The sequence below is a fragment of the Rutilus rutilus genome, assembly GCF_951802725.1.
Source record: "Rutilus rutilus genome assembly, chromosome: 11".
NCBI classification, from domain to species: Eukaryota; Metazoa; Chordata; class Actinopteri; order Cypriniformes; family Leuciscidae; genus Rutilus; species Rutilus rutilus.
Window position 1 is genome coordinate 14,987,549 of NC_140216.1, and position 60,948 is coordinate 15,048,496.

The following is a 60,948-nucleotide window of genomic DNA, read 5'->3' on the forward strand; positions in this document are numbered from 1 at the left end:
CCAGTTGCACAGAGTAATTTTCACTTTCAGTTTCCTGAGAGAGAAAACAACTCTTGCAACCAAGAGCTGATTTGGTGATCATTCAAAGAAAATGCTTATTGTTTTGCTTTTCTGGATACAGTTTTGGGCAAAACCAATGACCTCTAGCCACTGACTGACTGAAAACCTGGAACAATATCAAAAAAAGTTTGTTCAGCGTGAGCTCTGCATGCTCGCAAATTATTTCGTTATAACCAACAAAGTATACAAATAATGTAAATAAGTGATTTATTGGGCAGAATAGACAGATTTTCTCACAGTCAGTGAGCTTGCGCTGCGGCTGAATTGAAGATATAAACGGTATATAACCAATTCATAATTTAAATGAAAGTTTTACTTTTCATGCTGCAAAGTTTCAACTTTGCTCCCTCCTTTCCACCTCGCTTTTCAATCGCTTATGAATGCCCATGCGGCCGTACACATTTTACATGCAAATCAGCAGCAATTCTGGTGTGGCGATTGCTTGAATGGTGGGTTCATTATTATTCTTAATGAAAAACACACACAAAAAAAAAAAAAAAAAAAAAAGGTACAATGACAAAATATTGCCAAATAGTCGCTTTTACATTTCGCTTCGAAACCAATCTTCTGCCATCGTCTTGTCAGCTCAAGTGTTGTCAAAAGTAAAGACTTCGGTACGAAGTCGGTACTGTAATTTAACAAATGTGACGCTTCCGATTGCCTCGGAAGAGGCATTAAAAAAATGTGACTTCCTAACACCTCCGATTGCCCATTGTGTCCACGCGTGCTCATCGGATATGTCTGTGATTGGCTACAATGATCAACGAACGGGAGCGTTTGAGAGCACACGGAAGTGTTTGAAAGTGTTTTTTTTTTTTTACGGGAGCGGGAGCTTTTGAAAGCAAAAACAGCCGTCTATCAGCGGACCGGTCCGCCGATAGACGCCTGCTTTCAAACGCTCCCGTGTGTATCTCTGTAAGCGCTCGGTGAAGAGCGTCATTGATGCATATTTACAACATGTTTTTGAAGCGCTGATCATTGTAGCCAATCACAAACATATTTGATGAGCGTGAGCACAATGGGCAATCAGAGGTGTTTACGATTCTGCTCAACAGCGCTCAAAGAGTCAAATTTTTTTAATTTCAGTACCGACTTCGTTACTTTGGACAACTCTAGTCAGCTCCTCAATCTCATCACATGATAAATTAAATTGGACTCCTGCTGCTGTTCTGTGTTGCGAATCTAGTTCGGCTCACGCTTCATTGGGGAGATCCGTTCAGTTGATGTAATCGGTGTGCGGCTAAACACTGTGTAACACTGGTAACACCGACTATTGCAGCAAGCCTAATGCAATGTTTATTTAACTGAACAATATTTGAAGACTACATGTTAATGTTGATTATTTATGGATTATTTACTTATTAATTTTCAGATAGTTAAATAAAAAACTAAATTACAATAGTTTTTGCTAAGGTACCGCAACAAGTACAGAGAACCATGAAATTTGACTGATGTTTGACTGAAATTTTGGTACCCTATTTGGTTCTAGAGTTGTAATTTTTTTTCTTTGCACAAAATTAACACTAGTTCTGAATGAGAATCAGTTCTTTATTTCCAACCCTAGTTCTGGTTAATATCAAAAATAAACAATTATTCACAATATTCCATTTAAAAAGTCAGGCTCTGTACCTGTTATGATCCTATCATTGGTTCTTTCCCTTTCAAAGCTTACCAGAACGTCTTTGCAGATGGCCTTCAGCTCTGTCTCAATCTTCTCACGGTACTCTTTAGCCATCTGCTGTTTGTCACTGCCCTCGGTTTTCTGCTCGATGCTGGACACTACCCTCCAGGCGGACCGGCGAGCGCCCACAACATTCTTGTAGGCCACAGAGAGCAGGTTTCTCTCCTCGTCGGTCAGTTCCTCTCCAAGTTCGGTTACTTGCTTCATGGACTCGGCCATGTCATCGTAGCGTTCGGCCTGCTCGGCCAGTTTGGCTCTCTGCACTTGTTGGCTCTTGTCCATGGCTGCTTGGTTCTATAGGAAAAAACAAAGTTCAATTAAAAGATCAATTAATATGTACATTTATAATTAGTGATATCATAGTTAGGGAACTAAATTGTTTGTTAATTGGACATCTTGATTGAACAATTAAACCTAGCTTACTTTCAATAAAAAAGGAACAGAAATGTCCTGAATACAGATCCAACTCTATCATGTTTTAGATTAATTAAGATTAATTAAGGATTATACTGATCTGAATGGTAAAATGGCTCCACATTTTCAAATTCCACTGGCAGGAGCCACAATGTCTTACTATTCATCTGAATAAACGTAAATGACTTCAACTTTGTTGCATCACCAACATCATTCATCAGGGTTCGAATTTCGGCGCGGGATTGCGGGTATTGTGCATAATTTTAATCATTCCCACATTTATAATGCGGGAAATTCCCGCAAACATTCAATAACTCTAGCATGTAGGTTGTATGAGTAAATTACTTAAACATATTATAAGATCAAATCACTTTTTAAATGAGGAGAAAGTGGCGCGGGCGGGAGTTTCCACGCGTTTTTAGACGCAACATGAACGGCCCCTAATGGATCCGTGCACTAGCTCTTAAAGTGAGAGTAGCCTAATATGTGTCTGTCACTATTGTAGATAAAAATTTAAGCTTCGTCGGCTTTGTATTTTGCGATCTGGTCTCCCGATTATCAGCGAATTTAACAATATTCCATTAGTTATTCCACTGAACATGGAATCTCACGTCTCACCCGGTTTCTAAAGGTGGGATTATAAACGTTTCTTGCTTTGGGTCGCTTTTAATTAGGCCTATTATGTTCACATTCTTTACTATGGTAAAGTAGAAAAAACGCTGTAGGACAGATAGCCTAACTTTTTACTTAGACGTAAAATTCGATATTAGACTTGGTAAGGCGCGTCAAGTTTATTTTTAAAGCGCGTTTCACACACGCGGGAGATTTTAGTTTCGCTTTCTCTGGCAGCGCAAAATCAAACATAGCCTAAATGTCTTGTCCTTGTGGAAGATAAAATTCGTTCTTCAGACCTTCTACAACAAGTAGAAAACATGAAAATATTAGAAACGAGATGGTCTTTCTCCTGCTCGTGTCCCACATCCCTCTCAAAGCGCAGAGCGGTAGGCTTAGGCCATATCACGCGTCTTTGTGTGAAAATAAAAAATGTACGTTTTTTAAATATTTAAATATTATTTAAGTTACCATTATTTACTGATATTTATTTCAATGCTTTACAGGCTTTAGTGTGTTGTTTCACTGACAGAAGTGCTCAAATAAACACGCATGTCTGTTACGAAATGGATGTTTGAACCTCGTTTATTTTTCCTCCAAAGCTTTGAATATTCGGTGTTGATTACTACAGAAGCTTCGAAGGTCAAAAAATGGTATTCGGACCAGCCCTACAGATTTGTAAGGTAAATCATTTATAAACCTACTCCAACACAGGAGAATACATCAATATCTTTGCAAACTGTTCATCATGATTTCAAAATAAACATTTAAACCCACTCTCTGAGTTTGCATGTTTTCATGTCCATATTCTTGTTCAAGAAATGACAGTGGCTGTAGCATTTCCATCAGTAAGAAGCGGCCAAATATTAAAGCTTAAGTGAACATTTGAATTATATGTAATTTGGCCAATATTAAACAAGGATTTGATCTGTTCTAAAGTGGGACAACAACACCACCAGGCCTATGCTGCCCTTTGCAAGCATTTGTTATAATACATAATGTAGCCTAAGATAATCGTCGATATATTATACTGCATTTTAAAAGTGTTCTATAAAACCATATGATTACTTGCTTTTGATACTTTATTTGAACCAAATATTATTGCCTCATTGTTATTATATATGTATTTAAGTCATTTTAAAGGCTATTGTTTATTGTCCGATTACTCGATTTATTGTCAAAATAATCGACCGATTACTCGATTACCAAAATAACTGTTATTGACAGCCCTAATCAAAACAGTACTTATGCATTTGTAACTGCAGGTTAAATGCATGCATGTCCCCTCTGAGCTGCATTAAAATGTCTGTGTTAATTCATCTAAATAAATGCCACTTCAAATGCAGCATCTGTGTTTCCTCTGCATTGCAAAGATTCATTTTGTTGAAACTGATTTAATTTGATGGGTAACAGCCATGCTGTGTCTTATTCTAATTAAACTTGTTGATTAAATGTAAGAATTTGACACATTAGATGATACATACATTTAATTAGGTTAAAAATGGCTTCATAAAGGTAAAAATGCCCATATAAGGTAAAAATCTATCTATTATTAGCACTGACACAGGGAAGAGTTAACTTCTGTGAGCATCACTTTTATGAATAAAGTGAATCGAAGTAGGCATGGTTATATAAGCCAATGCTGAAATGTTGAGCTATTATCATGTAAGACTGAAAACTGCCAGAGAAATTAAAAGGCCTTAAAGGGATAGTTCACCCAAAAATGAAAATTATGGCATCATTTACTCACCCTCAAGTTGTTCCAAAACTGTATGAACTTCTTTCTGCTGAGCACAAAATAATATATTTTGAAGAATATGGGTTCACAAGTACCTCATTGACTTCCATAGTATTTTTTTCTCCCATACTATGGAAATCAATGGGATCCATCAACTGTTTGGCTACCCATATTCTTCAAAATATCTTATGTTGTGTTCAGCAGGACAAAGAAATTCATCAAGATGTGGAACAACTTGAGTGAGAGTAAATAGACGACTATCCCTTTAAAGTCAGCACAAAACAGAAGTTGTGATAGTCTTTTTTTCCCTATTGTTTGTGACATATGTCAGAGTAAAACGTCTTCTCGGACAAGAAAAGAAATGTAGGGCGGGACTTGATTTTGTCCATCTGTAATTGATTGGATTGTTGTGGTTCGCTATTGCTGTGATCTCATGTGAGTGACAGGCTGTCCCGCCCTCGCGCCGTTGTACACGTCATCAGAGAAGAGCAACTTGTTGTTTCAAGTGGGAGAGGAAGTTCCATGATTTATAATAATAATAATAATAATAATAATAATAATAATGTGCACAGATAATTCATTTATAGAAAATACTGCAATATTCCATACAAAACCCCATTTATTTTGCATGGGATATGTGAGAAAAGAGTGAAAAATGACGAAAAATGCGGACATGACTTTGGCGACCACGCCCAGTGCACACACACACACCAGCCCAACAGTAAGAAGCGCACAATGTTTAAACAAGACACCTCTATCTATCCATAGGGCTGATATCCAGTCTGATCACGGTCCATCCGGGTATTTATGCGTGCGAACTGCTCCCGCCCAGCGCGCGCGCGTGTCCAACCGAGTGCGTTCCGCTCTCTACCTGACATTACGTTACCTTTCTAGTATCCGCTTTGTCTCAATACGAAACCAATGCTAAACTGGGGTTTTGTTTGCCACATTTTATCTTCCAATGGCCTTTTAGACAATGAGAATATATTAAATTGTGCAGACAAAGAGAAAAACACCTATCATTTTACATAAGCAAATACACACGGTCGATACCTTCAACTGACAGGAACTCCAGTAGTAAAGCAATGAGGTAAACGCCCTACTTTTTGCCCAATGTGCCCGACAAGATCTAGCTTGCCAGATGTCCTCTAGGACTACGCTTGGATGCGATAAATCACAATTTTACACTTATATTCTGAGTCCATAACATATGAATGATAACAGATGAAGTGAGATTTCTGTGCGGAGGAGGAAGACTCATCCTTCCGTTGTCTGGAAATCTGAAACGGCTTGAAGCACTAAGAGGGATATGCGGAAAACAGCGGTTATTAAGTGACACAACAGCCATGGCTGCGTTAAAATAAGTAACGTTAATTCACAGCGAACTTTTAATTCTGGCAGGATCCGTACTGAACCACGAGTTGTTTCTCAAGCAAAAGCTTTGAAGCATCCCTGTGGCAAGTAACGTTAGCTATTTCAAAACATTTGCTTCGCTTCGAATGATATAAATTGCTCGATTAAAATTTGCAGACGCGGAACAAAGAAATACAGTTCTTATTTATACAACGATACAGTGAAGAGTTGAATGAAACGAAAGTAAGCCAACCTGTGAATGAGAGTCCGTCTCCGGCTGTACAGTTCAGCTGCCACTCACTGACTGACTGTGGCGCGCAGCACAGCGTTCCCGTGCGATCCACGGGGTTTCCGTCCCACTCATGCGCTGCTGGAGCAGGGACTGGGCAGGGGCCATGACGTCAACCGCTGCCAAGGCAACCGGATTTTTGATTGGCGTGCGCTGCAATGGCTGCAAGGAGAACCCGGAGCGCGCTTGATTCTGAGATGAATCTAAATGAGGAGAATGATTTTAAATTAACCCTATATACCTGATATATGAAATAGTCTTTTTGAAATTAAATAGTTCACAAAAAAAAAAGTTTGCATATGTGTTTTATTATATCATATTTGATACATCAGGCTTTTGTGTAGGCTATCTAAATTGTTTGGCTTTTATGGCCCATATAGTATATGATATAATGAGAATAAAAATAAAATGACGCTCATACTTGAAAAAAAAAAAAACAGAGGCCCAAACTGAGCATAAATATGCATATAAAATGAAATTCTGAAAGCTAATGTAATAAATGTTTTAAAACATAAAAATGTACACTAAATGCATATAAATATCAGTTGTCTATCTCCCAATAATACGTCTTAGTAAAATGATATTTAAATGCTTAGTTTTATGATCAAACCTTTGTAGTTTTTATTGTAGGGGGCAAAACATTAGTTTATAATTTAAAGAAATACAATTGATGATTGAGAGATGAACAAATAAATGTTCCTCAAAAGCCTGATGTATCATAGGCTATATTTGATTCATTTTAACAATATCTTTCTTTAAAAATGTATGGATAATCATGCAAGTAAACCTATGTTGAAATATTAGGCTACTAACAATAGAAGTTGTTTAGTTCATAAAAATGTATAAAGATATGTGACACGTGTATCACAATCTGATAAAAATGTGATAAAAATGCTAAATTATCAATCAGACGGCAGTGTATTGTGTACAACAGGTTTTTGAGCAAAGTTTTGATCATGATAATAATTTAGAGGCCTTCACGTATCAAATATGATATAGGGTTTATAGGGTGAATATGTAATTTATGCCTTCAACACATTAATTAATCACAAGAAAATATGAATATATAAATATGAATATATTATTATTAATATTAATATTTACAACAAAATATATTAATATAATTATTTACTCCTCCCAAATTTTTTTATATAAGAACCCCCCCCCCCCCCCAAAAAAAATAAAAAAAAATCTAAATGGTAATGATCATACACGTTCAAATGAAACGTGTCATTTGAACGTGAACACCCCCCCCCCCCCCCCCAAAAGTTAAAGTTTATTTATTTCAGTTAACATTTGCTTTTATAATAACCCTGATTATCTTATGTTTATTTGTATAATAAATGGCTTCTGTCCACTATAGTGGAAGTCATGCATCAAAATGTTAATGAAACTGGTGTATTACCCTGTTTAGACTTAAACGGCATGTATTGCTTAATTGTGTTGCGTATACAACTTCTGTTTCGTTGTACTTGGGTTAGTCATAATGCAGCACAATAGTTGACTCAGAGGACATTGATGTGTCAGACATCATGCTTGCTAGACTATGCAAGACACTGTCTGGTATGAATACCATTAAGCACAGTCTGACAGGGGAAGGAAGACAACATTGTCTGATCTGATACATGGTCTGAACACACTTTCAGAGCAGCTCGCCCTCTAAACTGGAGCAGAGGAACGAGATATTAATAAAAGCCGAATCTCAATTATCTTCCATCGAGGTCCATAAAGAGAACATGTTCTAATTTTTAATAGGGTCACATCTTCTCATTGGAAAGTCGTGTTAAGGTATTACAACCCAATTTATGACTGTAGCCACGCCAGAATTGTAAGATCTCAATCCTGTTGGCATGGTTTTCAATGTTAAATCAGTGGTGTAATAGTTATATTGTGACTATCTACAGATGATTGCTGTTGCTCAAAAAAGCTGCTATACTTTCCCAAATGTAAGATTTTGACTCATAAGGGATTTTTACCCCACCCACAGCCACACCTACCTCAACATGTTCAGCGGCGATAAACCATCGTTGTCACTGGTGAGTCATTGATGACACAGACTAGAGATTTATCTGAGGTCATTTACACAAATCATCTCAATCCAGGGACAATTGGTTATAATACACAGTTGTGCATTGCCAACAAAGAAACTAAGATTAATCTCCCAATTTCCATGATTATACACTAAAGGGCACAAATCCCCAAATGTTTGTGTAACATAGCTATATAATGCTTGATAAACTATTACTTAACATCAAATTAACCTACCATGAGAAGAAAAAAAGAATAGTTCCACCTTTAAAATGGTGATACCTCAAAGGTTTTGACCTTTCACAAAAAAATCTGTCGAATTGATATTCAATTCAGTGCTGTATAAATCTATTTTCAATCTTAACTACTGTAATTCATCATGTTTTAACAATTTCAGGTTTTACACTCGGCATTAAAATGTAGGGCAGGACTTGATTTTGTCCATGGTGAAATGATTGGATGGCTGTGGTTTGCTATTGTGAGTGACAGTTTGACCCGCCCTTGCGCCAGTGAACATGCCATCAGAACAGAGATGTCATTGCAAGTGAGGGGAAGTCATTTTGATTAAAGACTAAATAAGGGAAAATAAATGTAAAAACAAAAGAAGTGCACAGATAAGTCATTTATCATAAATACTGCAATATTCCATATATAAAAAAAAATCATATATATACCAATCATTTCCGGTGAGGGTCCTGCTGTATTTCACCTAGTCCTTGTAACTAGCCTTCCCATCAGAATGATTTATTGGAGGGTGTGCCCTGTACGAGAAGAGCAGCCCGACTCGTCTCAACCTGCAGGGCAACTTCCTGTTCTTCCACATAATCATCGACTACCTGCATTCTCCTGAGTGAGAGTGGGACAAATAGGGATTTACTAAGGGGAAAATATTATTGTTCCCTGAATTTGATAAAAGTACCCTGCAGTTAAATTCCTGAGGTATCTTGCGCAATTAATTATGACAAACTGATTACCAAAAAGATCTTTACAAAAAAAAGAGAGAATTCCTCTATTGATCGAACAACATTCTTCTTTTCAAAAAGAAAAGCTATAAGAATACTTTTTGTGCGAAAAAATAAATAAAAATAACGACTTTATTGAACAATTTCTTCCCTTCCGTGTCAGTCTCTGATGCTGTTCACGTTGTGTAAACAGTGCAGTGTTTCCGGGTTCTACATCAAAACGTTGGCTCAGGATTGGCCGACGCTGTCCATGTGAGCACCACGACGCATGCGTGTGATGCTGACGCAGGAGCCAGCCAATACTGAGCCAACGTTCTGACGGAGAACCCGGAAACACTGCACTGTTTACACAACGTGAACAGCGTCGGAGACTGACACGGAAGGGAAGAAATTGTTGAATTGTCATTATTCCTGTTTGGTTTTTTTTTGCGCACAAAAAGTATTCTCGTCGCTTCATAACATTAAGGTTGAACCACTGTAGTCACATGGACTATTTTAACGATGTCTTTACTACCTTTCTGGGCCTTGAAAGTGGTAATAACATTGCAGTCTATAGGGGTCAGAAAGCTCCCTGATTTCATCAAAAATATCTTCATTTGTGTTCCGAATATGAACGAAGGTCTTAGGGCTTTTGAACGACATGAGGGAGAGCAATTAATGACAGAAATTAAATTTTTTAATAGGTTTAGTTGTATAAATGCATGTAATAAGTCAAAAAGACTATAGTCTGATTCTGTTGTGATTAATAACCTGTCGTGTTGTTGCCAAGGTAATGATGCATAGTAACTGTCCTAGAAACATTTTTCATTGTTGCCACTATCAACAAATTTTTTTTTCTTCCATTCATACACTAATTTAGATTAAGGTTTTTGAAACCAGCAACACCACTCTCAGAATGGTCAACAATGACTTCAGCAGCTGTGTTGAAGACATGCCTCACAACTTCTTAAACAAAGTTAAATTTTATTAAAGAGATATATTACATTGGTGTGGAAACCAGGTGGCTTGAGCAGGAATATCAAACATTGAGGCGATATTGTTTGAGATAATTCCAAAGAGAAATAAGAAATTCTGCAGCAACATTAAATTAAAAATACAGTTACCTCGGGCACATCCAGTGATTTTACAGAAACGCATTAGATTCCAGTTTTCAGTGTACAGAACCATATTTGTTTTCAGTGGAGAGCAAAGTTAGTAAATGAGAAAATTAAGGTAAAAATCAAAAAATGTTTTTGCCCAGGCTAACCGTCAAGTAGTGGGAAACTGCTCCCATATCCATTTGCACTCATCTTATCTAACAAGCAAAAAGCAAATATGTCTGTGACTACCACATTTATAAACAATGGATGAAACTGACTTGATCACTGGTAGTGTTCTGCTAACTTCTCTCAATCTGTTAAATTACGCAAGTAAAATGAGAAAAGAAAGCATGTGAGCGCAGGCTGAGGTAATGCACCGATCTGATCGTAGCCAAGGCAAGTGCTCTGAAACAGTGTCGAGAAGCTAAACATCATCAGTCTTTGATCCACGGGATTCATGTCTGTGGTGAAGGGGAGGATGCATGTATAAAACTCAGGTAAGAGCACTGATCGTGTCCTGCTGAACAAAATTTGAGATCTGGACTCTTATTATGAGGTTTTATACAATCAGCCTCCGGTCTCTGGGCCGTTCATGCCTCAACGCCCTCCAGCTCTGGGGGAAGGGGGCTCTTGGGGTGCTTGCTCTCAAAATGTTGCTTGAAGGTCTTGGGATCTGGCATTTGCGACTGCAAAACAAAGAGGTTTCATGGTTTAGTTCATCACATTATGTCTCAAGGAATTTACTGGCTTCATTCTGGTATGAAAAGAACACTTTTCACAACTTCATTATCCAATCAATTCCTTAAGGATAAGGGTGAGCGGTCTGACCAAAAATCACATTAAATGTATTAGGGCTGCATGATTAATTGTATTTATAATTAATTAACCGTCTGTGATATTGACCAGCCAATTTTATCCTGAATTTGTTTTTATTCTTTCATTTGACTTTTGCATTGGTAATGTTTTCATTCTTGAGTTTGCCAGATGTAGAGAGTTTAAATCCCACAATCAGAGCTTTTACTTAATTTATTCTATTTGAATTTATTTACCGTTTTATTCATTACAAATTGTTTCCAAGCAGCTCCACATTAATCAAACAGGGAAATAACAGTGTTAATGTTGTAAAATTAATCAATTATGAAACAAGTTCAATTCAGCTCTACAAAAGACAACAGTGTCATTATTTAGCTCAATTTCGATTTTGTTCTCATCCAAAAGTAGCTTTGTTTCCATCTAGTTTCCATAAAATTTTAGAATCTCGCTTTAAAAACATACCAAAAAACAAACAAAAAACCATGCTGGATGGAAATGCCAAGATGCTCATGAAAAACGTATGCGCTCAATTAAAGGTACAATATGCAAGATTTTTGCATTAAAATATCCCAAAATCTCAAGGCCAGTGTTATATATTTTGTTAAGTTGAATACTTACAATATCCCAAATGTTTCCAACTATTGTTAAATCGTGAGAAAATTGCGATTTTAACCAAGGAAACGGGGCGTTAGAGCAGGGGGGAGCTGGGAGTCGCCAGTCAATTGCGTCATATCCGCGTTACCCTCGGTTTCCGCTAGTACTGCGCGGAGTCCTGGACAAATGCGGAAGTTGTAGCGTCTATATCAAGCAACAAACGTTAGCTTGTTTTGTGCAGTCGTTATGGAACACAATTATTCTTTACTGATTGCAGCTGGTTCTGTCGACAAAGCATGCTTAATTTTATATTTTCCAAATGTAGCATTCGGTAATACTTATGTTTATGCAAGGAAAGTATTATTGCTTTAGGTTTGTGTTTAGTTTATTACGTCTGGTGTTTATGACCATGTAAATAAATATAGCATGTGTTATACATAAAGATGAATCAGTATTTTGCCAAATGATGTGGGTATGTTTGAATGTACTTTTACAACAATTGTTTAGAACACGTAAAACTGCGCCGCGCTATCACAACAATGAATTCGACAAATACAGTAAAATCTTGATAAACAATTTAGTATTAAACCTTACTTTTCTTGCTGTTAATTCATTTTAATGAAATAAAAGTGTGATAAGGTTCAAGAGTCAGGAAGGAATAAGACAGGGGTCGGCGTGACTGGGACTCGTACTTTATTAAAATAAAATAAAACAAAACAAACAAAAGTCGCGCACAACGCGCATTCACCGTGGCTTTTCTTTCTCTGCGTCCAATTTTCTCTCCAGTCCCTCGTACGAGTCCTCAGTCCATCTCTCTCTCTCTCTCGTTCCAGCGCGGCTTATAAGCGGTCTCTCCACGCCAATAATACTGCAATAAGCCACAGGTGTTCGTCATTTGCACTTGACCTACTTACGTAGGTCTAACGCGCATCTCGTTTCTCTCTCTCCCATTACAGACCGCGCTGAACCACGCCGCCCTCGCCACAAAAAAACGCAACATTTATAAAAATAGAACTTAACCTCATCCATGAACATGATTTTTCGATTCCCGTCTGACTGATTTACATCCACGGTGGAGTTGAAAACAACAGTTCCCATCATTCCACGCTCCTTCACATCGTCATCAAGCTATGCCGTTGTTGTTGTTTGGAATGTAGCGCCCTCTAGCGGCAGAAAATGTTGCATATTGTACCTTTAAGGCAGATATATTTTTTATTCCATAAGATATACATATAAGCTAAGATGAAAACACATCTACCGAATAAATCCCTCAATGCGCAATAAAGAACTCACGTGACAACAGTGGATATGATTGGATAACTGGGCTAACCAGCAGACCAATTTTATTGCACAGGATCTCCAAGTTGGTTAGATTTTTCTGAAATGCCTAAGCCTCTGTCATCAGAATGATTTAATATAATAAACTCCAAGAAGTGTCTAACATGATTGCGTTCCCAAACACCAGACAGTGCAGACACCCAAACGCAAGATAACACGACAGCTTTTAATTAAGTTTCGTCTGCATGTTCTGAAATGCAAGTCATCTATGATGTAATAAAAAAGAGCCACAGTGTTCTCTTGAACACATGGGATAGAAGCGCTGCTTTATTCGCAAATGTTTTATGATGTAGGAAAAAAGCAATTGCAGCAACTTCCATATTTATTACAGATATTTTGCACCAATTTGCCATGAAGTGGCGATTTTGTTCTCTTGAACACATGGGATGGAAACGCTGCTTTATTCGCAAATGTTTTATGTGATATTTTGGGCACAAGTTAAATTGTCAATTTTTATGGAAACATAGCTAATGTCAGTTTAGTTAAATATTAGTGAATATCAATTATCTTTTAAACCCCAACTAAGCCAAAACTGAGTCAAAGGCGACAGTTGAATGGAACCCAAACTCTATTAAGTGACAGCAATGAAGAAAACAAATCTTCCCAACTTGGCAACCATGTGCATGTGTGCAAGTGCTGGTGATCTGAAACCACCGACAAACATACATGTTGAACTTTAGTGATTTCCATTGCCAAATTCTGCTCAAATGAAAGTGTATTACAGTCTGTGTTCCTTCACGTGGATGCTTGTGCTACAATACAATGTCGTCGAATATAAAAATGTTAACATCATTTGGAATTGATTTTAGGAATTTCACTGTTTTCGCTTTTGAGAGAAGCTTCTTAAGGTTCTGCCGGTTTTCACAATGTTGAGAGCTTGTGAGTATATGGTAAATAAACCCTGCACATGAGTTGATGTTATCTTGAATTAAGCTTATGTAAAAGTGCAAGAATTCTGATTAAATGTTTAACAAAACCCTCAAATGAGAACAAATATGACTAAAAATCACAATTATGGTTTTTGAGCAAAACAATTGTATTTATCAGTTGTTTAACCATTAACATGCACCCCTAAACTGTATTTCAACAGTTATTTTGGTAATTCTCCACGGTCACTCTGAACATGGTTGCGAACGCCATTTCGTTTTGACTTTAAGCAGTTTTATGCCCATGTGTGATTTTCAGTTGCTGGTAATTAGTAGGTGTACTGACAAGTCTGATTTGATACCTACAGTGAATAACTTTCACAGTCAGAGACAAGTTCCAACTTGATAACAAAATTTCCCAGCACATCCATTCTGTGTATACACCCATATTTAAAATCAGCTTTATATAGACAACATATCTTTATGCAGGGCAAACATGGGTTCATTCCTTGAGCTATGTTCAGTAAAAGAGCATTAAAACAATAGAATTTATACAAGCTGGCATTGAAACTTGGTTGAAAAGACCCTCCAAAGATGATCTGTGGGGTAAAAAATAACCTGCTTTAATTGCCACTGACCCTGCAGACGCCACATGTGAACACCAGTGCCGCTTTCGCCGCGGTCTTCTGGTCGTGGCCTTTGGATTTCTTGATCTCAGCCTGCTTCTTGGCGTTTTTCTGCTGAGACTGGATTTTCTGGTGTCCACGCGCCATGCTGTTGGATTGATGACAAAATGACATCAACAACATGCAGAGACTGAAACGGTATCAGTCAAACAGACAAAGTCAAAAGCTTTACATACGCAGCTATCAAGAATAAACAAGAAACAGAAACAATTGCAAAACATTACATTATCTGAGTGTTCCTGTGCTAGTTTTCTGTAAACAATCCAAATTCCACAATTTATTGTGCTAATAAAAATGCTGTCTGATAAAACTCCTCCAAGACTGTGTCCTTATAGAGGGCATAGAATATCAGAGATTTTACTAAGTTAGTGTACACCATGTTCTGCCTTTGGCTCAGTTTAAACCAATAACAATGTCAGGAGGCAGCTAATGTTGCTGTTTGAAACAAAAATCACACAGTGAACAAGGTTACAGGAGATATTACATATTAAAGGAGAATAATATCTCTAATTAACAACTATTACAGCATTTTTTAAGTCACAAATAATATGTCAATACACAATAATGGAGAGTTTATAAGCTAGCTGTCAATGCAATTGAGGCTCGATAGCCCATTAGCTTGACATTTAGCACTATTTCATACAACGCCGTCGATTATCCAGACTTTAAAATGACATTCAGGGGCTAAAAACTAAATATTAGATGTAAAACCTCGCATACCGTAAGAGTTGAGGTAGATTAGTGAGCGGAGATACTGGGCTTGGTTAACGACACCATATGGTTAGCCAGCTAGCATGCTAAACAGACTAACAAAACTAAATCTTTCGACACAGCTACACACGAATACTCATGCAAACCACTTGCATACGATTTATTAAAATTCTACTATATCTTATTTTCTATCCATAACTAAATACTATGAGCATACCTGGCGAACAGATAAGATCCGTAGGCAGCTACAGGCTTGTACTCCCGCACGCTTATGACAGCTGTGCTCTTCCCAGAACTACTCTCATGTAATTCCTGCACTGACCACAACGACACTGAGCGCTAGAGAGCGACATGCGCGCTGAGGGACTGGAGGGACATTTGCCTGTAAGCCGTACGCCATATTGGAACGGTCAAAGCCGTAAGAGCGTCTGCTAGTAAGACGCATGTTACGATGTATGAATATATGCAGTAGACTTCAGCAGATGATTTTGCTAAACTAACACGATACAGCAAGACGAAGGCATCAGCTAACACGGCATTAAATGTGACCACAATAAAAGTAAAAACATTAAAAAGTACCATAGTAAAAAAATATTGAGTTCATAAAAAAAACACACAGACAAACACATTCTCACCAGTGAAAGGTTATCCCATTTCTTTGGGAAATCTCGATGGTTTCCGATGGTTTCACAATCAAAAGTCGCGGAATGTTGTGGCATAATTGATTCTTACTATGAGTGACGACACGCTGACCGTTCCAAGATGGTGGGCGCGCCGAAGTGTCTGGAGATAAATCTACCATACATGGAACTACCTGAAAGATATCACTAACATAACGGTGCTGAGAAATCACATCTATCTTTTGTGACAGCACGCGGCTCTGTGACAACAAACAAACAAACAAACAAACAAACAAACAAACAACAACAAAAAACCATCGGGGAGCGGGCGAGCGGGCCCACCATTTTTTATTTATTTATTTATTTATTTATTTATTTATTTATTTATTTATTTATTATCTGAAACGCTATCTAGCTGTTAATCATTTTTTTAAATGTTTTAAATCAAAACTTTAAAAGTATTTTTTAATTCAAACAACCTATACAAATATTTATTTAAATAAAAACTAAGTGGCAGACTACTCTTTTTACAGTCTATGCTCTGAATGGTCAGACCGGACCTGGGCTGAGAAAAAAATAACACGTAACAACGCCGTCTACAGTCAGCAGAATACATTACAGTTAACTAAATTTACTAAATTTCAAAGTAAATAAACTTTACTAGCTATCAAACTAATACTACTCAGTTTAAGAGTTAGTTCAAATAGAATTTATTATTTAAACCCATTCTACCTGATTATTTATTTAGGCCTACATTTTATTGACATTGAATCTCATACGTCATGTCGTTACTGTATATTCCAGCATGAAAGCAATCACTTGTGATCTATTCTGCCACACACTGGAATGTATAATTATTGCACTCTTTATAATTCTTACCCGATCTATTAAGAAAACGTCCAACATCTAAAAAATGCAACCGTTCAGTCCATAACACAGGGGGAAAAAATCATGCATGAACTAAGAAGCTTTTCATGTTTTATCCGACATATTACATTTATATTTATGCATTTGGCAGACGCTTTTATCCAAAGTGACTTACATTGCATTTCAAGGTGTACATTTACTTTCTTATCAGTTCTTGCTTTCCCTGGGAATCGTACCCATGACCTTAGCATTGCAAGCGCCAACGCTCTACTGTTTGAGTTACAGGAATATTATTCCTATATTATATTTACAAAAGATTGCAGTATTATTATTTTGAAAGACTTTTTAGAATACAATAAAACAAATTTATATTAAAATATACACATTATTATTTATTTATATGTAGGCTAATACAATCCTTTAAAAATGTTAAAAAATAAAATTAAAGAACGATAAAACACACACACACACACACACACACACACACACACACACACACACACACACACACACACACATGTCTGGTTTGCTATCTTTGTGGGGACTCTCCATAGACTTAATGGTTTTTATACTGTACAAACTGTATATTCTGCCTTACACTAACCCTACCCCTAAACCTACCCATCACAGGAAACTTTCTGCATTTTTACATTTCCAAAAAAACTCATTCTGTATGATTTATAAGCTTGTTTACCCATGGGGACCTCTATTTAGGTCCCCACTGTGCCACGAGTCCCCATGAGTCTGTGTGCATTCAGGTTGAAGTCCCCACCGGGATAGAAAAACAGGTACACACATCACACACACACACACACACACACACACACACACACACACACACACACACACACACACACACACACACACACGCACGCACGCACGCACGCACGCACGCACGCACGCACGCACGCACGCACGCACACACACACACGAGCACACGCACACACGAAGTGTATTTTCACACTCTACCAGTAGGTGGCGGTATTAATCTTTAAAACCCCTGTTGGCCTCTCTTACCTCTATTATGCCAGGTTAACCATAATTAAAAATTAAAAACTCAGTTTTAGCTTAATTTAGCCTCATTTATTAATATTTTGAGACTAACACGGTAATATATTGTAGTACAGTTTTAAGTAAAATGTTAATGTTTATGCATGAAATGAATTAATGAAGTAATATTCTGAAGTTTGTGCTGGTTGTTTGTTCACCCATGCAGTTACAATGAATGGGGACTAAAGCTTTCAATCATAAACAAATCCATCCATCTCTGGCTCCACAGTTCCTTTTCACTGTAATTTCACGGAAAAGCAATTCAATCTTAAAACTCCTAGCATTTCATAGTTTTGAATTTATGCTGTCAATGAATGTTAATAATAACACAATCTTCACTTTTTGGGTTAACTATTCCTCTATATTTTCCTCTGTTTTAACTCTCTCCATGCACATGAATCAACTTTTGACAAGAAAAAGATACATTACCACTTGGATTTAATGAAACAAACCAATCAATATGTTGGTATCAGTGTGTTTATCTGCATCAACCAATGGATAAATGTGAACTTTTTCAGTTCCATTTCAAAGATAGAAAATATTCTGCTGATCTGAAAACAGAAGGAAATTCGTTAGCCTTCCGTGCTGTGGCATGTCTGAATATGCAAAACACCCTCACTCGACTAGCTTGAGGCTATTAGTTTAAAATGTTAGTAAACATATGTATATGACATGTTTTATTCTTTCAAGAGGGAAACTTTATCATTGTGAGAAACGTTTCTTGTCAATGGTGTTATATTTCTTTTCTATTCACGTCATAATAAAAGAATAGAGATTCTGACCAGTATACATTCCTTATGAGGACAAAAGGAAAATGTCTGTAATTTCCTCATATACAATGAGGAAATCATGTTCTAAATCAAGCCAGCTGTTTTTTTTTTTTATCATTTGTATCTTACACAATGTATCATAATTTTGTATGAATGCTGGGTGAAGTTTCGACCATGCTTGGGTGGAGATGTCCTGCCTGAGGGTTTCTGAAAGGAAATCTCCCGGGTATCAGACCCTCAATAGCAACACGAGAATTATATCAGTCTGCCCTTTGTTCTGCTAAAATGAAGGATTCTCAACAGACATCCCTGAGTTTTTTTTTTTTAGGACCTTCTGGGGGGGGGGGAAACTGCATGATTCATATCACAAAACAACCATATACCATTACCAAAATATTTATTGTGATAGTGATAGCTTGCAAAATTTGCTACCACAATATTTATATGCTGTGGGTGGTTGCTAGGTTGTTTTGTGCGGTTGCTATTACATCTATTATAATACTTTCTTGACAACTTTACAATCCCAAAAGTAAAGGTTCTAAATTGGCATTTATGATCCCATGAATAACCTTTAACATTAAAGGTAGGGTAGGCAATTTTCAGAGAGTCTAGTAATAGTCAGCTAGCTTTGAAAGCATGCGATCCCACCCTCCCTTCAGAGCGTCTCCAAAGCCACGCTTCCTCCAAACACATGAATAAAATGAAGAGTGACGAGAGGCAGTATAAAATACCTCACGTCTCAAAGCACATAATATTACAATAATAATGAGCAATCATTCATGTTTGTACATGTCAAAGTTTAATATAAGGTTAGGGGTTTATTAATATCCCTATACTCTAAGTATGAGCAATAGTAAAAAAAATTTTTTTTTTACTTTTTTAATACTTTTTTATTAATTTAAAATGTTATTAAATTAAAGGGATTGTCAAAAATGAATGCAAAAGAATATATTTTGAAGAATGTAGTAACTAAACAATTGGACAAAAAATACAATAGAAGTCAATGGGAACCAAAATTGTTTGGTCATTAACATTCTTCAACATATCTTCGTGTTCAGCAGAAGAAAGAAAGTCATACAGGTTTGGAGCTATATGCGGGTGAGTAAATGAGGACAGAATTTTCATTTTTGAGTGGACTTTCCTTTTAACAGTGTTAAAGAAATAGAAAAGATTATCCTATCATTCCTTGCATGCTTTTCATTACTCGAACGTGGGCGTAAAATTAACTGTAATGAGTAGCTATCATTTTTTCTCAGCTTTTAAGAACTTTGATCAAGTCTCGACAAAGCTGTGGTGAAATTATTGTGTGTAAATGTATTTTAATGCGCACTAATTGCGTCTCTCAATATTCTCAGATGTGGGGGAGGAACCCGAGCCTGACACAAGAGGAAGCTGTTCTGATCAGTCCCGTTACAGTCACTTCCTCTGTTTTCCATTGACATCCAACCATATTAAAAACAATACATCAAGTTCACCACAATGGCAGAAGTACCGACAAATGTACCAGTGCTCCTTTGTAAAATAATTGTATTGAATGTGCACTTGTAGTCATCTTAAAAGTATATTTCAAAAACTGTACTTGCACATAATATAATATCAATGAAAAAGGTCATTTGTGTACTTAACAGGGGCACTTTCATGACTTCTACTCTTTTAAATAGTGTACTTTGTAATAATGTCAAATTAAACATTTTACTTTAAAGTACATTTTAAATCATTGTTTTAATAATCACAACTTTTTTGTAAAGTAATTGAGTAGGCTATAATTTTAACTGTAGTGTGTTTTTCAATATTAGATTTAAAGTTCATCATTAAAGATGTGCAACAATTTTTAAAAAATACATATACAATTACATTAAAGTATATTTTAGTGTACCATAAATGCTGAAAAAAAAGCACTCTAAAGTTCAGCTTGCATTTGTTGTAAATTTCAACTATAATACATTTTCATTAAATTGCAATTAACATGCAATTAAGTGTCTGAAAACATCACATTCAAAGTATATTATTTTCAGAATAAGTATTATTTTTAGAGCATGCAAAAGTATAGGCTTTCTTTTTCACAAGGTCTGTTATTAGCATTATCAACGTATTTTAATTCTTCTGAGAGCTTCCTATGAAGTACATTTGAAGCGTGACACGCAGCTGCCAATGCAAATGCATACGAACGGCACTGCAATACAAATTCATCATTGTTGACTGCAGAGCCACAGAGACAGGTTTATGGTGCTGATGCAAAGAAAATGATCCTCTTCACCCAACCTGTTCAGCAGCTTCACACTGGACTGGTTTGGATTGAAGACACCCTGGCATGTGTAGAGAAAGCGGTGCTGTCCCTTTAAGGGCCGCCGGAATGCAAGTGTACCCCTCCACCACCCCCCAAAAAACCGCCTGAGTCCCGATTGCACACCTGTGAAGTAGCTGGAGATGCGATTGCTGTCCGGGGCCTCCTCCTGCTGCATTCCAGCCACTAGCCCACACTCCCACTGCATGCTGGGGCTTTACTTGCCAAACGGGTGAATGCGCGGCAGTAGTCAGGCAGGTCCTAACAGGCATCCTATTCCCATCTCAGAAATCCATGGCATGCGGAATACCTCCCTCTTTTTCTCATAGCCGGCCCTGCCTGTGTTTTCATAGGAATGCGATGGATAGAAAAAATCGTGACACCCCGCACACTTCGTGCCTGTGCCTGTCCGCCACTTGTCAGGTTACTACTTCAGCTGTCAAACTGGGGACGTTTGAAATTTTAGGTACAAAACTAATTAATACAATTAATTCATTCAATAGTGGGCCTTGACTTTTGTTATGGGTTACAAAAGTTTGTTTAACTAGTCTTAAAGAAGCCCTGGCTGCTATAGGTTTTGCTTGTGTGTACATAGAGTGTGTAATCCACTCCTTTTTTGCTTTCTGGCTTTCTGTACATCCTGTCCTTTTACTGTGGGCAGTCCGGGCAGGGTGAGACAGGCTTACAGCAATGTTGCGGTTTTTCGGCATTAGCCATAAGCCTTCAGGTAAAGCCTGAAGAATACCGTTTTGAGACCCCACCTGTATTTATTTAGCAACTTCATTTGCACACAGTAGTGAAAACACCAGGTGCTCCCAATGTGAGATTAGAAAAGATGGGTTACAATTATAAAGACATGCGGAGTACTCATATCAAGATCAAAAAGATGGTCTAAGTGGATCTATTATAATGCTTGATCTGACATTTTAGCGATGTTGCTGACAATGATTTTATTAGTGGTGTTTGCCAAGCATCAGTATTACTTACTATTGCACCAAGGTTAGTGATTTAAACCACTAAAAATATATATTAAACTTTGGCACATAATTCATCTCTCACCGTTTGGGCTATGGACATGAATACCACAAATTATGCTAAAAAGTAACATTTAGCATGGGAAAGCCCTGGCAACTTTTGCACGGGCATTGACTGCTCAGATTATTTTTAGGAAACTGGTTTATATACCAGTTATTATTTACAAAAAAACTAAGGTAACACTTTATTTTAGTGTTCTTGTTATGTTACATGTACTTACTATAGTAATAACAGGAAATTATGCATAATTACATGCAACTAGCCTTAAACCTAATCCTAACTCAGTTATTATTACTCAGTAAATGTATAAATGCACTGTAACAAGGAAACCTTAAAATAAATAGTAACAATTTTTTTTAAACTATTAAAACTAAAACCATATAAAAAAATGTGGTAGTTGAAATAAACCTAATAAATAAATAAATAAATTAACTCAAAAACATAAGTATTAGATATACGTTGAAGTTCAAGTACTAAAATTACTAAAACTGAAATAAAAACATATTAAAGCTTATAAAAACTAAAACGAACAAAAATAACAACATTTACAAATTTCAAATGAAAATTTAAAAATAGCTCATTCAAAATAATACTATATTAATAATACTGTAAATGAGCCTCCTGTTTACTTTCATAGAGTTCAGTCTAATAACAGGTCAAGAGTATCATCACATCTCTTTGAAAGAATCTTGCATTTAAATGACAAAGAAGTCAGAACTTTGCTTCATTGTTCTGGTACTGTTAGGAGTCTCAGTGGTCTTTTGTGAGCATCCAGAGAGCATGAGGTCAGGCCAGGGGTCTCAAGGAGAAGGCAGACCGTGGAGATGTTATCAGACTCATTCTGGCCCCACTGCTCCAGTACCCTTACCTGACCTAAAGCTGGAACCCATTGTCTCTGGGCTAGGCTTTTTATTGCTTCTCTTGAATGACTGGGCTATGCTCAAAACAAAGGCCTGTGTTTGCTTGCCCAAGGTGTCAGTCCTCAAACTCCCTCACAATGGATGCCCAGTGTTTACACTCCAATGACCTAAGGTTTACCAAAGCTGCCGCAAATTGGTTTGTTTAGAAGGGGTAATGGCAAACATTACATTCTATCACAATGGGTTCATTAAGAAGACAATAACACTGGGTAAACAACTTATAAAGCTCTCCATGGTAGAAACATTGAGTAGGCTATATTGTGCATTTCAATTAAGAAAAAGTCTTAAATATTCTGGGCTCTATCTCAGTTTTCAATTTAAGTCCACAGGATGGTGTTTTCATCCACCAGGTTAAATAAACCCGAAAGTAAAATCCCTACTTTCCTCAACAATCTGCATAATTTGATATATTATTCATGTCCTTAGCGCAAATGTGTGGCATAGTACTACATTATGTGCCAAAGTTTTAGAGCAGAAAATATAATAACACTATAATAAATGTATAAGCATTGGTGAAATTTAACTTAGAAAACAGCACTGATAATATTTGAGTAATATATCATTCTTCACATCATGTTTGGTATTAATGTTGCTAACTTTCCATTTAATAGGCTAGGCATTGTTGTGTTTTCACGTTGTATGAGTAGTGTCTTATTTCCCATGTTTTGTCATCGAGTGATGTCACTATGTAGCCTACATGTTCACACCTGACACTGGGAACAAAACAAGATTTTCCAGGGCCTGATAGTGTGGGAAATGTCACTTGAATTTTTCTCACACAAAATTGCACTTACCTCTTAATATTGACTGACTACTATTTGTCTTCAGGGCGTGTCAGGTCTTGATGATTTGAATTCTTAAGATTCAAAATAGGATGTCTGTTATTTATTGCGGAACAAGTCAACTGTACACTGTGTTTCTAATATTAACATAGTTAAATTAATTTTATGATGCAATTGTGAATCGAAAACCTTTTGGATTTCCATGGATAGTCCATCTTCATTGCACCTGCTAAACTAATCCAGCATTTTGTGGATAAGAAATAACCACTGTGGACATTGAGACACATCCCTCTAATATTTAGAATAGTTGTCAATCAATATAGGATTTTCTTCCACCATACTTTTACATTTGGTCTCCTTCAGTCTTAAATATTTGGTTAAAGTCATTGTACCAAACATCAAAAGATGTTACACTTCACTAAGGAAGGAAAACGGATAAATAACATACAACTTGTTGCCCGAAATCACACAAAGGCTTTCTCCATCCTGCCCTTCATTTCTTAGGCTACACAAACCTATGGTTACAGGTGAGGTGGGCCTTCTAACCTGTCTTCTGACGCGCCAGCCAATCAGCGAGCGCCCTTTCCTCACTTCGACCAATCAGAGCGCTGACCAACCCCTACTCGAACCCAAATACTTTACACAGGGGAAAAAAATCATCAAAGTTGACCTATAGGCTAGGTCTATAAGCAAACAATTCGAACATTAAACGTGGATTTAACATGTTATAAAGATTTAAAATATATTTTTGAAACTCAAGATTAGGCTACACGTTAAAATCTCCGAGAACGACGGGACAGGGTGCTCAGGTGCTTCCTACCTGCTCCCTTCAGCCCTTGAGAAATAGGCTAATCAGAGAGGGAAAAGTCGATTTACCTGTAGCCCGGGTTCTGGCATCTCTCACTCGCGCTCTGTCTTCTGTTACCTGCACCGACTTGAAAGTCCAGTTTCACAAGGAAGAACCGCGGAGGAAGAGAAATATGTCACAGGAGACAGACAGGTAAGAGTCATGACTGCGACACAATCTTCCATTGCCTCAACACAAGTATCGGAACGTCAACGAGTGCCATTCTGCATGTTTAGGCTACTTTACTTTCATAAAAGTTAAATATTCTCTCTAAACTCTAAAAAACTTTATTTTATAGTCGCATTAGCTACGTTAACGGCGCATTCAATTATACAGATTTTGTCTGGTTTATTGTTATTTTTATAGATAAAAACCACCGCACAGCGAAAGTTTTTTTTTTTTTTTTTTTTTTTTTTTTGCGGTCAAAACGCCATTTTTCACGGAGGAAACACCTTGAATATAAGTTACCTGAGATTCATTCTCATTTATTTTCTATTTAAAGAGGAAGGTTTATTCGCCATAGTATTTTTTTTTAACGAAAAATAAAGTTTTTTTTTTTCAGCATTTGTGTTCTGTTTTATTTCGTTTATTTCGCTCATTGAGGATCATCTTAATGTACAAGTGTTTATCACAACGTTTTTGTTTTTGTTTTAATTCAAGATTTTTTGTTTAATGTGAAGTTTGGAAAGATTGTGTTAAGTCGGTTGTTTTGATTGTTTTAATCTATTGGCTAATCCACAATAACAATCCGTTTGTTTGTGGTGACTAAAACACATTTTTGTTTATTAAAGAGACTACGTAAATGGACTACTGGTTTCTCTTTAGGGTTGTTGGTTGTAATACGGGTCTTACATTTCTCAGAGTGTGATAGCTAATTAATCTCTAGGTGTGTCAAATCATTTTAAAACGTACTTTTTGAGCTATTCCACTTTTACTGGGTGAATACATCTAAAGTGGGAAACTTTGTGATAATTTGTACATAAAAATATGTTTCAGATGGTTTAGCTCCTCACACAAATCCATATTAAATAGCTAAATCACCCACACTACAGATAAAAAGTAAATACAAGGTAAATACAAAAACGTGTAATTCCCTTATCATCAAAATATGTCACACTATTTTTTTTATATATATATATATTTTTTTATATAACCTCACATTGTCATAACTTGATTTGCATGAACATACTTGCCTCATTTTACACTGTGGTCCAAATAATCCTCTGAAGTTGTCAATAGGAACGTAACCTATTTTGTCATTCCATATGCTAATATTTTTTGTTTTTGATTATGGAAGAATAAACACATAATGATAAAGATGAATTAGATTAAGTGTCCCACTTTACCTTATTCTATACCATGCATTTTCCAGTGAAAGACCTTACCGGAGTATGCTCTGTTCTTACTGCTTGTGCGTACTTCTGTGGGTTTACTAATGTGTTGTCCATTTGTCACAACTACAGACTTCAATATTTTTAGAACATTTTTACTAAACTTAAGTGAACCGAACCCAGAAAAATTGGGTTGGCTTGGAAAAATATATCTATGTAAATATATATCTTAGATGCATTAAGCAGGGTAAGAAGATGTAGTAAGATGCCACTCTTGAAAACAGTGTGCATTAGCTGTTAAATTGTAACATATTTAAAGATGAGTTTAGCAGAGGATGATGATGATATATATATATATATATATAAAAAAAATATATATATATATATATATATATATACATACATAAAATACACACACACACACACACACATATATATATATATATATATATATATATATATATATATATATATATAAAAATGTGACTATTATAATAATTATTATTTATTTAAATATAGTTATTTAGCTATATATTTTGGGGCCTCTGTATGTTACTGAATATCTTGTTCATACTGAGGAATGAAAGCACCCAGATATAGATTTAATATAATATAATATCAAGTTGGGACATCAAATAGGGAGACTCGCACATCAAAATACTCTAAAGCCAGCAGTTGTACTTCCTCATGCCATGTGTCATACATTTTAGCTCCAGTTGTCTGTCAGGCAGTAAAATGCAGAAGGACTTTTGAAGTCTGTGGTCAGTATTTGTTTGGTTAGATGTTCTCTGTCATCAATGCACTGTACATCACACTCTCACAAAAGGCGCAGTGTGCAGGATTGTTTTCATCAGTATGCAAAATAGAGCTTTTACATGAAGCTTTATCAGTTGGATCATTTATGTTTGTGTTTCTGTCTGTTAGTGTGCTGATATACTGTTTTATGTCTGTACGTGTGTGTGTGTCCCAGTAAGAGGCTGGTTGTAGTGGTGCCCAATGAGACGTCCTTCCACCAGCGTCGGGCCTACACCAGTGAGGATGAGGCCTGGAGGTCTTACCTGGAGAATCCGCTTACTGCGGCCACAAAGGCCATGATGAGCATAAATGGAGATGAAGACAGTGCTGCCGCCCTGGGGCTCCTCTATGACTACTACAAGGTCTTTGTCATCAGCTAAGACTCTTACTTTCATCATAATAATAATACTTTTCATAATAACCTCTCTCTCTTTGGTGAAACACAAAGTTCAGCAGAATGCTCACTCTGCTCTTTTCATACAATGAAAGTGAATAGTAACTGGGCCTATTTAAATTACTGGGCCTATTTTCAATGCACAACTACCAGGTTTATACATTTATTATCAATAAATCCAATTTATAATATGTAAACGTCTCTGGTTTAAAACTGGACTATAACCCTTGTTCCCATTCTCTGCGTGATAGCGTCTGAAGCATGTGTGAAACTAAACGAATACTGTTTGGTGCTACATCTTGAAGTAGCGTGTGATGGTGTACATGAAAGCTTATACAACAGCGTTAGCTTATGATAGGCTGAAGCAAGCTGCTCTCAGGCATTCAGGAGGTGTGGCAAAGTGACGCAGCGTCTCATTCCCTTCTCAGGGAACAAGGGTTACAGAAGGTTCCCTTCTCAGGGAACAAGGGTTAAACAGTCGTAAAACGAGACGTTCCCTTTCGAGGGAACTAGCGCTGCATCGAAGACGACACTATGGGGAATGAATACCCACTGCGCCATGCTGACTAATGTCTGCCTGCCCTGGTGTGAAGCTATCCAGATACAACTCAGGACGAGACAACTCAGACTGACTTGTTATTCAGAAGAATGGTCAGAAGATCCAGACTGTAAAATCTTATGAAAGTGTGCAGGGAGGCTCAGCCTGCCGCATCACAGAGTTCCTGAAGGGAAATATGCCATACTTCTAGAAGAATGAGCCCTGATTAGCAGAGGTGAAGGCAGACCGCGCCTTGCAGAATTAGCAGAATAAGTCAACGAAATTGCCTCAAAAATCAATTTGTAATAGACAGCTTTGAGGATGGGGAACCCTTCCTAGGCGACCCAAAGCATAGTAACTGGTCCAACTTCCTTCAACGAGAGGACCTATGCACCTCTAGAACCCTAAAAGGGCACAACAAGTGAGGCTTATCTTAGTCCACTGACACAGGTGGAGGATGGAAGGCCTGCAAGACTATAGAGTTAGTACGCACCTTAGGTACGTAGCCCAGTCTAGGGTAGAGAATGGCTTTCACTCTCCCAGAAGTGAACTTCGGACAGGAGGGAGAGACAGAAAGGACCTGTAAGTCCCCCACTCTTTTTAAGGACGTAATGCCTGAAAGAAAACCATCTTGAAAGTTAAAAACTTCTCCAACACAGACTCAATGGGTTCGAAGGTTGCCAGGGATAACCCTTCCAAAACCTCAGCCAGGTCCCAAGCTGGAACATGGTGCGTAGAAGGCAGCTATGGCTGCCACATAGACCTTAAATGTGGACAGGGAAAGACCCCCAGAGAAACGATCCTGAAGAAACTCCAGTACTGAAGCCACTGGGCAGTTAACTGGGTCCAACTGATGCTCTCTGCACCATGAAGTGAACACATTCCACTTTAAGGTGTACAGTTTCCTCGTGGAGGGAGCTCTAGAGTTTAGGATGGTCTCAACAACCTTATCTCTATGAAGTGATAAATCTCCAATAAAGCAATTTTAGTGAAACTATGATACTATCAGCACTACTGTATATTGATGTTTTATCCTCTGCAGGTGCCCAAAGAAAAGAGAGTTTTACCAATCAGCAAAGCTGTTGAAATTTCAGAGGAACCGGAAAAGAGGTCAGTGAAATTATTAAAACAATGGTGAATATGGAGTTGAATAAATGGATTAAAAATGTGACTTATTTCAACTATAAAAGGGACAGTTGTGGCCTAATGGTTAGAGAGTCAGACTGGTAACGAAGATTGCGGGTTTGATTCTCAATGCCAGCAGGAAATGACTGAGGTGCCCTTGAGCAAGGCACATAAACCCCATTTGCTGCCCATTGCTCCGGGTGTGTGTGTGTCCATGGTTTGCAGTGTGTATGTGTTCACTACTCACTGCTCCCAATGTGTGTGCACTAATCTGGATGGGTTAAATTCAGAGGACAAATTCTGTACTTGTCCTTCACATGTCTTCACAAAAAAAATTGCACACAAGAAATCTTTTATGCTTTCATATACTGTCTTAGAAACACTACAGTGGGAAACAGCAGTCAAATGGAGCCGGAGACAGTGGATAATCGTGTGCAGGTACTGAAATCAGTTCCCGTTAATCTGACACTCAACACGGATCACCAGGACACCAAACGGGAACAGTACAGCGTGGCGGCTGGAGAGAGTGGGGCCGCTGCTGTGGTAAAGGCTGAGGTGTACACTCCTGCTTTCACGGGAATTCACTACAGGACAGAAGGAGAGGAACAGATGCGGGTCATTTGTGAACAGGCCCACTCGTTCGACACCTCGACAGTATGTCATAGTGGATATAGGAAGGATGACCATCGCAGTAGTCCAGATAGCACCTATGAAGAAGACAGCAATGAAGTGAGATTAATATCTGGTGTTTAAGGAATATTTGTTTGTCATAAAACCTGGATGTATTAAGCAAATTAATGGGTGATAATTTCTTTGATGTAGAAGTACCCCCCATCGTCGCTTGGAGCTGATGACTTCATATTTGACCAGTCGGATATGTTGTAAGTGTTATACAGAATTTATGTACACCAATAGGCTTGTAGTATCATGGTGAATCAGCTCTCACATAACTGAAAAACATGTTGTAATGTTCTTCAACAGAGACACTTTCCAGTACACGTTAGAGGCCAGCAGGTCGTTGCGACAGAAACAGGGTGAGGGGCCTATGACTTATCTGAACAAGGGCCAGTTCTACGCTATTACACTGAATGAGACAAGTGCCAATAAACGCCTCCGACATCCCATCAGCAAAGTGAGGGTGAGTGATGTTCTTCTATCAAACCAGATATTTGAAATAACTAGGAAGGTATAATGTAACAATGTCATGTCATTGAATAATTATATTAAATTGGGAGCTTTGATTTAATTGTCATGTATTTTATTGACAGCTCTTTTTTGTAGATTTTTTGTAGATAAAAAACTATACTGTGTGTCATGTGTCAGGGTTTACACCAAAATTTGTTTTGAAAGCACAACTGTTTTCAACTGTGATAACCGAAGGCTGGAGGGATTGCTGTTGAAAATTCAGCCTTCTCACCAGGAACAAATTATATTTTTAAATATAATTTAAAGAGAAAAGAGTCATTTTAAATTATAATAATATTTCACTATATTACTGCTTTTACTGTATTATTGATCAAATAAATGCAGCCTTGTAGAGCATTAGACACTTATTTCAAAAACATGAAAAAATCCCAAACTTTGGATTGGTAGTGTATGACTATATCGTCCGTTCTTGTTATGGTAATCGTTTATCAACATGCTAGTCAGCTCTTGATCATTCGCAATAGACATGAAGTAATTGAGTGGATTGTGATAACCTCTGTTAACCTCCTTTCTCAGAGTGTCATCATGGTTGTATTCAGTGAAGATAAGAACCGTGATGAGCAGCTGAAATACTGGAAGTATTGGCACTCTCGCCAGCACACTGCAAAGCAGAGGGTTCTAGACATCGGTGAGGCTTCCTCTCCATTGTTGTGCTTAATGTTTAATCTTGATCTTGAATCAGGAATTGCCGACTTACTCCAGCTCAAATATTTGCACATTTTGAATGTGTCCTTTGTCTGACACAACCATTTCAGATCTTGTAGTTTCTACTAAAGAGCTAATGATCTGAATCAGGTGTGTTTGATTGGGGAGCCATACAAAATGTGTAGTGTTGTGGGTCCTTGAGGGTTGAGAGACACTGTACAAACGAGTTGATGAGTTGAATTAGGTGTGTTTGATTATGGAGAATTGGGGATACTACAGGACAAGGGTTGGGAACCACTGCACTACACAAGTATGCAAATGCAGGCATATGTGCTTTGGCCAATATCTTGCAAGAGCGCAATCTAGTTGTATATGTGTTGTATATTCTTTGGTGTACAGCATACTTAAGGGGGCAAGGGATTTACTTCTATTCTGTGCCATCAAACCAGGGGTGTCCAGTCCTGCTCCTGGAGGACCAACGTATTGCAGAGTTTAGCTCCAACCTGCTCCAACACACTTGCCTGGAAGTTTCTAGTGATTCTGAAGACCTTGATCACTTGAAACTTGATTCATGTGTGTTTAATAAGGGTTGGAGCTAAATTCTAAACATTTTTGAATGCAGTGACGCATGAGATACAGATTGTATAACTTGTACTTGTGTGGATTATGTATCATATTTTTCCAAACGTCATTAACCACATTACTACTCAACACTCTTTGGTCTGAATCACTCTATGAACAAAGTACTTATTGCCTTAAAAATGGTTCATTGTGCATTCACCACTAATTTGAAGACTGATGGTGCCTCACATCCCATAAGCCCTCAGGGCTTTCGGAAGATTGGTTCCTCTTGGTTTTCCCCATCTCAGCTAAAGGGTACTAGGTTGCTAAATGGCTCTGCACCACAGATGTGCCCGAAGCCGAATACCTATAATTAAAAAAACGCATTCTACGGAGCCCCTAAAAGGACATGGTGATGGAAAAAAAAAAAGCTCTTGCATTCTCTTGCAATTATATAGTTGGGTAATTTATTGTATATAATTTGCTGGCATCAGGGAGCCGCTATCAATATGCAAGGTATTAAAAATCACTTTTAAATGCATGCTGTCTTTTTACTTTCGCTTTCCAGTTTGTACTCTGTGTATGGGGAGCTGCAGTACTGACCAAGATATTTGTCAATGATGCTCAGGATCTGTTGTGCACCAAATCCTCTGCCATCATCCTGTTAGTCATCTCTCCTTACTATCTTCACATGATAAGTGAAATCTGATGTACTGTAATGTAACCGTCTACCGCAGCAAGCCTAACCATGTCCCATTAGGCGTTCCGTCAAATGTGTTATTTATTTTCCGTGCCTCTCCGAATTCGGATTTAGGCTTCAGTCACATCCCTACTATACACAGATTACTATAGAGATTATTATACTATAGATAGATACAGATTTATTTACAGAAGTATTTGGACAAATTTCCTTTCTTACTAAATCTGTGGTTTTAATTAGTTATTAGTCAAATAATTATGGGTTCTAATCCACAGCTGCACACTTTATTACAGGGATAGTACTGTTGGAGCAACTATGGTGTTAGAATATCCTAATTATTCTCCAGCTTCATGAGTCACCCCACCTGGGCTTTGAACTTGTGACCTTCAGATCACTAGTCCAGCTTCTGATTCAAAAAAAAATTCCGTACAGGCCCAAATTTGTTAGAGTCCACCTGGTGTGGGGCAGCTATGAGCTCAAACAATTCACATCTTATTCTCGGTCTTGTCACACCTTGAAAGAACAGTCATCCTGAGCCTGTTGCTTCTTGTCCACCCCTCATCTCCAGTAATCAGATGCTCTGCTATGTCCTTTGTCAAGATTTGGCCCCAAGACTTTAAAATCCTGGGAGCACCCTGAGGGAATATCTGAGCCATGATGGCAGCCATCCTTGTTTTAAACCCTGCCCTCTTACGTGAGGCAAAAATAGAGGAATGTTTTGGTGAGACACTTTAAGCTGAACATTGTGTTACGGGATGGAAAGTAAATGTTGGTGGATTGGTGAGGTGGACAGACCTTTGGGCACATGGTATACGGCAATATGCTAAAGCCAAGTAGGGGAGACAGTGACTGAAACCTGACACCTGCACAGTTGGGATTTGAATAGCAGTTGAGGCGGGATTGTTCCTCAAGCTTGGGGCCATGTCACTAGAGCTGGGATTTGAATGGGGCTATTTAACGGGGGGAGCTCACTTACGGGCATCAACGGGTGTGCTTGGTAAACCACCCAAAGGCAGTCCATTGGGAAGAGTTTTGCCCTTCTTAATCCCCAAGTTACCCCAAAGTAAGACAGGTGTTGGGTTTGCTTAACATGGATATAAACGCCCCTGTAATGACAGCTTATTAAATTACAAAGTGCTCCATAACTGAAGAAAGAATGTCTAATTAGCATAGGAAATCGCCTCTATTACTACCAATCGTACTAAGGGTTAGGTATTTGAACAAATTTTGTTTCAAGAGTCATAACAATCCCCCCTCCCTGTTAATTTAATAAAAACATAGATTTGATGTAGGCAATGCAGTTCATACTGTACATCCAATGACTTTAGTACAGCTTTTTTATAATGAGAATGTGTGTAACCTGTTGTATGGCAATGAATGATACCTCAAACCAGGGATGGCCAACTTTGTTCCTGGAGGGCCACTGTCATGCAGAGTTTAGCTCCAACCCTGTTAAAAACGAACATGCCTGTAGCTTTCTAGTAATCCTGAAGACATTGATCAGCTTGCTCAGGTGTGTTTGATTAGGGTTGGAGCTAAACTCTACTGGACAGTGGCCCTCCAGGACCGAAGTTGCCCATCCCTGCCTCAAATTATGCTGCTTGTTGACAAATGGGTACTATTTGTTTTCTAAGCAATTTGACTACAATTTTTAGCCTGGTGGACAATAAAACAGGCACTTGGGAAGTACCAGTCAAGAATGTAAAGTTAACTGCCCTAGCTAAGCTGGCATAGACAGGCTGACTCCAGCCATTGAAATAGTTATGAGATCACCTGTCCTTTTTGTAAATCTATAAAGTAATGACGTGTAGACTGAATCACAGACATGTTTAAAGTGAGTGGTCATAAATAGCCTATCAAGCGGCTACTAAAAAAGCAAGTGTTTGTTTACATGAACAGATAAGAGTTATCTAGCGTGGAAGGGTGCTGTTTCATATACACTCAGCTTATCAAGCTTAACATTGCTTGCTTTTGGCAGACATTGTTTTAATGTTGCCATTGTTCAACACTCATCAGAGCTGTTCATATACCCAGTTCTTACAATTATTACATCTCTCCCTAAACTCAATCATATACCAAACAAATTGTTTGATAATGTACATGCCTCCCCCATGCAAGTATCAGCCTGTGAGTGAATTGCATGCTGGTTTTGACTGGTTTATGCAGGTTAGTTTTGGTGTTGTGGTGCATAGCTGTTACCATACCTGGTAAACCTGTATCCAAAACACAACATATCCTGGTTGTGTTTTGTTTTTGTTTCCAGCAAGGATGAAAACTGACTTTTCCTGTTCTATCTACAGCTGACTACAAAGAGAGCTTCAACACAATTGGGAATATTGAAGAAATCGCGTACAATGCTGTGTCCTTTACCTGGGACGTGAATGAGGAGGCCAAGGTAAGTCATCTAGCACCAAGTCTTTATTCTATGATTCAGATGTGGCACAGCAAATTTACAATGAATACGTTCTCCAGTGTGTGTTTTGGTTTTATGGGCATCCTGCTTGCATTAATGGTCATCATGGATGATGAATTGGCAGGTGTAGTTGTTTAGCTCAACCAAAGGTTCAGTTTCAGTCTGTCTACATCAGCACATCTATGTTTTGTCACAAACTCTTATTCAGTCTTATTACCACCATTGTGTGCGATACACAAAATGTTATTGAGACACAGGGTGGAGTGTTACGACATATGATATGTGTATTTTAAACGCATTAGTCTCTCTCCCCGGTTGTTGAATCCTCCCCAAGAGCCCTGTATAGCGTGACGTTTGGGATTCACAATACCCTGCTGCATCTTCCCCAGTTCTGTCTATTAATTTAAACCTCTATTTTCTCCTGCACATGGTCTCAGGTTTCACCTGTATGCTACTGACAGTAGGAAATGAACCAGGTCTGTGTACACGGCCAAATGCACACAAACCTGAGTCCAGATCCTCCCTGCCTCACAGGTAGAGTCCTGCCCTCCCATTATGGCTCTTCTGTTGCAATACAACTCAGTTCAAACACTCGCCTATATTAAACTAAAGCTCTCTACGCAAACATTTGCCTTTTATTGGGCCAACTCACACTGGTAATACCTATTAATATGGACTGTATGATGTCTTAGTGTAGCCGCCCTTGGACATATATAAGTGTATTAGTTTTTTGTTTTGTTTTTTGTCCAAGCTCATGTAAAATGGGGTGTGCATGCAGTGGGGTGTGAAATGCTCTCAGTTTGACCTGATAAGCATCTCATACTCTGACCTAACATACTCTTAACTTTTATTACAAGTCCCTTCAAAGCTCTTCTCATCATGGCAGGCTGGAATGGAGGAAGCCATAAACTGAGTTTCTCCATGAGCCATTGATCTGTGAGGTGGAAATGATGTCCTTGTTGCAGCGTGGAAAGGCTCAGTTTCTTTTACAAGTGGTCCACAGTAGTACTTTAAAAGAACTGATTTTTATTATAATATATTTTAAAATGTAATGCATTCCTCTGATGGAAAAGCTGAATTTTCAGCATCATTACTCCAGTCTTCAGTGTCACATGATCCTTCAGAAATAATCCTAATATGGTGATTTGCTGCTCAAGAAACATTTAAGTTGAAAACAGTTGGCTGCTTAATATTTTTAATGAAACCAAGATCATTTTTTTCAAGATTCTTTAATGAATAAAAAGTATTATAAATGTCTTTACTGTCACTTTTGACATCATTTTAATGCATCTTTGCTGAATAAAAATCTTAATTTCTTTTAAAAAAATCTTTCTGACCACAAATTTTTGAATGTCTGTTGTGTTAATCCAAATCGCTGTCCCAATTCTAATTCAGATTGTGCCCAGTTAGATTTCGATCAGTGTGAAATGTTTTGGACAAAAACTTAAATCATGCAATTACCGTTTTCATGATCAGTCATTGATTTTCCTACGCCATACAAGTGTACAGTTTTCCAATCCAGTTTTCTTACCATGCTGAGTTGTAGCATGCTTCACCTAACGATGGCCTCTTTCTTGTCCTCTGGCATTGGTAATGGTTGATTATATGAAACTGTTAATAACTAACCACATAAATATTTAGTGAGCAAGACTCTGTTCCAAACCTTTGAGGAGCAGAGGCTAAAACTGCATGTAAAGATGACATTTAAGATTAAAATTTGGTCTTACATTAATATAAAATTCATATTTACTTCAATCGGAGCATTTAGTATTCTGTTCAGATGAAACGGCATAGTTTTTAGTGTGTAGTCTGAACGTTGCTTTCTGTAGCAGTCAGTGGTACAGATAGACGTGTCGAGGCAGGCGCCTGTTTTGCGTGTGTAGGTGGCTGGTGGGTGAAAAACAAGGTGCTCTTTCAACGGTCAGGATTGTGTAGGTCAAAGCTGTTAGAAAATATGAATATGGAAGTTCTTATGCAACTGTCTGTTACATGTGCATTTGGATGCAAAGTGTTGAACATGCATTACATATACCAACCTCCCACAACACGCTAATGTAGTGGCAGAGACAGACACTTCTAATAATGTAGTTTATTTGCTTATTTTGCAAACATACATTTTCATGGAGAACTGAACTGTTTTTGTCTTTTTTCTCTGATTGTTAGATCTTCATCACGGTGAACTGTCTGAGCACAGATTTCTCCTCTCAGAAGGGGGTGAAGGGTCTTCCTCTGATGATACAAATAGACACCTACAGCTACAACAACCACAGTAACAAACCACTGCATAGAGCCTACTGCCAGATCAAGGTCTTCTGTGATAAGGTGAACCTTGACCTTTACCATTGAATCTGTTTTTATATTAGCATTCCAACATATGCTGTATCTGTGGAAGCAGTCATGGAGAACTGTGAAGACTGCAGTAATAGAGCGCTGCAGTGATGACATATTTTTGTAGCTCGACCCCTAAGTTCACATCCCTCTGGTTCCCAAAAACACAATAGGCTTTTTCCATTGGCTTTTGGATTATTGCAGAAAATAAGCTCTGCGACCAACTAAAGTTTATGATTCTTACACGTTTTGTTAATCATGTTAATATTCAAAAATGAACACAGCTTATGCATTTTGCAGCCTAAATACAATTGCTACCTAAATACACCACAGCTATTTCAGTCTTTATTTAGAAACATTTTCCCTGAAAGTTAGAGTTAAAATAGTTTGCAAGAGCGCAATTATAAACACAGTGAAGCTGTGAAAGGAGACTAGTGATCAGATAAGTTTATTTGTTCGTTGTGATGACGCTTAATTCCAGACAGCCTCTGTAGTCTCATTTAGACGCTTGTTAGTAACCGCCATTTTCAAGACAAGTAAAAGCTATTTTTTTTTAAATCACAAGGGGGTTTTACTGATATATTTACAGTTTGTCATTAAATAAAATGTGAAAATAATCACAATAAATCGCCTTCAGGCATTTAATGAAAAACCCATTCAAAAAACTTCAGGACGCTAAAAATGCTATCTCGTTCCTTTATTTTGCATGCATGATCACATATTCTAATAAGCAGTGAATTGTTTTTACCCAGCTTAAGTGGGTCAGTTGAATTCTGACATCATTTATGCTGTGTTCTTGGTCTTCAAACTCAGTAACTGTAGCGCCACCTTGTGGTTGTTAATTAATGTTACTTTTCACAGCCCATGCAGTCATCTAATTTCCTCTGCATGTCTTTCTGTCTTTCGGTCTGTCTTTGTGTGGCACAGGGAGCGGAGAGGAAGATCAGAGATGAGGAGAGGAAACAGAACCGCAAGAAGACAAAAGGTCTGAAGCACTGAAAGTTACAAATATCTCCAATTCATAAAAATAAGCTTTAAAGAACACAAGAAATGATTTTATAACAAATTTCTTTGTTTCTTGATTATTTCTTCTTCTTTTGTATTGACATATTTTCTATTGAAATATGAAGTTTGTCCTAATCAAGAGGCTTTAGTTACATCACTTTCTAATCCGTGGCATTTGGTATTGGGTAGCATTTGATTGGACGGAAACCCGTGTAGTGTGGGAAGAGTCACAACTTTAATTATCAATAACAGTTATTCTTACATGTTCAAATGACATCATCTCATTAGGAAAGGATGGAGGCGTTGGGGCGGTTAATCTCCCGAAAAAGAGTGACGCCATCTTCTTTAAAATGATGACTGATTTGGATGCTCAGCCGGTTCTCTTTATCCCGGATGTGCACTTTGGAAACTTACAGAGGGCAGGCCAGGTATGAGTCAGTCTGAAAACGGAAAACACACTCAATGACCAGATCACACTCTCTTTTGTGTTAAGCTTCCTCTGCCATTTTGCAGACGACCATAATTGCAGTCTCCTAGTCTACCCTCAGCGTTTGCTTCCTGAAATCTCAAAAAGGTTGTAGAGGCTCATTACAGAACTGTCCTGAAGACCTTAGCGTTCCATTGTGTGTCTAATGAGACTGAGACTTATTAGAGAGTGACTGACCTTTCAAAACCTGACATGAAGCATGCGAGTATCTTGGATACTTAGGTGACATTTGTTTATTAGGAATGACGTCTGCTGAACTGGTCATTGTAGTGTCTGTTTTGAGGCTTACAGAGATGTTTGAGTATATAAATGTTCAAAGGAGATAAAACTACAAACTTTGTACTCTTTGCAGGTATTTGCATTTAACACTGAGGAAATTGAACGAGAGGGGTGAGTTTGATCTTTTTCTAAATATTTCAGCTGCAAACCAGAAAAAGATGAACATCACATCACATCACCTCAGATTTACTTGTAACATTGACACAATAGTAGATTATAGGATAATTATGGGATCATTTTCATTATTGGGTGAACTAACCCTTTAATTATAACATCTTTGGCTTATTATTAATGGCTTATGATTTATTTATTTTTTTGCTGGGAATTTATAATCCTTCATCTAATTATAATTAATGATTTAATTGTATGTTTAGTTCATATTATTTTAGAGTATAAGCAATATAATTCACATAAAAAGATATTAAATATATATAAAAATATTTTAAATTGTAGCCTACCTTAAATCTTAAAATAGTCTCATAGCGCACAACTGCACTTGAAAGGGAGAAATAAATAGTGTATTTTGGGACATTTCTGTGTTCGCTGTAAATTTCTTTGGATATCAATATTGAAATTTAATGATTGAAATTTAGGGTACTTTTACACGACAATGACGAACAAAAAACAGAAACGTTTTTCCTTTGCATTTTGCACGTACAGAGACGACAACATTGTCAAAACGATCACCGTTCACAATGATCTGCTGAAACGACAAAAAACACTGTATTATTCTGCCAGGCCAGTAGTAGGCGATGTCACTTTGTTAAGAAACACTACGCACCTATAGACTGAACATGTCATATACATGCGCACATAGATATCATATATAAACGCTAGATGTCTTATGGCGCAGTCACTTCCGGCATCATCGTTCGGCCATCTTGTGACAGTGCTCTGTGCATTAAGGTGAATGATCAGCACGCACACAAATCCTCTTATCTCGCTGAAATCTTGACGGATTTACAAACGGTTTGGTTTCTTACAAACGTTATTAACGTGGCTATAATTCCGAATGCTTGAAAATGTATGTTATAATTTTTCATATGTATGCAGTGTATGTATGCAGTGTCATAACTACATCTCTGACGTTTATAACAAACCAAACCGTATATATATGATATCTATGCATGCGCACGACATCACCATTTTCACAAATTCACGTTTTGTAGTTTACATGAAGACAATTACAGTATCGTTGCAAGAACTTGCAATTTTGAAACCCATTTTCAACAGTTTGCAGGCCCTCAAAACGCTGTTGTCAAAACGCATACAAAGTTTTCCGTTTTTAGTTGAAAACAGTGTTGTGTAAATCTGATTGGTCAGTTTAGAGAAGCATGAAGTCACTGTATTTGTTTGTGTGTTTGTGTTAGAAGTGTGCTGGTAAAGAGGATGTTCCGGTCATCTGAGGATGACTTCTGCCCACCGCCTCATAAACAGCTAAGAGTGGAGACACAGAAGAGAGGTCAGAGCTATACATATACACATTTATAGCTGAAGTGTGTATTTTTCCAAAAAGCATAACTATTTTACAAGGTGGCGATTTCGTATGAATTTGTGCGATGTGAATCCCAATTTTATCATGACCCCACTCCTAAACATAATCGTCACTTTAAAATTGAGAAATGTACAAATTCATATGAATTAGTCACCAATTTGGCAAAATGTAAAATGGATACGAATTGCTGAGATTGTGTTAGTATTTTCTATTGTACTATACAGAATTGAAAAATAAAAATAGTTTCCAAACGCCCACAAATGCATAAACAGTACCCAAAAATTCTCTGAATCTCCTGAAGCCTCTATGGGATAAGTATTTTTTTATATATTTGGTGTTAATAGTAGCACAGAAATTTTTCATATATCATATTGATGTCTATTTTAAAGAAAGATGTAAGGTGATTGTACTTTACTATACTATTTCCATGACTGTATGTTTTTACAGTGCTCTTGTATGTGAGGAAAGAGTCAGATGAGGTGTTTGATGCTCTAATGCTGCGGACGCCCACTCTCAGAGGACTCATGGATGCAGTGAGTATCTGTTGCTATAGGGGGCGCTCTACTCTAAATTACCCAAGCATTGTGCTGATTGTCAAATGCAACAGTTCATCAATTTGAAAATGTAATTTCGGTGCAAAGATTTCATAAAAAAGATTCAAAGTAAAATCAAACCATTTTCAATAGTATAAATCCAAAGCCGGATCCCAATCTACTTCCTGGTGAAGTTATGTGTCTTTAGCATATTTAAAAAAAAATGATCACCAAACTATCCAGATCAATAAAAAAATACTCATATTTTATGATTTATTATAAATAATCAAAATCAAATCATTGTAATCGTGTGATGCTCTGATAAACGATCGACTGATGATTTCTTTCATATCGACAGATTTCTGAGAAGTATGGTGTTCCCATTGACAGAATGGTCAAGATTTACAAGAAGAGCAAGAAAGGGTAAGTCATTGATTGAGAAAAAAAACGACATCATAAGAGTACGTATGTACAGTAAAAGTCTCATGACAACTAATAAACCCGTTTTGACTCCATTGCAGGATCCTTGTGAACATGGATGACAATATCATCGAGCACTACTCTAATGAGGACACGTTTATCCTGAGTATCGAGAACTACGCAGATGCATACAAAATCACATTAACGGAAATATGAACACCTTCTCACGTGTTTCTAACATTCAGTGTGTTTAAGCTAAAAGACTTGTTACTTGGACTCCAACCTGGTCAAATTCATCGTCAGCTGTCCACACATTGAATTGACATCGGCAAAAGCTGACATACCTCATTTTTAAGAGACCTCAAGTATGATTTTTAAAGGGTCAACAGGAGTTTCAGTGCGTCCCAAACATGTCCAGGATTTCACTGTTCTAGTGTGGATGTAAAGACTTTTGCTAGTTGAATTTGTCCACAGGATTCATCATCGGTGATTATCGCCTTTCATTTAAATGACCAAAGTACAGACTATTTCACATTTCACTTGATTTTGGAGACCCTTCATAAGGTTTTAACTGGAGTGGAAATGAAATACGAAACACCTTCATCATAAATCATCATAAATGCAACAATCGTGTCCATTGAAATTACAATGCTAAAATACATTTGCATGCAGCAAACATATGATTTTAGGACTTTTCTGTGGAATTTGAGACTCTGCAGAGCTATTGATCTGTGAAAATTGTCCATTACTGTAAATATAATTTTTAATGTGTTTATTATGTTTATGTCATTAATATTATTATATATATTTTTTAGCATGGTAGATATCATTTAGGTCTGAATATTCACAAACATATTTTCTGATGCACAAAGAAAGCTTTTTTTCTTTTTACTCTACCACACATTTTTATATGCTTAATAGTGCAAAACAAGAAATATAAATGAATAATGTCTACAGTATAATAACTGTACAATACTGCATTATCAGAACTTTTTTCAAATGTGTTGCTCAGATACATTTCAGCCATGTTTTACGTGTTGCACTCATGTTATAATGTGGAAATAATTTTTTAGAGGTTCCATTTATTTCAAATGCAAGAGATTGCATGACTTTTGAGGAGGTTTGAAACAGGCCAAGGTCTTTCCCAAACTATTCAGTCTTCTAGTGTTTGTGTATAGTGTGACAGGTGCATATTAACTTTGTAGTCCAGATTCAGTCGATCAGTGCCATGATGAGCTGTTTATGTTGTAATGTTTGAATATCATTGTCTTCCAAAAGAAAATGATGTAAAAGGGCACTTTGGAAAATAATCATTTGTATGTAAATAAATGCATTTTTTTTTTATCAAGTTTTGACCAAAGATTTTTCATACTACACTTAACCCTGATGTTATGGCAACTTTTAACCCTATGGTTTTTTTGGTGATTTTTGCCTTTATTGTGATAGGATAGAGTGGACAGGAAGCGAGACGGGGGACAGGATCGGGAAAGGTCCACAAGCCAGGATTCGAACTCGGGTCACCCGAAGCACAACGGCGCCATATGTCAGCACGCTGCCCATGAGGCTATCGGTGCCGACCTTTTAACCTTATGTTAATGAGAATTTCACACTAGTTAAAAGTGATGTTCATGCAAGACACAGACACATTTTCTTTCTTTAATATTTTTATTTATGATATAACCAAAACAGACGCCTGTGTTTATAATATCTACACTCACACAATGTACAGGTTACCATATAAAATCTACAAAATGATAATGACAAACATTTAGTTTGACAGATAACAGTTGTACAGCATAAAGTGATAGAACACTGTTTGTTTTGCCATATATATATTTATCTGTGTTTGGCACTTGACCACATGTTGCTGTCTTGTGCGGTTTAGAATGCCAGATGCTAAATAACATTTTAGTTTTTTTTAATGAAGGAGAATCTACAAACATGAAAAAACAACAACATTTTTTTCCTTTTGTTATTAATTTTAAATTCAAGCTCCTTCACGAATCGTTCTGATCAGCATGTGGCTGAAGAACGTTTGATCATTACAACCTTGACTTCACAGCAAATTCAGAGGAAACCACAGAGAGTTTCTGATGGCTATCCATCATACACATGGCCTCAAATAAGATGTGGTTTGCTTGTGAGCGAGTGTTTGTGTATTTATAAATGGACGGAAGATTTGCATCACACAAAAAGCATATCCTTTACACAGTCCCTTGCATTTTAAAACACAGTCACTTCTAACCCTGAGGATGTGCAGACATATTCATACACATTAATATTCTGTCCAATACGCTCCAATTGTCTCTCCATAGTCATGTCACCGACAGAATGCTCACAAGTCCTGACCGAAATGTATGCATAGACAAACACTGGATAAACACACGAGTACTCAAAAAGCACCACATACATACATACCACATACACGCATATTCATCTTAAAATGTACAGAATGAAAACGCAGAGAATACATTCAGTTTGACCCACATGTATTATGTGCAAAATGATTTGAGCTGTTATTTTACCCAGGATATAAAAATAAAATACTATGGCCAAGATTCAGTCAAATTTGAATTGGCGTTAGCATGTTGCTAATGCTAACATGTAGTATTTTATGGTGTGGGCAGAACATTGACTGAATCAAGGTCTGGATAGAGCAGAAAGTGTGCTAGAAAGCTGACGTGAATCTGTTGGCTGGCTATAAATGCTGCAGGGGTTCATGGTGCATAGTAATGTGTGGTCTTCACTGCTCATTGTCACAGTCATACATAGATATGCTTTTACTGTACAAATGATTATTTGAAACAGGAGAAAATGTCATATTTCAATAATAGCAGTTTCAGAATGAAAAGCATTTTCCGTGGTGTGATACATTTTTATCACCCACCAAGTTAAACCATAAATTACTGTAGGCTATATCTACAATTTCTTTGTCTAATACTTTTTCATGTTTCCTCTTTTGAAGCAGCAAAATCAATATTATTGTTGTCCCTGTGAAAATATTACTTTGTAAAATGATTTTTTTCCAACTATTATTGTCAGTCCTATGCATCAAGTATTAATGTTTAAAAAATATTTGTAATAATTACAATTTTAATTTTTTATTTGTATACATTATACTGGTGCTCATAAAAGGAGCACCATCATGACAAAATTAGATCCCAACCATCCCTTTAAGAATTTCTATCACAGGCTCTGTCATCATAATGTTGAAAAAAAATAAAATAAACTTCAAGTAAAAAAACTCTGTGTCGCCCAAGCGCCTCTCTTAAATAGATGTACAGTGTGTGCTGAATGGAATTGAAGTACTAGGAACACTAGGAATGACAATAGTTATTGTGTGTGTGAAATGATTTAATTTAGTAAATTCTTAAAAATAATTATTAAAAAAACTATAGTTTGGTGTTTAGAAATCATATGCAATCTGGGATTTTTGACGAAGTGTCATATTATCCCATGCTTAGAAAATGTTGCTTCAGCTCCCTCTCAAACCTCTGTTAATTTTTAAAGCTCTTTTTGAGGGGGTTTATTTCAGTACCAAAATTTTACAACAGGATGCGATGTCACTAGCATCACTGCCTAAAAAGCCTTATGTGAGGAATTCACAGAGAGACACATGTACACCAGCTTCTTAGTGTTCACGGCCTCTGTATATGAGTTTCTGAACGTTACCTGATGTGTGTCTGTGGGGAAAAAAATTGTTGCATGTTTCCATGCTTGGTGTTCAGTGGGAAACCCACAGACACTCAGATAGGGGTGTAGTTTTGGAGTCCAGGCTCTGACCGAACAAAAAGACTTGTGTAAGAGAGGTCATGACAGTAGCGAGACGCTGTTGATTCACTGGCCGGCACTGCTGGGATCGCACTGCAACAGTCGCACGATGGATGGGTCGCTCTTTGCTCCCTCTACAAACTCTTCGAGTGACAGCTTACCTGAGGGAGGACAAAGGGTCAAGGTTAAAAATAACCAGTGTTTGCCTGGTTAGCATAATTTAGCCATTCGAAAGCACTTATGTATTTAGGCAAAGCTATTTATTTTTTTGAGCAAGATCTGAATCTCAAAAATACCAGACTTAAGTACCTCTTTAAATGTGATGTTTTCATAATTACTTTGAAATATGGTCAGTGTACTGTCAAATGTACTGACAAGAATTTATGACTATACTATGATATACTATTTATACATAATATACTATAATTATATGCAAAATATAATAATATGCATAATATACATAATAATATACATAATATATACTATAGTGTATTTGTAATTACACATTTGTTATGAAGTTTCAAAAGTAATATCTATCTATCTATCTATCTATCTATCTATCTATCTATCTATCTATCTATCTATCTATCTATCTATCTCTCTCTACACACACACACACATATAAATATTTTTTTCAGAATATGTTAACTTTAAATGTTATATTGAACAATAAAATTAAAGGGATAGTTCACCCAAAAATGAAAATTCTGTCAGTAATTACTCACCCTCATGTTGTTCCAACCGCGTAAGACCTTCGTTCATCTTCGGAACACAAATTAAGATATTTTTGATTAAATCTGAGCCTTGTCTCACTCCTCCATAGGCTGCTAGGTGGCCCAAACTTGCTGGCCCAGAAAAGTTATTAAAGAGATCGTTAATATAGTCCAAGTGACTACAGTGGCTCAATCTTAAGTTTATCAAGCGACGAGAATACTTTTTGTGCGCATAACAAACAAAAATAACGACTTTATTCCACTATTAATTTCCTTCTCTTTGGGCCTCGTAGTGTTTTTGCGCTGCGCGTCTGTGTTATACGTAATCACGCATCACACACATGACCAGCGTCGGCCAATAGTGAGCCTACGTGATGACGTGTAACACAGACGCGCTGCGCAAAAACACTACGCAAACCAACTAGAGGTCGAGAGAGAAGGAAATGAATAGTGGAATAAAGTCGTTATTTTTGTTTGTTTTTGCGCACAAAAAGTATCCTCGTCGCTTGATAAACTTAAGATTGAGCCACTGTAGTCACTTGGACTATATTAACGATCTCTTTAATAACTTTTCTGGGACAGCAAGTTTGGGCCACCTAGCAGCCTATGGAGGAGTGAGACAAGGCTCAGATTTAATCAAAAATATCTTAATTTGTGTTCCGAAGATGAACGAAGGTCTTACGCGGTTGGAACAACATGAGGGTGAGTAATTACTGACAGAATTTTCATTTTTGGGTGAACTATCCCTTTAAGTACTTTACATGTGCAGTAAAACATGTTAGTCACATCAAAACAAGTGTACTTTGTTAAATCATGACAAAATATTATTAAAACAATGATTTGTACTTTATGTGAATGAAATCCATCTTCAATGAAAATCTACTTTAAAGTAAAATTTTAATCTGGCATTATTACTAAGTGCACTCTTTAATTCTAAACAGTATGTTGCCTTTTATTTCGTTAATATGATTGGTTTACAAGGGGATAGAAAGCTCACCATCACGATTTGTGTCCATCTGGCGGAAGATCTTCTCTGTGCGTTTCTCAGGCGTGGACTCGTCCTCTGGCATCTTCATCACTGCAGATACCATCCTATAGATGGCCTGAAGAAGACACACAAAGGATTTCAGTTAGCTAAGCAGTCTAACAAGCATATCTATATTAAGATTCTGAACCCGTTGCAATGCATTGCGATGCATTATGGGATTGCAATGCAATGCATAATGGGATTGTCTTATCTGGGAAAGATACATGCAATGCTGCGTTAGGATTTGCTAGCTTTTGGTTTAGGAGTGCACCTATGATGCTGTTACAGGCAAGCAGGCACTAAAAGCTGCCTTTTGTAAATCTTATTAGAGAAAATTAGAGAACTCTGGGTATGATTTGGAACTGGAGCCATCACTTCGTAACTATTTCAAAGTAACCATAGCGACTGTTTTTCTCAGGTAATTGAATGAATTGAAAAGGAAATTACAGCCATTTGTGTGCACTCAGCTGTCAGATTCAGGGAGTGCACTTAGGAAGTTGACACATCTCACCAACTGCTACAACGGCGTGAAATTTACCTAAATACGGGCAAAAATAATTGCCTGCTGCACTCAACTCTCCCTATCTGAGCAAAACATCATGCACAAATGAATATTGCTATATGAAGTAACCTATTTTTGTGATATAAAACAAGGTAATAAGCCACAAGCCAAATCAATTTGCTATGTTTATTCACTGAATGGGAATAGCTGAAATATAAATTAATATACACAATAAGGTTAGAAAATATAGCTTCTGTTAAGTATTAAAAACCAAAGGAAACGTGTTTTTGTACACAATGGTTGATTGATAATGTAATGGAAGCTTCTCATAATATAGGCACTACTTTAATAAGTTTGTGATAAAACAGAGGCTAAATTGACAGCTAATTGATTGAAACCAGCACAATCTACATTTATGTTCAAAAGACACACTACAGTTTCTGAAATGTGCCCTAACCAGGCATAAAGTGCTAGTTTTCAGTGTAAAGTTTTGATCCAATCAGAGAGTTGAATTTTAAACCAATCAGATTTTATTGTAAGTGGAGTGACAATCAACTTGCCTTGGGTCTATATAGTTTGGACAAACACTCTAAATGGTCACTACTAATCATTTCGGTTTCACTTTATTTGGATGGTTCCTTTAACACATTCTGTTGACTACACAAGTAACGTTGCACCTACATGTCTACTAACCTTCATTAGAGTGTTAGTAGAGGATTGGTAGACGTAAGGTTAGGGCTAGAATAAGTTGACATGTAGCTGCAAAGTTACGTATAGTTAGTAAATTGTCTGTTGGAGGACCATCACAATAAAGTGTTAGCAGATATTAAGCAGACAGTCTACTAATACTCTATTTAGAGTTAGTTGACATGTAGCTGTAAAGTTACTTATAGTCAACAGAATGTTTAAAAGGGACCATCAAAATAAAGTGTTACCATAAACAGTCATTTATATCTCCACAAATGATAGCCTAAACCTAAAAATGAATGTCTTTTCTTTTTTGTTTCCCTGCTGAAAAACAAAACAAAAAAACCCAGCTAAAACCAGCTCAAGCTGGTTGGCTGGTCTTAGCTGGTTTAAACTGGTCAAGCTGGTCTCCCAGCTAAAACCAGCCTGACCATCTTAAGAAGTTATAATAAATGAGCCTGCTAAACCAGCTGAACAGCTGGAAGACCAGCCAACCATATGCTGGTTTTAGCTAGTTTTTTTGTTTTTTTTTTCAGCAAGAAAGTACCTAAACATGGAGGAAATGGGTTTTCTCACTTTGTCAGGAGATGTCTGTAATGTTTCAACCGAGAGCGATACAGAATCACACTCATAAACTCACACACACCTGTACAATCTCGAGCATTTCCGCCTTGCTTATGTATCCATTGCCATCCAGATCGTACATACTGAAGGCCCACTTTAGCTTCTGATCCAAACGGCCGCGTGACGTGACGCTCAGGGCAATGATAAACTCTCTGAAATCTATTGTTCCATCTCCGTTGGCGTCGAAGGTTCTGAAGACGTGCTCCGCAAACTTTGACGCGTCTCCGTAGGGGAAAAAGTTGCCGTAGATCTTCTTAAATTCTTCCATGCTGAGCGCACCACTGGGGCAGTCCCGCAGGAAGCCCTTGTACCACTCCTGGATCTCATGCTCGGTGAAGTCTGTGTTATCCAGCAGGTCCTGTATAACCTCGGGACGGAGTTTGCTGTTCTGCTTTCCCATGTTGATAGTCTGGTTTCAACTAAAAGAGAAAAAAGAGAATAACTGGTAAAGTAAAGTAAATACGCTTATCTCAGCCTATATTCTGACGTACAACCCAGAAGCGCTGCACTGTTACACTACGTGAACTCACTCAGAGGCCCAAACAGAAGAAAATTAATAGTTGAATACATTTTGGGGGGGGGGGGTTTGCGCACAAAAAGTATTCTTGTCGCTTGATAAACTTAAGGTTGAGCCATTGTAGTCACTTGGACTATTTTAACGATGTCTTTACTAACTTTTCTGGGATGGCAGATATCGATTACCTAGCAGCCTATGAAGGAGTGAGCCAGCTCTCAGATTTATCTTCAGATCAAAATATCTTAATTTGTGTTCCGAAGATGAACGAAAGTCTTGCGGGGTTGGACAACATGAGGGTGAGTAATTACTGACAGAATTTAAATTTTTGGGTGAACTAACCCTTTAATAGGCTTGTTTTGTCTTATCTTAAAGATGACATTTTATGGACCCTTTTCACAAGATATAATATAAATCTATGGTGTCCCCAGAATGTGTCTCTGAAATTTCAGCTAAAAAAATATTACCCCACACAGATACATTTTTTATTGCATGCTAAAACGGACACTTTTTGGGTGTGTCCCTTTAAATGCAAATGTGCTGCTGTTCCCCGCCTCTGTTTAGAAGATGGCCGATCCTTTACACGAGCTTCGGATACAATAACAAAACGCACGAATAATCTCACTCATCCAAAATCTCAGAAATAACCAGTGTAGTGCAGCCATACAAAGAGAAGATTCAGGAAGAAGTTGCAACCTTTAGACAGCACCTGGACTTTTCTGAATGGTAGTGGATACATTTAGGCTTTTTTTTGGTCAAATAGTGTTCTGTGCTCGTTTAGGCAGCCAACGACAGAACAGTCTGCATGCTTTGCTTGAACTTTTGCCATTGCCTTAAAACTGGTTACGCTGTTGTTGCTTGCGAAAACCAAAATGGCGGCGCCTTGGGTGGAAATGTCCAGATCAAGGGGTGGTATTGTAATATTATAATAATATCCCCTTCCTATGTCAGAAGGGGAGCGAAATCTGATCGGCTTAGTTTTTGACATGCTTGCAGAGAAAGGCTTACCTAAACAAATTTTTCTTACATCAGCAGTATCTCAGATTTTTATCATTTTTCCAGATCACTGATTTGACTTTCTATTCGCATACATTATAGCTCAACAATTTTCTCATAAGTGTCTATTTCTCCTTTTTTAGAGACAAATATAAGATGATCAGTTTTAGTCTCATGAGCTCTGCAATAAACATACACAGCAGAAAACAACAATGTTGCATTGCCTTAACCCTGACGGTACGAGCCCCTTGTTGTAATTGTACTAGTATGTATGCAAAGCACACATATCTGCCACATATCGAAAATTTCTCTTCCTTTTCCCATCTGTCAACTGAACTTTCCACTGGTAGACCGCAGTGCATGCTTTCACCTTCTGCAGTGTGTGTCTATGTGTGTGTGCAGCTGCACCAAAATCATTTCCTGATGCAAATCTCTTATAAAAACCCACGTGCCTGCCATCTTACATACATATGATCTCGAGAGCACATATCAGGGTAATTCTACGAAATCACTGCTTTTTCCTGGTTCATTTTAATACAGCAAGGAGAAGCTGCAAACATCCTAATCCTAATGATGTAAGGAAAAAAAACATTAAAATAATAATGTCTATTAACAATGCATTAAGTAATCACAATAAAAGTCATTTTTATATATGCATAATATTTATGTCAGGCACACAAATGGCATGTACAATGACTCTTTATTCTCATCCACGTCCACGTCCACTGAGATGAGATTGGATGGAGGGTGATGGGGGACAAAAAATAACACTAGGGAGATTATAAGATTGAGAAACTGAAACTCCTCTTGTAAACAGGAAGCAGTCCATCAGTTTGCCTTTCACTGCTCCTCACGCACCGCATGTGACCGTCCTGCCCGACACTATATATAGTGTTTATTTATCTTTTATTTAACAAAATGATATGAAAAAAGTGAGAGAAAAAATTATGAAAAATGTACTCTTTGAACTTTAGTGCACATTTATCTGTCCCACATCTGTTTCTCTCTCGCTTACAGTATGTGCTTGTGGGAAACTGTCAGTCATAAATGGTGAAATATCTTTGAAGTTGAAATTAATTAGTCAAATGAATGTCAAGAAATAGTTTTAAAGATAATCATACCAGTCAAAAAGTTTTCTTTTCAGTTTTGGTCATTTCTGTGAAAAAATAATGATATTAGCATAAGATTCATTTTCCTTGGCCCCTTATAAAACACTACTGTTCAAATGTGTGGTGTAAGTAAGATTTTTTGAAGAAATTAATGCTTCTATTCAGCAAAGAAATACTGAATTGATCAAAAGTGACAGCAAATACATTCATAATGTTACAAAAGATTTCTATTTCAAAGAAATGCTGGCCTTTTAAACTTTCTATTCATCAAAGAATCCTGGATAACAAAAATGATCATAGTTTCTACAAAAATATGAAGCAGCACAACTGTTTTCAACATTGACAATAATAAAAACTGTTTCTTGAGCAGCAAATCCACATATGAAAATGATTTCTGAAGGATCACTTGGCACTGAAGACTGGGAAATGATGATGAAAATTCAGCTTTGCCATCACAGGAATAAATTACATTTTAAGATATATTAAAATAGAAAACAGTTATATTTTAAATTGTAATAATATTTTACAGCATCACTGTTTTGTTTACAGCATTTTTGATCAAATGCAGCCTTAGTGAGCATAAAAAAAATCTTACTGACCCCAAACTTTTAAATGGTTATTTTAATTTTATTTTAACATTGAATTATGTGCCCATGGAAACCTAGAGGAAAATAGTATTGCGTTGTCAACGTTTTTGACTTCGTTTTTTTGCCTGCTTACACATGATTGTACCATTCAGTAACGTGCGGTGAAATCTTGTCATGGGTAGGCTGTGACCTATCAATGTGGCATATATGTTTATATATTCATTCAGTTAATGTAGCAACCCAAGTTCATATCAGGCATCATCACATCGCTGCCTGCATACAGCAAAGTCAGTCATATGTGAGGCTAATACACAATCAAATCTACACAAATCTACACACATCTATCTTATGACTTATACAACAAACAAATGTTTTGTGCGGGACACAGTAACGTTAAGAGAGGGAGGCGGCGCGGTGTCAGCGAACCGACAAGCAGCCTAGTCACTATTGTAGTTTGTATTAATGCCATGGTTCAACAAATAATGTAAAGGTTAAATAATAATTCACTTAGACTTTATAAGAAGCAATTGCGACTTTATTTCACACAATTCTGACTTTATATCTTGCAATTCTGACTTTATAACATGCAATTGCGACTTTATTTCACGCAATTCTGAGAAATAATGACAGAATTGCGAGATGTAAACTCGCAATTGTGAGATAATAAGTCGCAATTATCTTTTAAAATGTTTTATTCTGTGGCGGAAACAAGCTTCCATACCTCCTGGCCTCTTCCTCCCATCCATCCTCCCTGACGCATTATGGTAGGGCCGGCCCAGCTATCGGTAGGCGCCGGCGGTGCCGCGGTAGCCTACTCCTGAGAAAACGTTTTGGAAAAGACGGGCTATGGACCCAACCAACTCTATAGGAGGGGAGGGGAGAACTCCCTCACATGGTACAACCTATGCAGAGGCTGCGCGCTGCGGTGTCAGAATGCGGAACGTCCGAACGTGTGTAGCCTAATGTAACTAACGTGACAAGTGTGAAAAAAGAAAATCCTCGACCGGCCCAAAAGTGAAGCGGCCCACCGGGAATTCTCCCGATTACCCAGCCCGGGCCTGTTGACAGCCAACGCTAGGCGCCGCTAGATCGGGAAGCGCGGATTGAGTGAGAGCGAGTGGATCACGTGACATGAAGCAAGCTCGGTCTCTGCCTCAATGTTGATAATTCAAGATAGCATGAGAACTGACTGCGCATGCGCAAACCTACGTAAACTACGTTCTATGGACCAAAGAGGCACTGCTAACCTCTGCCTCAATGGCCATGGCCTTGCATTTCCTGCATGAAACAATGGTTTTAGGAGCAAACAATGGCAAAATGAGTATATTATATGTGTATTCCTGAAAATTTTTGTTACAAAAATTAATATTTGGAATAAAATAAATGCAATTAATAATGTGGTGAATTAATAAAGTTCTTGGAATTAATAAATGTAATGTCAACATTTCCTTTGGTGAGGCACTGCCTACCCTGCCTACCCTGACCGCACGTCCCTGGTACCATTAGACCATTTACGGACATCTAGAACTGTTTTCTGAACAATTTCTGTATTCTCCCATGATCTTCAAAGGCCTGACCAAACTGAACACTCCATCCTCACCTCTCTCTACAAACCAGAGCCTTCAACCACACACACATACTACCTCCACCCATCCAGTCTGAGCACACAAAGCACAACAGACCCATTTGTCCACAACAGACTTTCATGCCGCTTCTGTGGATGGAGCAGATGGATAAAAGCATTGTGATCAATCAAAGTGTAATTGCTTAATGGAAATGCCGCATTTATATTACATTCCACCCGTTGTCATGGTAACAGACAGTCTAATCTTACTGTTAGTGAAACACAACATTTGTATCAAAAATGTGCCAGTATTCAACAATGGTATTTATGGATAAATAAAACAATAGAACGTAAGTAAACTAGATTCTCTGAAACATAGATAGAATAGCATGTCTATTATTGTCTGGTATCTCTTGGCCTTTTAGATCATTGATGACATCACCTCTGATCCCTCCTCAGGACAAGCCATGTTCTTGAGAACCTGAGCTTAGCCCGAATGGCTCGTGGGATCACTGATGTTCTTGGCCAACAGCTCAAAGATCTCTGTCTCAAATTAACCCTAAGACTCTTAGAGCCTCCAATAGCACTTCGGTGACGTCACGCTTACATAACGCAGGCCCACAGACAGCTTGGCCATGTGGTGCTACAGGTGGACACAAGGCACAGATGTCCCTTCAATGACCTGAGGACAGGTGACTAGTTACTCAAGAACATGTCACACCCACCAAACTAAATATATGCAGTTTATATACATACATACATACATACATATAGCCTATACATAAATATTGTGTACTAAAACTAAAACTTAAAAATCATTGTTGTTAATCAAATTAAATAGAATATTAATATTAGATAAAAAAACATAAAGAAATGTTGCATTGGCATCTAATTTAAGTACTAAAATAACTAACCAAAAAAAAAAAAACGAAAGTAGAAATATAAAAGACAAATGAAAAAAAATAAAAAAAATAAAAAATGACTCAAACTGAAATGATACTAAAATAACAGTGTTTGCCATTGGTACTGATTCATTCATTCATTCATTGGGCAGTGGTGTGTGTGTGAATCAATAAATAAATTATTAAATGAAAGAAAGAAAGAAAGAAAGAGGAAGGTGTGTGTTGTTTGATATCAAAGTTGCTATTTCCCCTCCACCCTTCAAAACCACAGAGACAGAATAAAACCACAATCTCCGAAACTGAAGTATATGACTGTGGAAAATGTCAGCACTGTATTCATCTTTGTGAGGGTTCTATGAAATGAATTCATCAAATGCTCTCATAGTTTCCTTGTTCTTTCCCATGCTCACCAAAATACACCACTGTGTTAACTGTGCAAGAAAGTACAGCATTTCTGTATATGAGTTATCATGGGTACATCTAGTGACATTAGTCAATGTGGAAATTTCCTTCACATATCAGCAGTCATCTACAGTGCTGCATTTACATGGCTAGGTTCAGTGTATACTCAAATTAAAATCATGGGGGAAAATCAAGTGAGCATTAACATAATGATAGCCAGCGTGCTCAATATGAAAATGTATCAGGATCAATTAATGTTTTATTCACAGATCTCATGTATCTCACATATAGCTATTAATTTTATGCCAAACCCTTGCAAGACTGTTGGTTTCTGTGGCTCACTGCTGGCAACTGTTTACCTCAATCTGCACTTTACATCTGTGCCATTTTATCACCAAATTCATGCCACATCAGTTTCAGTTTGTCTCATTTATAACCATTTAGCCCACAAAATAATAAATAACAAATAAATTAAATTACATTTTAAAACAGTCTTTACATAAATATCTTTTTTTTTCGTTGCTTTTAATCTTTTTTTAAATGGTGTATATGCATTTTTACTGAAAAACATGTCAAATGCTAATGCCGTGTTTGATTCATTCAATATAATAAAAATTAAATAATGTTTGCTGTTAATTGTAAGAAGTAACAGCAGATGTTAATGCTGTTAATTGGTCCAGAAGATGATGATGAAGAGTCCAAAAGGTTCAATAAAACAAACAAGTAATCCACATGAAGAAAGGCAATGTGACAGCATGTTGAACACAACAATAAACCACTAAATAGAGCAAAAAGAGGAACTTAAATACACAGTGATGATGACAAAATAACGAACAGGTATGATTATTGAATGAGTGTCCATGACAACTAATTACTGGTGGTAAACTAGGAAAAAAGGAAACACAGGAAACAGGTAACTGAGGCATATAAAATGTCCATGAAAATGAAACTAAACACACAGATCGTGACAGACCGCCAGATCAAGAACGAGTGACAGAACGCATGGATAGATGAAGGGAATAAGGGTGGAGGTTCTGGAGGTGGACGAGGGACCAGCAAGGTGCTGGTAACCAATAGGGGAGAAAATTGGAGGAACCAGGGTGGAGCAGAGAAAGAGAGAAGCCATGGAGGAGTTGATGGTGGGAGGAGCCATGGAAGAGATGACGGTGGAAGGGCCCATGGAGGAGTGGATGGTGGTAGGATCCAGGGAAGAATGGACAGCCTCAGAACGACCCAGGAGATGGCCATGAGGCGATCCACGGCGGCAGTGATGGAGGGACGAGCCAAGGTTGTAGTTGGTGGTAGGATATAGAGGCCCAGGCTGAGTCCGTGGGACCAAGAGACCCGGTGAGACTGGGAGACCAAGGCGGAGTCCCGGTGACGAGCGGCTGAAGTGGAGCCAGGTTGCCGGAGGCTTGTGGCAGACAGCCTGGAAGTCCGTGGTGATGGTGGCGCGACGACTGACCAGGTCGGAGCAAGTGGGACAAGGGAGCCCGGTGGAGCCTGAAGGAAAACGTTCCTGGTGGAGCCGAGGGGGTGAGGAGCCGAGGCGAAGCCGATTGGTTGATAGGCCGAGGTGGAACTGAGGGCTCAGAGGGATGAGGCAGAGCCCAGGACTCCTCATGCCAGGGCAGAGATGAGGACCGGAAGCCACAAGGCAGATCAGGGGTGCATGGCAGGGCTGATGGTGGAGCTGAGGGGCTGAAGGGAGCCAGCGGAGCCAAGGGAATTGCTGGCTTCGGTGGAGCGTGTAGGAGAAGATTGGGTGTGGATGAAGGCTCCGTGATGGACAGGGATGGTGGTGACAAAGAACACTATGACGACTTAGATTGGTGGAGACGAAGAACTTGGACTGGACAGGACCAGTGGCGATGAAGACACATTAGTGTAGGAAAGGACTAGTGACAGAGAAGTTCTGTGGGTGGGCAGGGTGGGAAACACTACCTCAGTCTCCCAGTCGACCAGCCCTTCTTCCTCATCCATCACCACCAATATTCCATTTTGTGGCAGGCTCACACACCTGGTCAGCCAGGACCTCAGGCTTTGCATCCGGGACGGACTAAAGTGTGGCTGGACGCTGGCCACGGAGTCCTCTTTCTCTTCGCCTACATCAAAAGAAGATCCGTCGACCCACAGGGCGAAGCGCTCAGCAGGAGTTTCCTCGTGGCATCAGCAGCCGGATCTTGTCATCGAGTCTGATCCAAAACCCCTCCATGAGAGTGATGTTGTTGCAGACGGCGAGGTGGCTCCTCCACATACTCCTCTAAGTTCCTTCCTCCTTGAATCATGACCTCGTTGGGTCTGTTACAGCTCCCCATCAAAGCTACATTGATGGAGGCAATCTCCATTTTCACTTCTTTAAGTTCCAGTGTTCTGTAACATTTAGGTCCAGATGATAAAGATGAATAGTTAAAAAGGTAAAATAAAACAAAAAATGTATTAAGAAATAGAATTAGCAATAAAAATACGTTTTTAGTTTTTAAAGTTAAGTTAGATACGATTATTGCAGAATGTGGTTTCATTTCTGAATGAATCCATATTTTTGAATAAATCGGTTGAGTAAAAGATTCAATGACCCATTCCTTATAACAGTCACTTGAATTACTTAGCAAGATCTGGCCATATTATTAAGTGATGCAGTCTATAAATACTAATATTGGGTTTCTGGAGATATTAAATGTGAAATTCGCTAGCAGGAGTCTTTGCATTGACTGCAAAGAACACACATCTCTCTCTCTCTCTCTCTCTCCTTGTACCTGAAGGATTAACTCAAGGTTCTGTTGGGCTAATCTGAAGCAGTAGGATATAAATATAGACTCATGTCTGTTATGTAAGGACCACTAAATATCTTATACCAGGACTTGGTGATAAAGAAAGCACAGCATGTATACGTTATGGAATCCATTGGTAATGCGTAAAACACAACAATGTGCTTTTCTAAGTCAAAATCAAATTATTGACATTTTTCCCAGCTGAGTCTGCATTAATCTGCAACCTCAGGATCGCCCAATATTAAATATGAAATAAAATATGCAATATAAAATAAATCCATCACAATTCATTGAGTAAAACTTTGTAAAATAAGCTGGGATTCTGCATGGATGTAGAAAGTCAGTGACCGTAATATGAGGATTTGCAGGGCTAGTTTAAAAATGGTGACTTTCTCTCTCAAGGCATGACCTCTGCTGAGATCTTTGCCTTCACAAATTGGTTTTAAAACACTATGAAATAAGAGTGTGGCATTTGGAATAATGGTTGCGTATAAACCATTCCATTCCAATAATGGTTGCGTATGAAAGTACAAGCAGTTGAAAGCTAGAGTAAAATTACCATCTAAATGTCTTGCTTGCCTGAGAAAAATTCAGTGAATGTACTTGAAAGTAGTTATAAATATCACACACCCTAGGCTGACATTTTTTTTATACCAGTGCCGAGGTCGTTAAGGTCCATATTTCCTGTCAGAAGACACAGCAAATTTTGATTAATACCCAGACTTTTGACGTTAAACATGTTTGTCCAGTTCAAATGTAAACGTTCAACAATCAATCTAAAAGCTTTAACTGCTTGTAAACTATCCTTGCTTGACCTCGACACAATCCTCCATCCATCTGTGAGAACGGCCCTAACCGCCATCGTGAGACATGCTCGACAATTCCAGCACATGCTCTTAACGTAAATATTTGCAAAGTGCCTATTTTTGGAAACATTTTTTTCATACCATTTGCAGTTTTAAATCATGGTCCCATTACAGCAATTGTGACAGGACATGTCAACAAACTGGAAATGCTTTTATATCACGGCCTCAGTGCTTACAAATTGAATGTAGATGAACTCAAGTGTGAAATCACTATGGCTCAACACCACTTCTCATTACAATGTGCTATTACTGTTCTCAGCTGCTGTCACTTACATTACGATAATAACTAGCCTCAGCCTCATTAAAAATACGCACACGAGTCAATCTAAACACCGTGGGCAACACATTGCACTGGGCATCACAGTCCACTGCGACTCAAAAGCTCTTAGAGATGTTAAGGAGATGAAGCATTTTATAAGAGAGACAAGTCACAGTATATGCTTTTACCATGATTATACTGAAGCTGAAACTCAGAGAAGATGGACTCTGTAGCCACCAGGTCTATATTTGCACTGCCATAAAGTGCACAACTAAACAGAAGACATTAATGAACAGCACTGGTCATAATGCTCTGCTACCAAACCTATGTTAATCTATACAGTCAGTCTATATGCTAGAGATTAAACTTGTTTGCCTTCAAGCGTATACTACACATCTTACACACAAATAATATGTCCTTTGTTTTTCAGCATTTTTAAAGACTCTTTTCGCTGTTCACTTCAATATTAATTTATTTTTTACAAGTATTCTATGTAGTCACTCATTTAATATAAGCTCAGTTAATATTTGAAATAATTCTACTAGAATTTGCAAAGCTTTGTTTAAAATAGTTTTAAAACAAGTCAAACAACAGGACACTGCTGTTACACAGCTGTTCTTTAATGGCATCTATAATTCCATGAAGAAACTTTAACATCCATGGAACCTTTCCATTGCACACAAGTGGAAAATGGTTCTTAAGTTCACTTAATTGTTCTTTGAGGAACCCAGAATGGTTCACCTTGACGTAAATGATGCATTTTCAGTTCCACCTGTTGGACCTATGATGTCGCCAGCTTTCTTTCCTCCTTTCTTCCCTTTCTATACCATCTCTGAGTCGGCAGCTCTTCGCAGGAAGCTCTTTAAACCCACACTCCACTCTCCTTTTCTAAATTTCCTTGTCTCTTTATTTTTCTCCCCCTCTCTCTCGGCTCTCTGGGGCTTTACTAAACTCTCCCACAAAGCCGCGCGTCTCTGTTTCCACATCCCTACAGACCGTCACATTTTTCCAAGCGCCCACTTGCGTCTTTTTAGACAGATTGTGGGTTAAAACTCTGTCTGAGCAGAATGCTTTCTGAACAGCCAGTCAGATAATAAACAAGCAAAATTAACGTCACTGTGTAACCTACATGCATGCCTCAACAATTCAAAAGGGAAAAAAGAGCGTCTCAAATACTTCCTGCAACCTGAGATGTTTTGTTAAGTGTTCTCAGAACATGTTTGTCACTTAACCAGAGTTCCCAGTGATACTTCACAAATGATTATATCATATTTCTCTATTTTCCAGTGTACTTGTGATCAACCACTCAATAATGAGAGTCATTAGTCATTTGGAGCAAAAGGCTTATTTCCTCTTTCACATGATACATGTGACTGAATCAATAGGTGAGCTGTTATAACTGCATTGTAACTTAAAAACCTTTGCATATGCTTTAAAAATGTTTCCACAGACATAGTCTGACTTTTTAAATGACAATTTATGGGCTCATATTAATTACATGCACTATTTGCATTTTTTTTTATTCATACATGCGTATAAAAGCTGAAGGGTTATTCAAAATTGTGAAGAACTTGGTGACCACTTAGACTTTCCTTTATACATGTATATATACATTTTAACCCAGCATGTTGTTCAGACATATTCGGATATTCAAAAAACTCTAGTATCTACATGGCACTTCAAAATGCATAGCTTAGATGTAGCCTCATGCTGTGTTCCCTCCTCTAAGCCTTATGTTCCCAGGATTTATCCAAAGCCAAATGATCTGACATTCACTCAGGTCGGTCGCCTTCCAGCATGTTGTCAGTTCCAGGTTTCTCAGTGGAAGAAGGAGACATCAGGTGACCTTCATTCTCCAGATAGAGATGTCCTCATCCTAATAGTTCAAACTGTTGTATCAAACAACAGTTTGCTTCCAGTCATCCAAACCTCATGGGATACTGAAAAATCTCAGCCGTCTCTTTTCAATTTCATGTTCTCGTCCTCTTGTGCATCAGTGCATGGCCACCATATAACTGCACTGAGACTTCACCTGCAAGAAAAAGAGCAAAGCATGGAGAAAAAGGACAGAACTCACCTCAGGTGGTTGTTCTGTTGCTGTGCCGTGAGATTTTAGATTGCCATAACCCGGGGACCTCTGCAGGGAAGAGGCGTTGTGTGGCCTCAGTGGTGATATGCAGCTACAGGTATCAGGAACAAGCTTTGATGCAACCAGCAGCTCCAACGAAAAACTCCACAAGACTCACCCGCAGCTTAGTTCAGAGCACCAAACTGCCTCCCCCAGTGACGTCAAAGCTGTTGGTCACATGGCCTGCCTGAAAAGCCTATGAGAGCCACCGTTGCCCTGGCAACAGGAACTCAGCATTGACTCTTGCTCCTTGTCACTTCTTGATTATTTCTTAATGTCAGAAAAAAACAGCTATTACTTTTCAAACTTAGTTAAATAAAATATATATACATTCAATCCTACAGTCTTTCTATTTAAAGTTATAGAACATGTTTTTTTCTTTTTCCCCCCTGTGAAATATAAGTTTATCTGCAACTGAAAAACAAAATTCCCCCCCAAACTAGCCAGTCCCTATACTGAGAGGCAACTTAAATTAGGCAACTTAAATTTGTAACCCTACCTGGTTTTATGTTTTAATTTGATACATTTTGCCTATTTAATTGTAACATTTAGTGGTGGAAAATGTCTAAATCATAGACAATTGTTTGTAGACTATAATTGTTACAATAAACACACACACACACACACACACACACACACACACACACACACACACACACACACACACACACACACACACACATCACTCATCACTTATTGCAATATTATGTTTTGTGTGTTTTTTTCTTCATGAAAAAAAGCAGTCTTTGCTCTGCAATGACTTTGTTGTTATGATCACATTGAGATGCACAGGACAGGTGGAGAGCGTTAGCGTTAAGAGCAGACGTCCCTCACATTGGAGGCCATGCTTTACTTAAGCAGATTAAAGGGAA

At 37.8% G+C, this 60,948-nt stretch overlaps 4 protein-coding genes across 6 annotated transcripts in view; 1 reads left to right on the forward strand and 3 right to left on the reverse strand.

Annotated features, from left to right (window-relative positions):
* The window catches only part of ywhaz (tyrosine 3-monooxygenase/tryptophan 5-monooxygenase activation protein, zeta polypeptide), a 20,479-nt gene extending 13,958 nt beyond the window's left edge, over window positions 1–6,521 (reverse strand). The window contains exons 1-2 of the mRNA XM_084423296.1: window positions 6,112–6,521; window positions 1,733–2,035 (exon numbers count right to left, since the gene is read on the reverse strand). Of these exons, the coding sequence (XP_084279422.1) occupies window positions 1,733–2,023 (291 nt within the window). The 5' untranslated portion in view covers window positions 2,024–2,035; window positions 6,112–6,521. The remainder of the gene's footprint in view (window positions 1–1,732; window positions 2,036–6,111) is intronic.
* A 3,559-nt stretch (window positions 6,522–10,080) lies between these two features.
* znf706 (zinc finger protein 706) lies at window positions 10,081–15,557 on the reverse strand. Of its 2 annotated transcripts, none has more exons than XM_084423442.1 (3): window positions 15,442–15,557; window positions 14,466–14,601; window positions 10,081–10,902 (listed from the first exon to the last, which is right to left on the reverse strand). In XM_084423442.1, the coding sequence occupies exons 2-3, from the start codon at window positions 14,598–14,600 to the stop codon at window positions 10,807–10,809; spliced, it is 231 nt and encodes a 76-aa protein (XP_084279568.1). In that variant the 5' UTR covers window position 14,601; window positions 15,442–15,557; the 3' UTR covers window positions 10,081–10,806. The 2 variants fall into 2 exon arrangements, with proteins under 2 accessions (XP_084279568.1, XP_084279569.1); XM_084423443.1 differs by having other exon boundaries at window positions 15,234–15,500.
* An 8,667-nt stretch (window positions 15,558–24,224) lies between these two features.
* Window positions 24,225–42,000, forward strand: grhl2b (grainyhead-like transcription factor 2b). Of its 2 annotated transcripts, none has more exons than XM_084423693.1 (16): window positions 24,225–24,552; window positions 26,701–26,887; window positions 28,500–28,567; window positions 28,960–29,311; window positions 29,405–29,463; window positions 29,564–29,720; window positions 30,305–30,416; window positions 33,995–34,089; window positions 36,271–36,429; window positions 37,363–37,420; window positions 37,729–37,868; window positions 38,280–38,317; window positions 39,577–39,668; window positions 40,149–40,234; window positions 40,593–40,657; window positions 40,756–42,000. In XM_084423693.1, exons 1-16 carry the CDS (start codon window positions 24,533–24,535, stop codon window positions 40,868–40,870), a joined length of 1,803 nt encoding a protein of 600 aa, XP_084279819.1. In that variant the 5' UTR covers window positions 24,225–24,532; the 3' UTR covers window positions 40,871–42,000. The 2 variants fall into 2 exon arrangements, with proteins under 2 accessions (XP_084279819.1, XP_084279820.1); XM_084423694.1 differs by having other exon boundaries at window positions 39,580–39,668; window positions 40,756–41,010.
* Window positions 42,001–42,325: 325 nt separating this feature from the next.
* Window positions 42,326–60,192, reverse strand: ncaldb (neurocalcin delta b). The gene is made up of 4 exons (XM_084424151.1): window positions 60,026–60,192; window positions 48,001–48,397; window positions 46,136–46,241; window positions 42,326–44,586 (listed from the first exon to the last, which is right to left on the reverse strand). Exons 2-4 carry the CDS (start codon window positions 48,376–48,378, stop codon window positions 44,492–44,494), a joined length of 579 nt encoding a protein of 192 aa, XP_084280277.1. The 5' UTR covers window positions 48,379–48,397; window positions 60,026–60,192; the 3' UTR covers window positions 42,326–44,491.
* Between the last annotated feature and the right edge of the window lie 756 nt (window positions 60,193–60,948).

Coding starts and splice junctions, on each gene's coding strand:
- znf706 (XM_084423442.1), bottom strand. CDS start 14,600: ATGGCGCGTGGACACCAGAAAATCCAGTCTCAGCAGAAAAACGCCAAG. Junction 10,903..14,465: donor TCACATGTGGCGTCTGCAGG/GTCAGTGGCAAT, acceptor TTTGTTTTGCAG/TCGCAAATGCCAGATCCCAA.
- grhl2b (XM_084423693.1), top strand. CDS start 24,533: ATGTCACAGGAGACAGACAG. Junction 24,553..26,700: donor ATGTCACAGGAGACAGACAG/GTAAGAGTCATG, acceptor TGTGTGTCCCAG/TAAGAGGCTGGTTGTAGTGG. Junction 26,888..28,499: donor TCCTCTATGACTACTACAAG/GTCTTTGTCATC, acceptor TATCCTCTGCAG/GTGCCCAAAGAAAAGAGAGT.
- ncaldb (XM_084424151.1), bottom strand. CDS start 48,378: ATGGGAAAGCAGAACAGCAAACTCCGTCCCGAGGTTATACAGGACCTG. Junction 46,242..48,000: donor AAATGCTCGAGATTGTACAG/GTGTGTGTGAGT, acceptor TGTCTTCTTCAG/GCCATCTATAGGATGGTATC. Junction 44,587..46,135: donor GATGGACACAAATCGTGATG/GTGAGCTTTCTA, acceptor GTCCTCCCTCAG/GTAAGCTGTCACTCGAAGAG.